This window comes from Carettochelys insculpta, chromosome 10 (assembly GCF_033958435.1).
Source record: "Carettochelys insculpta isolate YL-2023 chromosome 10, ASM3395843v1, whole genome shotgun sequence".
Classification (NCBI taxonomy): domain Eukaryota; kingdom Metazoa; phylum Chordata; order Testudines; family Carettochelyidae; genus Carettochelys; species Carettochelys insculpta.
In genome coordinates, this window is record NC_134146.1 from 26,537,464 (window position 1) to 26,591,153 (window position 53,690).

The 53,690-nt window shown below is 43.1% G+C and overlaps 2 protein-coding genes across 2 annotated transcripts in view; both read right to left on the reverse strand.

Moving 5' to 3' along the window:
- Window positions 1-10,178: 10,178 nt before the first annotated feature.
- On the reverse strand, window positions 10,179-31,017 carry MINDY4B (MINDY family member 4B). The gene is given in 10 exon segments (XM_075004611.1): window positions 10,179-10,220; window positions 10,222-10,293; window positions 14,127-14,336; window positions 17,937-18,069; window positions 18,071-18,108; window positions 21,922-21,994; window positions 22,817-22,887; window positions 24,761-24,826; window positions 25,265-25,498; window positions 30,818-31,017. Coding segments are annotated over 10 exon segments (1,089 nt in total). The 5' UTR covers window positions 30,968-31,017.
- Window positions 31,018-47,109: 16,092 nt separating this feature from the next.
- CLRN1 (clarin 1) overlaps window positions 47,110-53,690 on the reverse strand; it is a 15,029-nt gene continuing 8,448 nt past the window's right edge. The window contains exons 2-3 of the mRNA XM_075004541.1: window positions 48,679-48,858; window positions 47,110-47,378 (exon numbers count right to left, since the gene is read on the reverse strand). Coding sequence (XP_074860642.1) covers window positions 47,110-47,378; window positions 48,679-48,858 — 449 coding nt within the window. The remainder of the gene's footprint in view (window positions 47,379-48,678; window positions 48,859-53,690) is intronic.

Here is a 53,690-nt window from a genome sequence, read left to right on the forward strand (position 1 = left end):
CAGTTTTTGAAATATGCGGCCAGGGCTTCTGGATATTCACGTCTCCATCAAATAAGCGGACCCTTCCTTCACTGCAAACCCTTGCTGTCTGTATGTGTCTTTATTGTAAAAGTATAAACACTGTAGTTTAGATCTTTCAATTTCATATCTGTGTTAGTTGATGGTCAGGTGAGATGCCACTATGTCCTTGTATTAATATGAGATTTCAAGTGCCAGGGCAGAGCTCACTAGTGACCAGGCTGAGAGCCGCTGAAAAGCAGCTAGGTTCTTTGTTTTGTGTTCAGTTTTGCACAGTAACAGGAGGAGTCAGGTTACCACGTAATCAATTACTTTGTTTATTTATCTAATAAGTTAATCTCTTACTGTTACAATGTTGCTTTGTTTGTTTACCTAGCGAGTTAAGCTCTTGTGGTTACAATTGTTACAAGGTTTATACTTTGATTACAAATAGCTAGCATACACGCTAATTCATAGATCTATACTTGTTAAATGTACGCAAAAAGAAATGAAAAGTAAAATACCTAGCAGGTCTTATTCTTACCCCTGCATTACCAACATGGCTTGGCCAGTTTCCTCTCAATCCCTTGGGAAGAAGTGCTTTGTCCTTTTTTTTCCAGGAGTTGAGCGTCCCCGGGGACCTGGGGAGACCCCCACCCTCCTGTCCGGCAGGAAAGATGATCGGAGCTCAAACAGGGGGTCTGCTGGACCCCTCTTTTATACCGATTGGGTCACGTAGGCTTCTTCCTTTGTTTAAAAAAATGCCAATTGAATTAGACTGTCTGATACTGGTTCTCACAGGGAGTTTAAGGGCGTAGTTCACACCCGTGAGGTAGACAATTGAGGGCATTTGTGTCTTAATGGGCCAGAGATTTTGTCTGGGACAAGTGTCCTGGCGAATCAACTGATGGTAATTAGCCAAGGGCAGTCTGAGGCCCGGCTGTTAATTAGCCCATTGTTCTTATTTTTGCTCTGGAGCTTCAAAGACTGTGGCTAAGATAAGCCCATCTGCACTCTGGGGCATTCCAGGGCTGGGCTATTCCTTTTAACCCTTTCATGCTCTGAAGCACCTATAGGTAAATAGGTAAATAGAGAAGGCAAGATGGAGTAGAGCAAAAAGGGGGGCCGGTTCTCTCTGGCTACAATCTGACGCTACACCTTCCTCTGAGTTTTTCAGTTCATCTAAAACCCCATGGCTAGAGTTACACTAGTGAGTTTTGCCAACAAACACCCATGCTTCCACAAAATGCTTTTTGTCGACAGCTTGTCAACAAAACTCAGCATTTTTGCTGGTAGCATTCTGCGTCTCAGCCATGAGGCATAACATGGCTGTTAATAGATTCTGTTGACAAAAAAAGCTGTTTAGACGCTCTGAGGGGGCCTTCTCTCCACAAACAGGGCATCCCAGAGCAATGGGCAGCCCTGTCTGCTTTGCTTCCGGGTGCCTGTTTTGTTGAGAGAGCAGCTGGGCAGTCTGGCCACTCTGTCGACAGAGCAGAGTGCACTTGCAGTTTGCTTCTGTGTGTGGCTGAACTCTGTGAACAGAAGTTTTGTTGAGAAATCTCTTCCAGCAGTGATTTCTGTTGAGAGATCGCTGTAGTGTAACCGTAGCCCATGACTTTATAAATATGGGGGCCAGGCTTTCGTTCATTGCACAGGGAAAGCTCCTAGTGAGGATGGGGAGCAGAGACTGAAGTGTTAGGTCAATGTACGCGCTCATATCAGTACAATCCTCTCCCGTGAATTCTGTGACTAGTTAAAACTTTCGCTAACTTCAAAGCAAACTAAGTGACCCCCAGCAATGCTGCAGGAGATCTTGCTCTCACTGCAGACGGCATTGCTGCTTCTGGCTGGTGATCAAGAGCAGCAAACAGGAGTTCTGCAAGAGTGCAGGTTGAACCTCTCTAATCCGGAACTCTCTTATCCAGCAACATCCGTAAGCCGACAGTTTGACTTAGAAAAGAAACATCTGAATGGAGATATGATAGAAGTCTATAAAATCATGAGTGATGTGGAGAAAGTGAATATGGAAGTGTTTTTTTTTTTTGTCCCTGCCTATTACACAAGTCCCAGGTGTCACCAATGAAATTAATGGGCAATAAATACTTCCTCACATCACATACAATAAATGTGTGGCACTACTTTCCAAGGGACGTGTGAAGCTCAAAAGTACAACTAGATTAAAAAAGAATTGGATAAGTTCATGGTGGAGAGGTCCATCAATGGCTGTTAGGCAAGATGGTTAGGGATGCAAGCCCATGCTCTGGATGTCCCTAAACCTCTGCATGCCAGAAGAAGGGACTGGACAACATGGGATGGATCACATGATCAATTGCTCTGTTCTGTTCATTCCATATGAAGCATCTGGCATTGATTACTCTAAGAAGACAGAATCCTGGGGTAGATGGACCATTGGTCTAACCCATATGGCCATTCAAGTAACAGCATTCGTATGAGAGGATCACGTTCCTTTTCAGAATATCTTTTTCTCGGGAATTTGTTTTGATATGAAACATGACACTTCAGCGTGATAGAAGAGCATGGGAATGTTGCTATATAGAGACTTGTCAGTTTCCGTTACAAATCCCATCATTCGGATGGCTTTAATTTTATATTCAAATTAAATTTGAGCTGTATGTTAAATGTCCACACTGGAAATTTTCACATTTTAAAACATTTTAAAGTTTGCTTGGTTTGTAGCATTCACCTGCAAAGTATTTTTCATAATTTCACAATAGTGCCTTTGTGCTTGTGATCAGATCTCTCATCTCATGAAACTGTTGCTCCTCATTTGGGTAGGTACACTGAATTGTTGTAGAATTGGGCCTTTGTGCATTGCTGTGCATTTATGGTATTTGCAGCTTCTTTTTTAGTTTTTTTGATTTTGATCAGAAGAATTTTTTGGAGACACCCTCATTTATCAAAAAAAGACCCAGATTTGTGTGTGTATTCATAATGTGTATATACAATATATAATTTAGGGCTTATTAACTATAGCCGTGAGTCCCAAATTCTGTGGTGTTTAAAGGGTTTTCTGTGAAGTGCAGCCTGGTTAGTTATAAATTGCAAAGGTCTGTGCTGTTACACTGCTGCAGCTGCTGCTGGTCAACAGGACCTGTGGTATGGAACCATAGTTTAACCATGTAACAGAGCAGCTTCTGTGCATGTGCAGCCAGTAACTCTTGAATGTTTTTAGCAGGTCTTGTTATTCAGATGTGACATCTCTGGGCTACTAGAGACTAATGTGTCAGGGGATCACACTAGGTAGAATTTCACGGTGTAATCAATAATAGCTAAGAAGGAAAGGTTAGTGTTGTCAGTTATTGGCTGTGTATGGGTTCTCTCTGTGTACTGTCCAAACTCTGGCTGGGTTGCCGGCCTAGCAGACTTGATCAAACTGCCCAGAGATTACACACTTGTTTCAGTGTAGACATTGTTTGCCTGGGTTTCTTTCTGAAAAAGTGTGGTACCAGTACCCCATGGACTCTACAGGGAGGCTAATAATTGTATGTTCATGACACAGGACCAATTCAGTCAGTGGCAAGATCCTCCACAGACCCTCAGGCAGAGGAAGATACTTTTCCTGTGGCACCTTCTTTTACACATTGACACAAATACAATCCGTAGTATCCTTCTGTTCTGGTTAATGATCTCTCTACACACCTTGTACTTGTCAGTTCAAACAAAATTCAAATTCAGTTCAAAACCATTACCTTTTCATCCTGTTCTGATCTTCAGGAGGGGCGAGTATGTCCTTTTACTGTCTTTGGGCACTGTGTTTACACTGTAACTTTGTATTGGATTGATCTTGTACTGTACTATCCTTCCAGAATGTGTTTATGTGACTTATCTCTTTAGTGGCTAGCACACTGGGGAGTGTTTGTGCTGTATCAATGCAAGTCATGTTCTTGCCAAGTTCACATACCAAATAGTGAACATAAAAGCAGATGTGTGCTTTATAGCAGGGTTTGCCTTTTGCTGACTTTGGTTCAGGCGTTGGCCTGGTCCCAGGCTATCTTTCTACTCCAGTTAAGTCAATATGTTTAAAAAAAATAAGTCTTAAGTTTGTTGTTTATATATCTCTGAAATATACCCAACCACAACAGAGCCAGTTAAAGATGGGATCTGCAGGTTAACTTAAATTCTACGTATACTACAAAACAATTAGACAAGTCAGGGGAATCAGTTACAACCCAGTTCAAACTTGTATAGCTGTTTCACTGTAACAATGCTAAAGCTTTATTTTTGCAGCCAGTTCCCCTGATCTGGGTTTAATGTATAGGGGGGGGGCATTTAGTGGCCATTGCTTTTGTGGGCCAGATTCTGCTCTCATTTACATATGGAGTCTATTCAAATTAGGGAGTAACTTCAGCTTTGCAGGGGTGTAACTGAAGTTGGAACTTGGCCTTGCAGATTTAATTCAGCCCCTTACAGCCATGCCACTTCAGGGAAGTCGGTGAAATTTCATGAAGTGAAATTGAGGGCTGAATGAGCCCTGGTTATTTTTTGTGGTTTTTAAAATATGTGCTGTAGTATGAGAGAGAAGCAGAGAGAAATAACAACTTGCCTACAAACAGAGTGGAACAATGTGGGGGTTTGTAGCCCAAAAGTGTGGTTTTGTGTAAACTCATCAATAGGCATTTATTTAAAACGCATTCCTAGACGTTAACAGGATCCAGTTTCTGATTTCATTATTCCACTATTCAATAGTTTCCACTATTTCGGTTTTTTTTCTACCAAAGGCTCATGCGAAATAACTAACCTGTCTAGCCCTTCTCAATGTCTTTTTTTGGGCTTGATTTTCAGTGCTAACACCCACAAGTCTAACTGAAGTAAATGGCAACTCAACAAAATCAGGTCCTAAACCGGTCGGGTAGGTATTGAAAGAGCATGCGAATTTCTTTTGCTTCACGCTGTCTTCTCTGAAGTCATGACTGTCAGCTCCAGAAGACAAAGATACTTGGAAAGGGTAACTTATCCTTGACGCAAAGTACTATAATATACTCAAGTGCCTAAAAGGCACGACAAACCTGTTGACCCTTGTTTCCAGAAAAGGGTGTTTCATAAAGCCAGTAGTGTTTTTTTTAAAAAAAAAAAAAAAGAAAAAGAAAAAGATGCAAACAGCTATCCATACAGCAGACAATTCTGTGTAAACAAAACAGAGTAAGCAGATACCTAAATAAATCAAGGGAGTTGGATCCAGAGCAAAACAACTTGCTGTGCTGCATGCATATAATGTAAGTGCGTTTAAGTATAATTTCACGTTTAATACATATAAGTAAGTTTAAGAGAATATCATTTATGGCAAGAGGTAGCTGATAGCTAATCTGTTTGCAAATGTACCTTTCTCTGTAGGCCTATGAACGTATATTTTGTTTTAACCAACATTATTGCTTTTATAAAAATAAAAGCTTCCATGTTTCACATAACAGTGTTATTCTAAGGATGGAAATATTTAAATATAATTTAAAAACGAAGAAAAATACAGGCAGTGTTCGAGACACAGATGTATGCCAAATTTTCTGTCCATTGGTAATTTCAGAGGTACTTTTTAGGAGTATGACGCTATAGTGCTGGAGAGAAAATTGAATTTCAAAGCTCTACTAGAAAAAACATATTTAAGGCATGTGCGTAAAGGAGTGAGCACTTCTTACGTTTTGTCACCAGCATTTGGATGGTCTTTGTTGTTGCAGATGGGAAATGAAGCCCATGTAAAAACAAAATCTTGTTTTGCTTTGGAAAATGCTGCTGGCTTGTTTCAAAGAGATGAGCGCATCTGTAATCTACATTTATTAGACATTGTAGGAGGTCATCAGACTGACATGGCCCTTAGGAGGATCATATGAGTGAGTTTAAAAGAAACACGATCAATTTCTAGGATCGTAATTAATGATACAAAAATTTCAGAAGGGTTATTAGTTCAATGCATCAAGGCTTAGGTCTCATCCTGCTCTCTGATGGCTTATGTGGTTGGCAGATTGTCACTTCTGCCTACTGTAGGCCTCTTCTGAAGCACTTGGTGCTGTTCACTGCTGAAGGCAGGACACTGGACTAGGTGGACCTTAGGTCTGATCCAATCTGGCAATATTTACATTTGTAATTTTCAAATTGCACTACTCTTGGAATGTTTTTACCTGCTGTTGTTACCTAAGCTTAGCGTAAGTGGCTGTGCCTAGAGGGGGGCAAACTTTCCCCATTTGATTATAGTGTACATTTAACAGCAGTTTAGTCTGTTATTTTATTTCCTACATAGAGAGTTAGCCAAATTTCCCATTTGTTTGTGTGGGTCTTTCATAAAACAATAGAGGAGAGAGAGAGAGTTAAAAAGCAAGCAAACAAGTGCCCCTTCTCCTCCCAGCCCCCAAAAACTCAAAAACAAACACCCTGGTTATAAACCCACAGAAATTGGCAGGAGGACTCTTGCGCTGTGTCTACATGGCAGGTGCAATTTTGGGATATGAAGCTATCCCAAAACAGCTGCCCTTGTCTAAGCAACGTGCCCATTATCTCAGAACAGTTTTTGTGATAACGGGCGTGCTATTCCAACATCCATCTACACCTTATCACAGGAGGAGCACAAGGATGCCTCAAAACAGGGCTTTATTTTGACATGTGGCACCATTTAGGCACTGCCACATGACAATGTAGCCTATTTCGAAATGTACTTGAAATAAGTTGCGCAATTTGTATAGCGCAAATTGCACAGCTTATTTTGAGCTTATGGCATCATATGGACATAGCCAGGTAGGCCTAGTACCTGAAATGGCTTTTGAACTCCTATTTTGTGGCTTTAAGTGCTTTTTTTCCCCACTAATTTTTTTTTTTAACAAAGACAAGTCCAAAAGTCCAAAAAAGGTGGTGGTTTGTTTTGTTTTTTAAAAGATTGCAGGGAGCTAGACAGGCTTGTATGTGTAGACATAGACCCAGGAGACAGTATCCACTATTCTTTGAAGACCTTTATCACTTTTGCCTGGGTTGTTAGTATTGGATCATAATATTGTATCCTTGGGTGTGCATAGCCTAATTATTAGTGTACAGAAGATGTAGGAGTCAGAAGGCCTGAATTCTGGTCCCAGACATGTTACTTTCTTATTCAGATTCTGTGGGCAAATCACTTGGTTTCTCCATGACATAGTTTCCTCATCTGAAAAACAGAAAAATGATATTCCTGCTGCAGAACCTGTGCGTGGGAACATGGTTGAACATTTGTTTTAATAATTGTTAATTATGTGTGTACCACCTTTCTTGGGTGGATGGTGTCAGAACCTGCCTGGGGCATATCAAGAGCATCTTTCAAGCAAGAGACCCTGTTGCAGCTTTCCTCAGAAGAGACAGGTTGGGTTGGAGGAAGGGAGGGGAATGGGGTTGGCTGGCTGGCCCAGGGCTTCTCCATTGCATAGGGGATGCTTGGGGTTTCTCTAGGTGGAGGGTAGGGAACTTGTAGCCCTGGCTGAGGGAGGGGGCAGTAGGCCCCAAATTGCTGTTGGTGGGCCTGCTTTAGCATAGCTATTCATACATCCCCAGAACATCAGATGGTCTCCACCTGTGGGACCCTTACCCCACCAGCAGGATGTGACACTGTTTTGAGAAGCCTAGTACTCTGCCCCTGCCAGCATGACCTCACACACTGCGTGCAGTCATGGTCATGCCAGTAGGGATGCCCCTGTGTGCTTTTTGGAGTGGTTCCCTCATCAGACACCAGACAAATCCACATCTGGGTTTGTCTCAGTACTGGCTAAAGCCTTAGAAAAGTAGGAGTGTCCACCTTAAAACTGGAAGAACAGCTTGCCTAGAGTATTCAGGGGGTGAAGTTAAGCAGGTGCATGGGTCTCTGCAGGACTGGAGCCTGAGCCTGTCTTTGTCAGAAAAAAATTCTGTGCTAAAGGCAGAAAGCCCAGTTGTGCTGTTTGATCTCTACATCTGTTCTTTATTTTTTTTCCCAAGCAGGTTTAACTAATAGCTTCTTGTGTCAAAGTATCTTGTGGTTAGTTAATTCGTTATTTTAGAGCACCTAAAAATTGCTGCCACCTCAGAGAAATAAATGAAGATACTGTCGCTACTCAGAGGACAGCACAGCCCAGGTTGGACATGATTCAACAAGGGGGATAGAAAGAGTCACAAGGATGTGGGGAGGGGAGGGGACGAAGAGAGGAAAGCAAAGGGAAACAGTGAGATCATGTGGTTTCTCAGCTCAGTGAGTCGTGTGCACATCTTGTTGTTTCTGTTCCCTTTCCTCCCTTTCTTCTTTTAGGCCAGGCAGCAGAGATGAGGCCGTGGGGGTAAGGGGCTGGGGGATTTGAATGAGGCCAAGAAGGTGGTTTGAGGAGCAATGTTTGGGAAAGTGCTTCAGGTCCAAAATGGAAATGATCACAAGTCACGTGCCTTGAGTTGACAAGGGAATATTGCAGTCCCATGGTCACTGTAATCACTAAATTCACCTGACGTGTATTTGAACATCGCTTTTGGCAAATAACTCAGATTTCTGCATGTGAGTTTTTGTGTCTTTCTTTCCTAAAGTGAAGGGTAAATTAATAGCTATAGCAGCACCACCTTGTGGAGAGCTTTAAATAACATTTAATGCAAGAGATTTTATTTAGAGCAGGTGTTCTGGGACATGGTTTATTGCTAAAAATGTTCAATTCACATGGGGTTTTTGTGTGCAACAGTTGCACATTATTCTCAGAAATGCAAAGTTCTTTGCACTTTTATACTGTACTGTATGTTTGTGCATACCATCAGAGGACACCATGCCCATAAGATCTGTGTTTTATTTCATGGGGCAGTTAATGTCATATGGGTTTTTACATGTAGATGTTCCGCTATGTCCTGTTACATAACATTTATGTGCTTATACAATAAACAGAATATTTGTATGTGTTATGCACAGAAGAAGACATGAAGAATTAAAAGAAAACTGAGAGGGAGTGTAAAATAAAATAAAGTTAGCACAGTACATTGTTTCTGGTTTGTCATTGCATCTAGGTATCTCAGGCAGGAGTCAGCAGCCAGTGCTATAGCACAATCCTATCACTGACTTGTTGACATGAGATTGCCTTTTTTGTCATCCAAATAAAACTGCACTTTTCAGCATGTTTGGATTCCTCATTCCTGCGAGCTGTGCCTTCCTGAGCAGAGTGCTAAAGGTCTGCTGCTGACAGTCAAGGTTTCAGACCATTGCCTTTAAGGGGAAAGTTTTTTTTTTCTCATCTCTGTATTTCACCAAAATTATAAAGAAATTGTTATATGTTTTGTCAGGCAAATCCAAGTCCTGTAATGAAGGGAAATTTCAAGAATTCATAACTACCATTGATTTACAGCAGAAATTAATTCCCAGTTATAGTTTCATTTGCATAGCTTATCAGTTTCTATTTCCTGCATACTTATAATGGCATTCAGTTGGTTAGATGCCAGGTCTCTGTTGTCTCAGAAATAGATATTCCATAGAAATAGTTGAACTTTTTAAAAAGACAAGTGGTGTGGAGACTCTTCTGACAGGTTAAGTTGGATTACAGATTACAGTGTATGGCTGGGGGACATCTGCCCATCCTGAATGGGGTGGGACAGTCCCAAAAGGCAGAGTTTATGTACCAGGCCTGGGCTGAATGACTGGAGAAAGTGATGGTGTTGTTGTGGCCTCTCACCAATATACTCTCTAATCTTTTTCACCCATGTGCTGATTCTTTCCATCCATGTGTGGAATAATTTTCATGTGCCCCAAGGGGTGTGCAAATATGCACCACCAGAAGATTCAAGTGACCTAGCTGTGGGTGCTCTGCTAATCAGCTGGGCAGGATTTGAATTTCTCCTGAGTGGCCATACAAGCACACATCTTACAGGGAACGCTGCCCCTTAGCTCCCTGAAATTTGTTGTGCTCCCCTTTCTCCTTACCCTTTTCTCAGCCTGCAGCAGTGGCAAGCATATGTGTGTATCACACCCAACACACTTTCCCAGAATTCTGGTATAGATTGAAATATTTTAATAATGAATATGTCAGTGTCAGAAATGATCCTTTATAACCAAACGCAAACTGGGTTCATAGTGGGCATAATGTCAGTCTAAGGTAGGTGTCTTGTGAGGGATCGGTCTGATGGTAGCAAAGCATTCTCTCGCCCCATGGCGTTCGGTATTTTACAGAGCCAGTTGCAGTGCGCCTGCTGCTACATGCATGGAGTCTCTTTCTTCAGAAGAATGGGACAGCCCCATTCCAGTTGATTGCTGCCCCCCTCCCACCTAGCTCGGATTGCCATCTCCACAGAAGGACGTCTCTTTTCCGTAGCGCTGTCTTCCCAGTGATTCTCTTCCCATGGATGAGAGCGAGTGTCTGAAAGAGCAAGGCCTCAAATTCAGTGACCCCCCCGCAGCAACATGAGTCTGATTGCTATGGCTCCTCCAACTGTTCAAGTGCTGATCAGATGTTAAAATTCCATGTTCGAAGCTTAATGGGACTGTATGGTAATGTCATGTTCTGCTACGTTCAATGCTGGCCTAGGACTGTTAGGCATGTGCAGCTATTGTAGCTGGAGCTCTAGACCAGGGGTCTGCAAGCCCCCAGAGTGGCACGCAAGATGATTTTCATCAGCTCATAAGGTGGGAGCTCAGCTCTGCCCCTTCTCCCCATGGTGGCTGGGAGCTTGCTCAAAGTGATGCTGCCTGGGGATTAACAAAAGACCAGCAAATGCTACCAACTGCCACCTAAACAGTAAAGCTCTGCATCTTAATTTATTTATTAATGAAGCTGTGGTAAATAGGACTATTAGTGACTTTACAAAGTATTACCAGCTCTTGGACTGTACATAAAAGTCAAATTTTGGCACTCTACCTCAGAAAGGTGGCTGACGCCTGCTCTAGACTCAAGGTGACGCGTAGTTTAAATTTAACATGGTTGGCCCTGTTTGCTTTCCAACCACTGGTACTTTCAAAGGCAACTCTTTTAAATGTTCAGTTTTGGGGATTAGAATTTAAGTAAGTGCGGTGTTTGGGCGTGCAGTTGGAATAAACTCGTGGTGTAAAAATGCACAAGGACCTCTTAGCCTAAAAATTGGAGCTTAGCTTGCAAGATGATCCCGGACTGGCACATTTCCTAGCACTTTCCGACCTGCTATGTTAAAGGCCCCTGTGCTTCAGGCCTTAGTCCTTCCCCTTGAAGTAGGCTGGAAAAGCTCTTCCCATCAGTTGTTATTACTTGATTGTGAAGTCAGTGAAATGGTTCAGAATGCATTCCTGCTTTCCCATCGGTTATTGCACCAGTCATTAGTCATTTTAATTTAGTTAGGGTTGGTTCTGCTTTGAGCAGGGGGCTGGACTCAAAGACCTCCTGAGGTCTCTTTCAGCCCTAGGATTCTATGATTCTGTGATGTTCCTACTGCAAATATACCAAAGCCTGCACTTTTAGCAGCATGCAATGCTGTGGTTACACGGTCTACTAAATCAGAGCAGTCAGGCCTGCCGATGTGAAGGAGTGTGGGGGGAAGGAGGTGGGTAAAAGGGGCAGTTGTTTTTGGGATAAGCATTTCAAAAGGGCCTGGAGTTCCAAGCCCCTTTGAATTACCACAGCAGTGCTGCTGAGCTGGTGCATGTGGCTGTGAGGAAAGGCTGTTAGGAAAGATCTGGGCCCTGCCCCTTCAGCCCTTGCGCATGCCCAGTCTGGGGCATAGAGCCAGGCTCCCCTCCCACCTTGCTCCGGGCCCATAGCAGCTGTCACCACTGCTGAGAGCTTTCATAATGTCCCCTGGTGGATTTATATAGCAGTGGTGCGGCATGGGGGGGGGCTGTATTACAACATTGTGCACAGAATGAAAGTGTCACAGTCACAGTTTTAGGGGCCAGCCAACCAGAATGTCAGTCACTGTACCGCCTCCTGCAGATCCGGGTCCCAGCCCTATTGAACTGACTGGCCTCAGTGGAGTACAGTGCAGCAGAGTATCAGAAGACAGGTAACTGTAGCACTCTCCTCTCTCTTTCTGTACAGTAAACCCTCCATTTTACAGACCACGATTAAGCAGACTTTGGGAACAATGGACGCCCCCCGCCCCCAACTCCCCCGTTCCTGAAGTCTGCTGGGGTCTGTAAAATCATTCCCAGCCCCTCTGCTAGAGCTGCCACATGCTCCTCCCACAGGGGTGGGACACATACATGGGCAGACTGGCATTCGCGTACACGCCCCACCCTTGGTGGGAGGAGCATCTGGTGGCCCTTCCAGCCATGTGTGATGAGATGCCTCCAGCCACACATGGAGAGGCAGCTCCAGCTACATGGCAGGGTCCCAGCCATGTGGTGGGGTCCAGTGTCTCCGGTGAGTGGCAGAGATTTTTTTTGGGGTGGGGGGAGGGGGCAGCTATGGCTGCTGGACCCTGCTGGGGAGTGGCTGTGTGGGCAGTAGTGGACACCCCTCTCTATCATTAGTCTGTCAAATTGAGGGGTTGCTGTACCTGTTAGACACAAATGGATGCTGTAGCCCAAGGGCTGCAACATCGTGATTGTATCTGGGCCACTGTAACTTTACGGGATGACAGTTTTGTGATGAAGTCACTGAACTGAATTTCAGGAGATCTGGATTCAGTTCCTAGTTCTGCCCTTAGCCTCAGACAAGTCAGTTCATCGCTCTGTGCCTCAGTTTCCCATCATAATAGTACTTCCTCTCTTCCCCTCTTGTCTGCTGAGATTTGAGTTATGTATGGTAGGGGTTGTCTCACACTATGGCTACATCTACACGTGCACCCAACTTCGAAATAGATTATTTCGATGTTGCGACATCGAAATAGGCTATTTCGATGAATAACGTCTACACGTCCTCCAGGGCTGGCAACGTCGATGTTCAACTTCGACGTTGCTCAGCCCAACATCGAAATAGGCACAGCGAGGGAACGTCTACACGCCAAAGTAGCACACATCGAAATAAGGGAGCCAGGCACAGCTGCAGACAGGGTCACGGGGCGGACTCAACAGCAAGTCGCTCCCTTAAAGGGCCCCTCCCAGACACACTTTCATTAAACAGTGCAAGATACACAGAGCCAACAACTAGTTGCAGACCCTGTATATGCAGCACGGACCCCCAGCTGCAGCAGCAGCAGCCAGAAGCCCTGGGCTAAGGGCTGCTGCCCACGGTGACCACAGAGCCCCGCAAGGGCTGGAGAGAGAGTATCTCTCAACCCCCCAGCTGATGGCCGCCATGGAGGACCCCGCTATTTCGATGTTGCGGGACGCGGATCGTCTACACGTCGCTACTTCGATGTTGAACGTCGAAGTAGGGCGCTATTCCCATCCCTCATGGGGTTAGCGACTTCGACGTCTCGCCGCCTAACGTCGATTTCAACTTCGAAATAGCGCCCGACACGTGTAGACGTGACGGGCGCTATTTCGAAGTTACTGCCGCTACTTCGAAGTAGCGTGCACGTGTAGACGCAGCTTCTGTGTCTCTTAAGCATTTGGTAGCATTAGACTCTGACCTTGGTTGAAGCCTCAAGGCACTGCAGGTTGAATCTCCCTTGTTTGGCACCCTCAAGATCTGACTCGTGCTGGACAAAAGAATTTGAGGGACCCTGGGAGGTCGATATTGTCGAGCACATTACCAACACTTGCACTGCTTACTAGGCTCTTAGAAGACATGTAGGGGTAAATTATAGATAAATAACAGCACAGAACACTGAGGGCGAGGACTCGTGGCTGTAAACAAACTTTATGGAACTGTGGGAAATTTGGCCACACCCGTGATAAGTGGGCATCCAGCTAACTAAAATCATGCTGGATTACAGATGTTCTGGAGTGGAATGCTGGAGTAGAGAGGTTCAATCTGTACTGAAATACATGTGATGATGATAACACAATCCCAGTCCTGCATGGTGCTGTGCTCTCAATTCCTAGTAATAATGGTTGGTATCAAGGAAGCTCCGTATCTCCAAGGATTCTTTATTAATGCGCTGATTCAAAAAGCAGTCAATTATATTGACAATATTTTAGACATCACCTCAATAATAGACCTTCTGCTCAAGAATATCATCCCCAACCAACCATTGTCTCTTAAAATTAGCTTTTGATCTGAGTCTTCTCTTAGGCACTTGCAATTACTATATCTTCCCTACAAGATACCAACAGCTTAAATGTATATGACTGTCAGTGTTTAATATTAAACACCTTCCTTTGCTAAGCTTAACTGCTTACCTATTGTTAGATGTATTGTTTTTTTCTGTGATGGCTCCCCATTATATAAATAAAGATCAAAGATGTGTTCCATTTTCCAGTCAGATAAGAGCAGCCGGTTTGTACTGAAAAGAACACTGTGTGTTCCATTGATCTTGCACAGCCAGATGGGTAATTTAAGAGTCTTGAGCTTGCTTCCAACCTGGGGGGAAAAGGATATTTCAAACTTACTCTCATTATTAATAGGCACTTAAAGTCTGTGTTGCTTTAAAGGAACATTAGTTTTACTGCTCTGAATGCAGAGTTACTAGGAGTATTCCTGTTCATTTCCTCTAGTAATATCTCTGTAGATACCTTTTAATCAGGAAATGAGTAAATAAGTCAAGGAAGTATGAATGATCTATGTTGCGAGTTGAACTCCAGCACTGATGAAATCCTCACCAGTGCTTTCATGTCAATGATTTACAGCAGCTAAGGGTCTGAGCTTGAGAAGTGCACTTTGCTTAATGGATAGTGTAATAAAAAGCCTCCAGTAGATCCTAAGCCTGGCAATATATTTTTGGGAATCAGCTTTTAAGAATAGCACTGATATAGTGGGGTTCCATATAGGCTACAGATGAGAGAATGATTAGGTTGAAGCCAGTTTAACAAAGACTAGACCCAATTCTATAGCCCTACGCTCATTCTAAAATGCATTTATGCGATTGCTGTAAACATTGGTGCCATTCTGCCAGTAGTTCTGTGTCGGTAAGGTAAGCAGCTGACCTCACCATCTGATACATAGAAAACAAACCATGATACGAGGTGGTGACTGCAGAGTGGAAGGTGTGTTCAGGGGGTTTGAAGGACTGAACATTGTAAGAAGGAAAACATTACATGCTTTTAAAATATTTCTCTCCATGAGTAGGGGTGAACTGGTGTAAATAAACAGGAACTCTCATGGACACAGTTCTAATTTCACTTACAGTAAAAGATCAGTTATCCAGCACCTGGATAACTAGCACCCTTGGGTAACTGGCATGCCTTGGGGCCAGCTGCCACAGGGCTGGTTACTAGTCTGGGGCCAACTACCGTGGGGCTGGCTAAGCAGCTGGGGCTGTCCAAGCACAGCTGGATGCCCACTGTCCAAGTGGTTGGTGTGTGTGTGAAGGGGTAGGAGGCAGAGCAGGCCAGCTGCTGGCCCCAGCTTGACTATCTAGTACATTTTATTTTGCCTGGTTACCCGGGGATGCTGGATAATAAAGCTTTTACTGTACATATGTAGGTTTTATAGTGATGAAAACCTGTTAAGTTGCTCTTGATTTATACAGAAGTGACATAAGAATGTTCCCCCATTAACTTAAAACAGAAAATAACAGGGATCTCTTTAAATGGTATAAACGATATGAACTGCTATTAAAGAGAACAGGCCAAATTCAGCCCTGGTGTAGGAGGACATAAATCCACAGACTTAGGTGGAACCGTGTCTGCTTACACCGGGGCTGAATTTGGCCTTTCAAGGAAGGCCTTCTGTTTCTTTCGGCAGTCGGTCGTGATGGTCATTTGAGGAAATGCAAATTTCCTATCTCCGGTTGTGGTTTTTGAATCTTGTTTTTATTGTTTTTCCATTATGTTTGAACTCTTATGTCATGTGATATATATTTGGCAGTCTCAGACCAGTGGTTGATTGACCAACAGCCTTCATCCAATGGCCATTAACATTAAGCCTGGCATATAAAGATGATTTACTAAAGTGAAATGATGTATGACCAGTCTAGAGACAAAGTAATTCCTTACTTCAAAGCAAAATCTTTGGGCAGAATTAAGTACTGAAGAATATGGAAACTCCTACACAGTTAGCAGACTCTAGTCTATATATCCATGCGGTAGTGGTTTATTAGGAAATACAGCTAAGATTAATTCTTGCTTTCGGTGGTACAAATAATCCCTCATACATGAAAGAAGAAAAGAAGCTCTACTTTTGTGATATATTCCTTGTCTGGGATGGGGGAAAACGCATCCTCTTCTCTGTCTAGAAAGTAATGCAAGTCAGGTAAAACAGTGTCTTGTAAGTCAAGTTTGACACGATCACTACACTGCTGATATATGTAAGCCTCGAGCATGACCATGACTATAACACATGTAAGGAAAGAAAGAAAAGACAACATGTATCAAGCCTTCTCTGGGTAAGGGAGATTAACCCCAGAGGGTTGTGTTTGCATTCCTTCTGCATTAACTGGATCTATGGAAATATTTTAATCTTAAAAGGGGAACTAGTATCAGAAAACTTTGGCCCAGGTCCACAAAGATATTTAGGATTCCAGATTTAGAACTGGGCCCTAGTAACACAAGCCCTTGAAATAATATCCCAAGACACTAAAAGACCCTTCATGCAGCTCAGGTCTCATCTTCATAATAGGCAGACTGTGTTTTAAATCTCCCATGTGAGTAAGCAAAGAGCAGATGAAAACAGCAGTTTCCCAGTATCGAAACCCTAGAGACTCTAGTGTACTTGAGTTTTTAAAGCAAATAGTGAATGACTAAACATTGCAACACCTCTGTGAGCTTGGCAAATAGTATCCTTGTTTTACAGAAAGGGAAGATGAGGCACTGAGACGGTAAGTGAACTGCCCCAAAGCCCACAACAAGTCAGTAGCAAATACAGAGGTTAGACCGCAGAGTGTCAGGATGCTCAGCCCTGTACACCATCCATGAGACTACACTGCCCTTCTGTACATGTACATCAAATGGGGTCTTGTTGTCTTCTCTCTTATCAGCAAAGCTTTGACTGTACTGGATGTGCTGCTCTTCAGGTCTGTAGCTGTGAAGCCCTGGAGTCTGCAAGGCAACATAATGAGCACTGAGGTTGTTCTCCTGTGGCATGCACAAGGGTGTGGTGGAAAAACCCCTAGGAAAAGAATTGGGAACTCTGGAACCTACGGAGCAGCTCCTGGGACAGGCTGGTGATGTCGTGGTGTTGTTTTGGCCTTCTCAGTAGAAGCTTGTGTAATGCAGCAGGGAATGGACGTGAGGAGGCAGGAGTGTGCCTTAAAGATTTGTTGTATGGGCACCTCCCAGTGGGACTGAATGGGAAGGAGAGTAGAAGAGTGTGAGAGCTGTAGACTCTGTCCTGATGTCTGTGTCCAGCAGTGACCATGAATGTGTAGCCATCCCTGACCCTTTTGCGTTTGCTGTGAATGGAGTGTGGTGTGGGCCTGGTTAACTGTACCTGGGTCTGTTTTGTCTAAATGTGGCTATGTTCAGCAGTAGTTCAGGAGGCTGCCTAAGAATGTGTTTCCATGTTTCCTTTGCATGATCCTCCTTGTCGCCAGTTCCTCCTCCCCTCGCTCCACCTACTTTGTACCCAGCTACACCAGATGATCTGGCTATGATCTATTCTATGGTAGTTTTGTGTGCGTCTCTGTTCGCACGTTTTATTTGCAGGAGATGGTGGGTTTGAGAAAGCAGCTCAGTACTTACCAAGGCTTCAGACTCTTCCCATCATCATGTATTGCCTAGTCCCTCATTCCACTGCCTTTTTTCCAATGCATGATGTGTCCCCCACCCTCAGTATTTGTGCTTTCGATGTATTGCCCATCAGACACTTTCCAAGGCAGTTTTCACATGACTTGTCTTCATTCACATTTTTCCTTGATGGATCTCACTCAGATTAAGAACGTACCTTTATCCCCAGTCTACAGAGGCTAAATGCGATTCCAGGGGAGAGCTGGTGAAGTGCAGTGTACTCACTGTAACAGTCTAAAGCCAGGGAATTGGAACATGGGAGTGTCAGTGCAGCTCAGTGATTTGCATATGCTCTCACCTGGAGAGGTCTGTAATGCTCCACTTCCTCCTTGTTCCACTGTAAATACCCTACATCACTGCGGACCAGGACTCCATGCAAGAGATTTTGCACTCCACCTTCACTGTCAAATTTCTGGAGCCCATTAAACACGTGGACTTGCTCTGCCTGTTAGAACAATGTTGAGAATTGCCTGGAGGAGGAATGACCTACAATTACGCTTTCAGGTAGTGGAGCAGAAACTGCTGTCTCGCATTGTTTGCTGTTCTCCTTTTATGTAGCTTCTTTTTCCCTTTCGTTCAGAGTGGGGGTGGGCAAACTTTTTGGCCTGAGGGCTGCATCGTGGTATAGAAATGACATGGAAGGCCATGAATGCTCACAGAATTGGGGGTTGGGCGCAGAAGGGGTGTGGGCGTTGGCTTGGGGTCAGAAATGAGGAGTTCAGGGTGCAGGAGGATGCTCTGGGCTGGAACCAAGGACTTGAATGGTGGAAGGAGGCTGTCAGCTGGGGCAGGGGATTTGGGGGGTGAGAGGGGTTAGGGCTGTAGCTGAGGGTGCAGGCTTTGGGGTTGCTCTGGGCTGAGGAGTTTGGGGTTCAGGGGTGTTCCAGGCTGGGATGGACGAGTGTGGGGGATGAGAGGGGTATTGGCAATTGTGCAGGGGGGTGGGTGCACTGGGGGATATGTGTGTCAGGCTCTAGCTGGGAACACAGACTGGGGTGGAGCTGGGGATGAGGGGTTGGGGTACGGGGGGTGTGCTGGACAGGGATTGAAGGGTTTAGTGGGTAGGAGGGGGATCAGGGCTAAGGCAGGGCTTGGGTGGCTCAGGGTGCAGGCTGTGGGCAGCACTTACCCTGGACAGGCTCCTGAAAGCTGCAGCCCATCCTTCCTCTGGCTTCCATCAGGAGGTGGGGCCACGTGGCTCCGCACACTGCCCCATCCATAGGCACTGCCTCAGCAGTTCCCATTGTCTACATTCCTAGCCAATAGGAGCTGCAGGGACGGGGGGCAGTGTGTGGAGCCCTCTGACTGCCCCTGCTTTTGGGAGCCGCATAGAGCAGGGCAAGACAAGTCCCCAGCCCCACATGCTGGCTGGAGCACTGGAGTGGGGCAAGCTTCTGGTCCAACTCCCTAGTGGGAGCTCAAGGACTAAAGTAAAAGGCGGGGTGGGGCTCATGAGCCATAGGTTGCCCACCTCTGCATAGAATAAATGACACAAAACTATGAGCTTAAAGAGATCTATCTTAGGCACTTCCAAGACTCCTGTCACCATGGTATCTAAATGCCAGTAATAGTACGTGTCATTACATAGGGGTTTCCTGTGACAAAGATAAGTACGCTTGAGCCTCTTTAATCTGGCAAGCCCTGAGAAATGGGGTATGACAGATTAAGGAATCTTTCAGACCACAGAGGGCACTGGGGCAGGGCCTAGGATGAAGGGAGCTGGGGTGGGGTGCTTACCTGGTGCCCCCCTCCCTGAGGCATATGTGGCTTGCACTCCCCACCACTCCAAGGCACCACCCTCAACTGCTATGGGAACAGCAAGGCAAAAGGTTGCAGACAGAGTTTTACTGTGCTGCCTTTTCCCAAGCTGGGGGAAGGGGAAGAGGCAGTTGCACAGAGCTGCTTCCTCCTCCCCCTGCCAAGGTCCAAACCACAGGATCAGGGATACCCAGGGGACAGACATTTAAGTTTATTATTCACTCCATTTTACAGGTGGGAGGACGGAGGCAGAAAGGTTAAGAGGGTTTCCCGTGGTCACGTAGTGAGTCAGTGGCATAGCCAAGACTAGAACTCAGAAGCTTTGCCTCTAACCCACTAGCCCCTGCTTGTCTGGATGGAATTTTCAAAATTCTGTATTCAGAAGTTCAAATCCCATCATTATCCACAGGCATGTGAGGATGGAATCATTATATGAATTAAGGAAAATGTGGGCAGACAGCAAAAGTAAACTCCGACATCTGCATATAGCAGGTTGCTATTTGTTACTTCAGCTGTATGTGCTTGTAATTGGACAACTTCTGTTCTCTTCTCATATCCATTTGTTTTGGAACTGTCTGCCGAGAAGAAAAACAATTGCTATGATTCTGAATGCTAAGCACTAAAATGTTGTTTGCCACTGAGGTCTCCCACTAATAACCGAGGTTTGTTTATGCTGCACATGCATATATAGCTATTCACTTTCCCCTAACTCCTGCTCATACTTCTCTAGTCTTTAGCATATCTTGAAGATCGACTTGGGTAGGTGTTCTGTACATCTGATGCCTTTTGGATTCAAACAACTAGTGGTTGGAAAAATATTTGCAGTTGCATTTGAAACACTTGTCATTGGAGCAGTTTTACATTTTGTCAAAAATTTAAAACTTGCCCTATTTTTGAAAAAAAAAAACAAACCAAAAACCTAGAACAGGCCTACTGTCATATGGACCTTCCTAATTTCCCATGCTTTTGGGCTTAATTTCCTGATTTTTATGACCTTTTGCCCCCAAAGCTACATAATTCTAGACGGTGAAAACATGCTGAATGAAACCTCTGTAACAGATGTCAGGAGAATGCCTCTAGCTTCACACAGCCCAGCAGTGCCCTCGGCAGTAAAACATAGCACTGTGAAACAGTAAAAGCCATAACGACAGGTTTTAATCCTCATTGTCATTTCTGGGCATAGATATCCAGCACACAGTAATGTGCTTCTCTTTGCAAATAATAGGCACCAGACCCCCCAGCTGGTAGAAATGCAGGTTAGCTCCATGGAATGAGGCCCAAAGCCCATTGTGACCTAACATTTGGCTTTTAGCTAAACACAGTAACAATTATGACTGCTTTTCTACTTCAGCCACCAGATGAGGTAGGAAATCATCTTCACCGTGGGTGACATTAGTGATTTGAATTCTAGGAGATTAACACTTAGCTATGGTAGTTGTTTGAACCATGAACTGCAAAAATCACTTCTGTGCAATGTTCCCTCTAATCTTTTCCATTTATTTTTTTATCCATGTGCAGAACAAATTTTGTTACATGCTCCAAGGCATGTGCAAATGTGCACCACTGGTAGAACTAAAAAAGTCTCGTGGTGGGCACTCTGCTAATCAGCTAGGCAACTTTGATTGCTCCTTTGTGGCTGGACAAGCACGTGGTTTACAAGGAACACTGCTTGTGTGACAGGGCATCTGTGGAGGCTGAGGCAAGGTTTTCAAGTGAGGTGGGATGGGATTACGCTGCTGTGTCAAACACGGCATCTGCTTTCTGCTGGCAGGTTCTGTTTTTTCTCTGTGTTTTGGTGCGTGGTGATTTTTCTTTTTTTTGTTGTGTGTGTGTGTGTGTGTGTGATTACAAGTTTAATTGTAGCCAGGACATCTAGAGTTTGTGTACAGATGTTCTTTTCTGTATCTTAAATTGAAATTAAGCAATCATGAAATATTTTTGGGATTGGGAAGTCCTTGATGGATACGTCCTGAAATTGAAAAGACTACAGGTTGAACCTCTCTAGTCCAGCACCCTCAGACCTGATTGATGCCAAACCAGAGAATTTGCTGAACCATGGAAAGTCAATATGGTCAAGCAGTATTACCAACACTTCTACCACATTTTGGGCTCTTAGAAGACACTTAGGGGTAAAATAGAGCTTAATAACTGCACAGAACACTGAGAGCCAGGACTGATGGCTGTAAACAAACTTTATGGGACCATGGGAAACTTGGACACGCCCATGGTACATAGTTGTCCAGCTAACTGAAATCATGATGGGTTATGGCTGTTGCCAGATGAGAGTTCCAGATTAGAGATGTCCATAGAAGCAAGAATGGAAATTGACCTAAAATATGTATATACCATGTTAAGACAGTCAATTAGTAGAACATGATTCTAAAGCTTCAGAAATACTTTTTGACCATATCTGGAAGTGGAACCATGTACTTTTAGGTGAGTCGTGTAACAATTATAAATATTATGTAAATTGATTTTAATATATTTTACAAAATCTGTTTAGGGAAAAGATCACATAGTCCTACCTGTCTGCAGATGAGGTTTCCAAGACTGTATTGTAACAGATGAGATGTTGTGAAGTCTAAGTCTTTTTGGAGTCTGTGCACCCAAACACAATGTATTATTTTGTTGTCAGCACAATGACTCTGTACATCAGTCTATCATTGTGAAGAAAAATTAAAATAACAAGATGTTCCCCAAGCTTATTTTATTTTCATTTATAACAGGCATGGCAATGGTGATATTTTTACACCCTGGTTTAACTTATATTAGAGTTGGAGCTGAGATGCAAAATTCAAATTGAGACCCAGATCAAACTTTCCCAAAATGTACATATGTTTGGTCACAAAGTTTAGTTCTGGGTGAGTGCTAGCTTTTCCTAGTAACTATTATTAACAATTCCATTTAGGAATTGAGTAGAAATGTTAGTGGATAAGATTTTGAAAAGTGCCTAAGACCAGGAGTACACACTAGTAACAATTTTGGTTTGGGGTATAATTTTTTAAACCAAAATAACTGATACAACTATGGTGTGGACGCAGTTATGTTATAAAAGTGCCTTATGTCAGTATAGTGTATTCTCTGTCTTACAGGGGAATAACTATACAAGTATAAAGCATGACTTGTATCTGTTAGGGTGGCGTTGGGGTTGTACTGCTTACCAGTACAGTTAAAATGCGATAGCTTTTATGTCTTGACAAACCTTTTGGTAATTTAGGTATCTAAGTCCCACTGACTTTCAGTTGCTGTCTCCATTATGCATGTGTGAAGAGCAGGTACCACAGAGGGCAATGTTTTTCCTCCTACAGATGTCATTTGGCTTCCCTCTCCTAATTGCTTCCAGTGTCTTAAGGAAATAGATCACTTCATACAATAATTGCTAAAGTTGTGCAGAAGATTTTAAAAATGAACACAGTTTACCTTTCTAGTTTCCTAGAGTGAAGCAGGCTGTATAGAAATAAGATCACACCATGGCTTCCTTCACCTTTAAACTGTTGAAAAGCAACAAAGATGGAATTATGGCAGTTACCCATGATTTACTGTGATACCTCCTCTGTTTAAAACTTTTCAGGTATGTTTCCCCTGCACCTTTTGCTATACTCTTAGGCTATGTCTACACTAGAACATAAAGTCAATTTTAAGGCACTTAGCTCAATTTTATAATGTGATGGTCTTCACTGCAAATACCATTAGGTCAATTTTAGGGGGCACTAAGGTCAACTTTCTTGCTCCACCCTTCCGTTAGCTGATCGGAATAAGGGGATTTTGAAAGGTGCGGGGTCCTTTCGAAAAGGAGCCCCATGTAGACGTGCTGAGCTGCACGCTTTTGAAAGCGGTGCTTTCAAAACACCGTGGCTGGAAGCGTCCTAATGCTAAGGAGGCGCTGAATATTCAATTCAGCACCTCATTAGTAATCTTCGAAATGGCCATGCTAATGGCCATTTCGAAGATTTGTGCCTGTGTAGACACACCCTTTCTCTCATTGGGTAAAGAGACTTCCGAAAAATGGCTGTTTGTTTTCAACGTCGGGGGGAATGAGGGCAATGCAGACTGGGAAGATGACATCACACACTCACAACCACATATGGGGCATTTTTTTTCCCCATAATGCATGGGCAAAAAACCCCAGAATACAACAGGGCTGCAGGAACTGTGGGATAGATGCCCACAATGCACTGCTGCAACAGCCCAAGTTTGGCAATTTAGTGGGAATGCACTAAATCAACTTTGTGAGGGGGTTCAGATGCTCAACTTCAACTTTATAAAATCGAGTGTTACAAAGTCAACTTTAATAAATTTGACTTTTTCCACAGTGTAGACATAGCCTGAGATTAAATGACTGGACTAAATGCAGAGCTGCTATTGCAGTCCGTGAGAGCTGCACCACTGACTTAATGAGCACAGCAGGGTCAGGTCGAAAGGAGTGACAGAAATCTTTCATGTCTGTTATTTTCACAGAACAAACTACATTCCCACTTCAAACTCTCTCAGACAAAGAATTAATGGGCACAAAACAGACATCAGAACACTCCTGATTCACAAACTGGTTAGTCAACATTTTAATGGAGTGGGCCATTCTGTTAATGACTTAAAAGTTTGCGTTTTAATGAAGAGGAATTTTCACAACAGTCTTCAAAGAGACGCTGCAGAACTTTCTTTTATATTCAAATTCGACACATTAACATGTGGTTTGAACCGATATGTGAATTTTCTGGGTCATTATAGGGGCTCGTTTGCATACTTGGCTTAATCTAATTCTTGACTTCCCCCCCTCGTCTTCCCCTATGCTCTCTGATTTGCTCACCTTGATAATTTTTTTCTGATTTGTCAACCTTGATTACTTTTTTGGTTCTCTGTGCCTTAAATATTGAGTCTGTTCTGGTATGGCTATGGTCTGAGGAAGTGGGTCTGTCCCGCGAAAGCTCACCACCTCATAAATTTTTATGTTAGTCTTTAAAGTGCTACTTGACAGCTTTTTTTTGTTTTGATACATTCCCACCCGTTTTCTTGGTATGCAGATTTTAGCAAATTATTTTAGTTACTTTACAATTTGCTTTTATTTTTAGAAACCACTTTTTTGTTGACATAAAGTTTAGCTCCTGATTATATTGAGAGGAGTATCCTGATCCCATTGAAATCACTGGCCAAACTCCCATTACTTTCACTGAGAGCTGGATGAAACTAAGTAACATATTGTTCCAATTTCCTGTAGTGAAAATCAAAAATGATTCATGACCCATTCATTGAGATTCTTAGGATCACATTAAATATGTTATAAACCTACTGCAAGATAAGTTTTTATGAAAGAAATAAGGATAGGTGGAAAGCAACAAAACCATAAGAAATTGCTTATTCCTCACTTACACATTGTATATGATCACAGATAAATTTCTGAGCTGCTTCTTTCTCACAAAATTCAGACAGCTGGAGCTGTAAGTTAGGAACATAAAAAAAAATAGAACGGGAGACATTTACTATATCCAAAAGTGGAGTTTTCAAACCACTGTCAGACAAACAAAAGAATAATATAGGAATTAAATCTGACTCTGTAATTAAGGTGTTCAGTTATATACCAGATAATAAAAGGTAATAAAGTTAACTTATTTTTCCTTTTTTGGGAGGGCAGGGGAAATCATAGTTGTTGATCAAAGAGAATTATAGCCTCTAGATTCATGTAAAGCCTTTATGAGGAGATGAAAATGCCTTTCAGAATTCCAGCTATGACATGGGTTTTAAAGTGTTTATAATTGGTAATGTATCATAAGATAAGGCTCAGATTAATGAGATTTTAAATTTGTCTTTCTAAAAAACAACCCAAACACTTTTTTTCTGCAAATTTTGTTTATAAAAAGGTAATTTCTTTCTTACTCTTTCAGTCAAGTTAGCTACTTTGTAGTCTTTACTGGGTGTAAAAGAAGTATCAGTGGTGACAAGACATATAGTAGCTTTCTGACCTTCTCCTGCTGTCCACAGAATAGCTCTCAGAGATTCAGCAAGAGTGTTTTCTTGTTCTGTTTGGCTTATTTCACACAAACTACAATGCAGGACACAAAAGAATATGAAAAGCATGGCAATGGCAGAGGAACTGACCGCAGGAAAGCTCTTAGGTACAGTGTGCCCTCAGGGATGTTCCTGATTGGGCACTCAGTGGTCAGCAATCTGGACACAGACAGAGCCATAGTGGGCTTTGCATCAAATGAGCTAAAGGATTAGCATAAACATAGTGAGCTCAGCTGCTGGGTGCTGTGTTTGGAGGATACAATTGGAGTCTGCCACTGCCAAAGAAAGGGAGACCTGCCTTTATTGCAGGTGCAGCTTTACAGAACCATTCCCATTGCCCTCTGTGCCCTATCACCTGAACTAGGGCTAAGCAGGCTCCTGTTAATTCCTGCCTGATCTCTCTGAACCCTGGGCAGCCATTTAGAGATTTCAGTGCTGCATGGCATAAACCTACAGGCTATGTCTACACTAGAGAGTTTCGTCTACAAAACTCACCACACGTCCATACACAAAATGCGTTTTGTCGGCAATCTGTTGACAAAACTCAGCATTTCTGACAACAGAGTTCTGCCTTTCTGCAATGAGGCAGAATGCCTTTGTTGACAGCTTCTGTGGAGATAAAAGCTGTGTGGATGCTCTGGGGGGGCCCTCTGTCAACAGACCGGACTTCTGGTTCTCTGAGCGTGCCTGTTTGCTGAGCTTCCGATTGGCCATTCTCTTGAGAGAGCAGCCAGGCTGTCTGGCTGCTCTCTGTCAACAGAGAAGATTTCTCTTTTGATCAGCTTTTGTGTGTGGACGTGATCTGTTGACAGTTTTGCCAGAAGATCTCCTCTTCTGACAGTAACTTTTGTCGACAGATCACTGTAGTGTAGACATAGCCAGAAAGAATTAGGCTCTGATCTCATTGACTGCAATGGAGCTTTGGCTCATCGAGAAAAGGAGTGGACCCTTGGTTTGACCTAATGGGTGTGTGACTGTCTTAGTGAAATACTTGCCAATGCACACAGCCTGATTCTCAGCTCCTTCACACCAATATAAGTATTGATTTCAGTGGCGGTCCTTCCACTTTACACCAGTGTGAGGAAAAAAATTGGGCCTCTGATTCCCATAAATCACAACCTCAGCCAATGCGGAGTTATGCCAGTTTACACCAAATGAAGATCCGGACCTATGTAGTTACTGGGATTTTGAGTCCATTGAGGAAGATACCACATTGGAAACCAAAAGGATTTGCTAAGAAGTGAGCTGCAGTGGCAATAGTTACATTTTTCCCCTTAGAAGTACCTGTGCACTCCTATTACAAAATATTCAACCCATTAGCCAGCCTGAGCTCCAAATCTGTCTCTTTACCAAATGGGGCCTATATCAGCACAGCAAGCTTCTGTAACTATAGGACAGGTTCAGGCTGGCCCCCGCCAATGTAAGGCTGCAGCCTAGTTTCAGGCTCCTCGTGATGTGGGGAGAAGCCAGAAGCCATATCTGCAGGGCTATACTCCTGTTCCCGGCTCTCCATGGCTTGGGACAGCCAAATCCTGGCTCTCTGTGGCTTGGGGAAGCTGGGAGCCTCACCTGCACAGCTGCAGCCCTGTTCCCAGCACCCCATTGCATGGGAAGAAGTCAGGAGTCTCTCCTGTGGAGCTATAGGCCCATTTCCAGCTCCCTGGCATTTGTGGCAGCCAAGATCCTCACCTGTAGGGCTACAGTCCCATTCCCCATGACTTGGGAAAGCCAAATCCCAGCTCCCTGCAGCTTAGGGAAGCCGGAAGCCTCACCCGTGAGGCTGCAGCCCTGTTCCTGGTGCCAGGCAGCTGGGGAGTACCCTGCTTGTGGGACAGTAACTTTGGCAGGGCAAATGCCTCTGGAGCATGGGAGTTCCTCTGCTGAAGGGAGGCAGCCTGTTCGCAGCACCCTTCAGTGATGGGCAGCTGGGGACGAGCCCTCCCCACTCTCTCCTTGGGGCAGCAGCCCCATTGTACCCCATTGCTTGGGGCAGTTCCACTGCAGCCAGTCCCCTTTTCCGCTGGGCTGCATTCCTGGTGCTCCATGGCTGGGCAGATGCCCTTATAGCCAGAGAGGACTCCCCACAGGCCTGCAGCCCTCATTGCTGGGGTCCTCTGCTGCAGTTCCTATGCCCAGGGCCACCACTGCAGGGCAGGAGACCCCCTGTCCAGTGCCCGACGGGGGGACAACAGCTGGGAGTGGCAGGGCTTAATCCTGCATTTCCTCTGTGCACCCTGTGGAGGAGAAGCCTCTGGAGCCCCTGGGGTAGGGTCAGGGCCAGATTAACCTCCTGTGGGCTTGCAGCCCAAACATTTATCGTGCATGGCACAGGACCGACCCACCTCTCCTCCTGCTCAGCCCCATTCTGGGATCTGTGATTTCACAGCCAGCTGCATCCCCTTCCCCACATCCCCAGCCCCTCTCACACTGTCATGGAGTGTGGGGCATCACAGGCCCTGTATGACCATCTGCAGTCACATTCGATTCTCAGCCAGCAGGGAGAACAGAAAGTTTTAGTTGTGGACAAGGGTGCAGCATAAAACAGACTTGTCAGCCCTGGAACCAAGGACAGTCCACCTGGGAGAGAGGAGGCCCAGGGGTAGGACCCTCCGTGTACCCCAGGTCAGTCCATACTGACCCACATGCCCAGTAGCCTCCCTTGCCCCCTCCAGCCAGCCCCTCCTCTCTTTGTTCTCTTTCCTGGGCAATAGGTGTCACACCTCCCTGCTCAAGTTAGAAAAGATATGGGTCCTTATCAGCTATTGTCTATGGGGGAGGCTGCTGAGATAGCCTCAGTGAGAGAGAGTCACACACCGCGTTCCCACCACTATCTAGGTATGTGGTGCAGTGCCTGGGGAAACAGAGGTGCACACACCCAGGGACTACAGTAGGGCAGTAAAATACAGTGTACAGGAAGAATCACATGCTGGAGGATGGCAAGATGCAGGCAAGGCTGGCCCTTCTAAAGAGCAATGACCGTTTACTTGTAAATATATATTTTTAATTTTTTTGCCTATTATTAGTTACAAAAATGTAATATGTCTTTTGAACGTGTGCTCAGTTATTTTGAACGTTTGTACTGCATGGGTCTGATTGATTTCCACTGAGCTCCATGAAGTCCGAGCATTTGCCAGATGTCCCCTGTTTGGCACAGGGAAATATGGTCACCCTACCCCTGGCCGCTATGCAGGACAAGGGCACCCCCCTTAAGATACACTTTTATACACAGATACAAAGAAGTTACACATCACTCTTGTCAAATTAGGTAGCCACCCTTTGACGTTACCCACACACCACCCTTACCTGGTGCATGGTGGTTTGATCAAAACACTGATATTCGTCATGCTGTCAGGACTCTGTCCTGAACCTGGGTTCACGTGTACCCATTACCCCGGGACGTGTGTTGGTACCAAGATGTTTCTGAATGAGGTGTTCTGTTATCACCCTTCTGGAATGTGTTTATGTCCTGTACCTGTACCTCGTAGGTAGAAGTGTTTCTGCAATATCAGCCCTGTTCTTGTCAAGTTCTGTGAGCAGGGCCTGCCTCTTGCTGACAGCTTAACATTCGTAAAGTCTTGACCATTGTTGTCTCACACCAGGTCTGTGATATATGGGCTTCTGTTTCAGGCCCTCCCTTACTACATGTGTGTGTAAGTTTAAGCACATTTGTAATTACACTGCAGTTACAGTGGGACAACATCTGGGAGCACATGTTTTCAAAGTTAGGTACATGTCCTGCTGGATTAAAGTGAAGTGTTATCACATTTGTTCTTATGTGGAGCTAGAAACATTTTGGGATGTACCTTATGGCTAGGGGTCTCAATCTTTTTCTTTCTGAGGTCTCCCCAGTTTGCTATAGCCCTCCCCAACCCACCTGTGCTATATGATAATAAGTTTTCTGCATATATAAAGCTGAAGCCAGCATTAAGGGATAGTGAGCAGGGAAATTGCCTTGGGTCCCCATGCCACAGGGACCACTGCAAAGCTACATTGCTCAGGCTTTGGCTTCAGACCCTTGTGGCAGGGCTTTGGCTTTCTGCCGTCGGACCCAGCTAGTTTAAAGTTAGCCCTGCGTGGCAGACCTTTGAAACCTGCTCCTGGTCCCATGGGGCTGCCGACCACTAGTGGAGAACCCCTGTCTTTGCTAAAGGGACTGAATTGAAGAAACTATTTTTATCAATACAAGTAAATGAACAGAGGGATCTGAACAGCAGGAAAACAGAAATGGTAAATCTGTGCAAAATAACAATACAAAGAAAATAATAGTATTAGTAAGGTTACCTTGACAATTAATATAGAAAAAAACCCAAACCAACCAAAACAAAAAAACCTTGAAAGAGCAGGACAAAAGAAATAGAAAGAAAAACCCCACTACTAGATAAGGAAATGAACTGAAGAGTTCCCTGAATGGTTAGATTTCTGTGTGTATGGAACAGTGCACTTCATTACAAATTACACTGGAAAAATCTCTAAATGAAAGAAGCCGCCAAAGGCAAGAGAGGGGAAAAGTGCAGAAATGTCTCAAACTCTATTTCATCCCATTACTTCTAGTACTATTATAAATAAATCCTCTCTCTTTTTGAATTTATAGCCTTCAGATATTTGTAGACAGTCATTGCTTAGGCATGCAGTATATTTCACTCTTGCACTTTCTCTGCATAAATCATTCCAGATCCATAATTATCTCCTCTGAACCCTTTTTAACTTGTCCATATTTTTGGTGTTTGGATTCCGGAAAAGGAGCAGTGTCGAGGTGTGATCATGTAGAATTAGAGCTGAGTAGAATTAAAGTACACTTGCAAATCCAGCAGTTCACTCTATGATACAGGTTGAAACTCCCTGGTCCAGCACACTTGCACCCTTGGGACCTGAGTGGTTCCAAAAGAGGGACTTTGCAGGATCAGGGAGATCAATGTTTGCCTCCTGGCCCCTAGCTCCCACTTCCAGGCTTTCCTCCAGGCCATTAGCTTACTCCTGGATGACAGGCCCAGCCACTGGTCTCGGCTCCAGCTTGGGCAGGGTTCCCACCTGCTGGCCCCCCTGCTGCCAGCCATGCTACAGCATCCTAGCATTGGCCAGTGCTTCTGGCTGCAGCTTCCTGGCCAGCCTTTCTGCCATCAGCTGAGCACTGGCTGTGGTGGCTCCCTGGCAGATGCCAGCTTCCCATACCCTATTGGCCTGGCCACAGCTGTGGCTTCCAAGCTACCGCTGGCTTCCTGGTCACTGTCAGCCCCTTCTGCCACTGACCTGGCTGCACCTGTGGCTACTTGGCCCTCACCAGAGCTCCTGGCCACTGGACTCTCATCTGGCCCTGCTCCTGTTCCCGGATGTTGTCAGACCAGAGATTCCTGGATTTCAGAGGTTCATTCTGTACTGAGGATACATGGCTAGTGATCGCCTGTAAAAATTTACCTATTCTACCTCCAAAGCATAGGATAGATCAGAATATGGAGCATGGCACGTGAAATGTGATGTTTTCCACTCATTGCTGAAGATGTAGAATGTGTTTCCAAATAACATCTTTTGGAGCCCCTGACAATGAGAAGAACAAAGAATGGGTTTGATTCTCATTGACACTAAGGCCAGTCTGCACCACTTGGGTAGTGTAAAGGGGAGTATGATGTTTACATTCACTTTAAGGGACCTTCCTTCACATTGCCAGAAAAGTATAAAGTCTTTATAGGGTGCATTTACTTTTGAGCTGGGAGATGTAATCCCCACTTTGCTGACCTGTGCCTGTGCCTAAAAATAGCAGTACGTCCATGGCGGCATAGGAACAGGTGTGGCTACCTACTTGAGTATGTTCTTGAAGGGCAAAGTGGGATTGTACCTTGGGCGGGGAAGGGAGTTGGTGCCACCATTGGCCCTCTGCTGTTTTTACATACAATGTTGAACAGAACTAGCATGGGTATTCCTGTCCTGGGGAAATTCTATATAAGGAATGGGAAGCGGTGACACATTCCATTGGTGGTATGGGGGAGGGACATCACTAAAAAGTTCAAGCACCATTAAGCAACTAAAATACCAAATAGCAAAGAAACGTATAAAGAGTACCTAATAAACACTCTATTGTATCAAGTATTGGAGGGGTAGCTGTGTTAGTCTGGCTCTGTAACAGCAACAAAGGGTCCTGTGGCACCTTATAGACTAACAGAAAAGTTTTGAGCATGAGCTTTCGTGAGCACAGACTCACTTCATCAGATGCTAGTCTTGGAAATCTGCAGGGCCAGGTATAAATAAGCCAGAGCAAGGCTGGGGATAACAAGGTTAGCTCAGTCAGCAAGGGTGAGGTTTACTACCAGCAGTTGATCTGGAGGTGTGAACATCAAGGGAGGGGAAGCTGCTTCTGTATTTAGCCAGCCATTCGCAGTCTGTGTTTAAGCCTGAGCTGAGGGCGTCGAATTCGCAGATGAATTGTAGCTCAGAAATTTCTCTTTGGAGTCTGGTCCTGAAATTTCTTTGCTGTAGGATAGGTACTTTTAAGTCAGCTACTGTGTGGCCTGGGAGATTGAAGTGCTCTCCTACGGGTCTTTGTATATTGCCATTTCTGACATCTGATTTGTGTGCGTTTATTCTTTTACGTAGAGACTGTCCAGTTTGTCTGATGTATATAGCAAAGGGGCATTGCTCAAAACTTTTCTGTTAGTCTATAAGGTGCCACAGGACCCTTCATTTCTATTGTATCAGTTATGTGGCGTGCACAGCCACTGTGTTCTTTATTATATCCTCCTTTTATCCATTCCAAAACACTGCAGCCTGGAATATAATAATAATCTAACCCTAATATAACACTAGATGAGGATCCCAGGTGTGTTTGTTTTGGTGAGGTTTAATTACAGCTCATGCTTAGTTAAAGCAATATGCTTACCATTGCTGTTTCTTGGGAGATAGGCAGGCTACCCAGGTTTGAAGAGACCATTAGCGGTTTGAGGATTGGGTATGGGATATTGGATAGAAACTCTCCCTGCGTTTTGGAACATCTAAACTGAGGTGCCCAAGTTCCATCTTTTCTGTCACAATCAGATCTGCAATCGTCTTGGTATTTCTAAAGAGAGAAACGAACAAGACTTGTATGTTCTTTTAGCGACAGCAGTTAGAATCTAGTTTGTTTCTATGCTTGGTTGTGCTAATTTATCTCCCCCTTGCCACATTCTTTTTTCATCACAGCATGGACAAGATGAAATTAAAGTTATTTAAAAAGTGGGAAAAGGTTAAGAATAAATTTTCTTTGTCCTTTAATTCCAGATAGCTAAAAGGAAACCATAAAATGAACAGTTCGTTTCTGTTCTAGGTTGTACATAATATAGCAATATATTTCAAGACACAGACTCACATGTAATTGTACAACACAGTTTAATGGTGCTGGTTTTGTAATAATTGTATAGCTATCTTTCTAACAGCTGTTTCAGCCACATAAATAATTCCTAGAATTTAACACAAACACACACACACTTTCAAGACTCAAATTCCCAACAAGGTAGGGCATTTCTATCTTTGGGTTGCGAAAAGAATAAAACAAATACTTCTCTACTTACTCTTTGGTTTTTCTTTACCTATTTCTCCAATACTTCAGTATAACTTAATTTTGAATTTACTTGTCTTTTGAAGTGCTGCACTTTTGGATGGATGTCCATATTTTGCTAGTGTAATGAAAGCAGTTACAGGAGAAGTTACCCAGTGGCTGTTCACCCTTGAAGAAGAGATCTGTTTTCCTAGCTGTCTGGATTACCAGAGACAGGAGAAGATCTCATTCTATCTCGTGAATTAATTATCTGAATCATAGGCACTTACTGGAAGAGTAGCTTTATTGCAAACAAAAAGACAAAGCTGTCGCATAGGCATTTTGAAAGTTTTTTCAATCCTCCCACCTACAAAATGTTATTTATATAATATGTATTTTTATTTGATCTTCTGTTTTATACATTTATCTTTGAATGGGATTTCTAATGAGTTTAAATTATTTCACTGCCACCTATTAGGGCATGAACGATAACAAAGACAACAATTAAAAAGTTCTAGATCTATTTCTGCTGTAAAACAAATTTGTTCAGGAAGCCATTTAGAACAGACATCAGTAAGGGTGATGCCTTTCATTCCAAGTTAGATGATGGTAAACATGCATGATATTTAAGGTCATATATTGGTTTCATAGCTATGAATCATTATATTATCCAAAATGCTAATGAGGTTGAAAGAGATATATGTACATATTAGTTTGTTTTAAATTGCTTAATATGCAGTTTATATGTATGTTTGACTTGCATTTTTTATCAATGGGTGCCAATAACTTCAGCATATTCTAATGACTATAGTGCAAAAATATAGAATCGCTGACTAATCTGTGACATTGTGTAATTTACGATTTGGAGAGGCTGGGTAATGGTTCCAAATACATATATTTTGTATTTCTGAACACCATATCTTCCTTCCTGTGTTTTAAATTTAGCCAAGAAAAGTCTTGGCTTTTGGACAAAAAAGTTTATTATCATAGATTCTTCTGTTGTTGACCCCGATTATGAACATTTCTCTTTCAAGTATATGAAAAGCTTGATTCTAAAAGGAAAAAAAAAATATAGAAAGAAATCAAGACAACTGTCTTTTTTACAGTGTGATCACTTTATTTAGAGCATACTGTACAAGCATCTGATGTGCTACATGTTCCATGAGTAATCTCTTAAATTCAATTGTCTAGTGAAGCAATCACAAAAAAAAGAGCAGACATATAAAAATGTTACCTTTGAGAAAACCAGTTACCTGGTGAATTGTATTATTGATTTCTAACCTTCAAGTGAAAATAAAACATAATTGAATACTTTTAAACACTGTATTAGCTTAATATAATTTTCCTTGATTAGTGGGGAAATAAAGCTTATAACCAATTAAACTTGCATTTTAAAAACATATTTGAGAGTGCAGATGTAGGAGTGAAACATTAAAAATTGTCATACCCCTAATAAAAGACTATCTGGTTGCAAGAATATGTGAGAACCAAGCAGAATAAAAATCTTACCCATGGCAACTATACATTTCTCTCCATTTATCTAGATTTGATATTTGGCTGGTATCTCAGCTAGTTCAATTTGTTTTAAGCTGTGTTCACCATTGGATGTCTCCTTGTCCATCTGTACTCTGCCCAAAAGTAAGTGACACAAACATTAAAAATCAGGATATAAACTCCCTTGAGTCTAAAAGGGAACTGACCTGCTTGGGACAGAGGCCTCTGTGAAGTGTCCTAGCCTCGTCACTGAGTAGCAGCAAACTGACTTGCTGGGTAGCACCACTCTTTGTTTACTGTAAGCTGATACTGTCAGAATCTGATCAAATTTTTATTAGAGTTAGACATAGTCTGCTTTTTTCAATTCATTGTATATACAGCATGAATATTTAATCCAAGACAGAGATTTATACAAAAACAAACTACAATTACATATCTGTTTCAGAGAAATCTGAATAATTAAATTGATGACACGAGGTTTGAGAGAGTGTTGTCAAAGGCGCGGATTATTTTGATATAGCACTGTAGGGAAGACTAGCTAAGAACCAAATCCTGAATCTTTTCAAGTTGATGGCTAAATGCCCATTAACTACAAAGGGACCATGATTTGGCCCTTAATGAATGCTTGGTGCTGGAATATATTTCCTGAGGAGCACATCTACCGAACAGATATCTATACACTCAGACGCACTCAACACAATAATGGTGAGAAATTTAAGCTGAAGACTGACATCCTGGCTTTGACTGCTCCCCAATTGTCAGAGTTTAAAGCTGACTGTTGAAAGAACAATGATCAGATATGTTGCCAGCAAAGCTGAGCTGTGGGAAATACACTGGTTTCATATTGCAGGAGGTCATGGTAATGTTTTCCCCTTCTTTCTGTTTTAGCTTGTGAAAACTCAGAAGCAAACCTAAGACAAAATTCATTTCAGTGGGTTTTGCCTGGGTTCAAATCAAAACTAAAAGGGAGTCAATATATCAGCACTGTTGTGAATTTCTCCATGAGATGTATGAATTTGGGGCTTTGTTCCAGGCCTATTCAAAGAGCAAACAACATGAAATTAAGGAGAAACAAAGATGTGTAGGCACAAAAGTAGTTTCACCTGGAACACAAGCAGAGAGTGTCTCCAAATTCAGTAATTGTAGTCATGTCCCATAGGAATGATTTAGTGTGGAACTTTTTCTTTTCTTCTAACTTCTGATATTAGTAGAATAGAATTGTTCTACAAATCCAAAATTGACCTCCCTTTTTGGTGAAGGCTGAGGCTAATTTTAAAGCATGTCATAACGGGGAAGGTTATACTGAGAAGCTGAAGTAGGCTAGAATCTTTGTGTCTGAGAAACTCCGGCTTCTGTGCAGAAGTATCTAGAATCTCAAAAGTCAAGTTCAGAGCCAAAGAAAGAAAAGAGGGCTACATTTCCCCAACTTGAGAGAGTCCCTAATCCTGGAATATTGTGTAGCAGGAAAGAATGAGTATGACAGGGCAAAACTGTCCCATGGATACAACCAGGCAGCAGCTTACACAAGCCATATTTGGGTTCTCTGAGCCAAGTAAATGTTTCATGTGGGGAAATACCATTGGAAAGGTGGCAGTTATAATCATCCCTTCAGACCTGACGCAGGGATGCTTCTCCTGGGACATGTTCTGATTTCTTTGTACCATTCTGATGGCAGGAAGAGGCTAAATTCCACACATATATCTCTGCTGTGGAGTACCCCTAAGGAAGAGCAGCGTGATGCTGTCCTCCTATGTAGTCTCTAACCCAGGTGTGTGTCTAGCGGGCAAGCGGACGTGTGGCCAGAGTGCAGCTTCTTGTGGCTGTTCTGCATTTTACTGGGAGAGTCATCTACGTTTTTTCAGATGTTAGAGGGAGCAAAGGTAGCTTACAGTTACCCTCAGCAGGGCTTTGTACCTAGAATCAATGCCAGGAGGAGGTACAAGAAGACAGTCTTTTATAGTAGAACATGATTTTGAAGGGAGTTAACCAGTATAATAGTGGCCACAACTTGCCCTCATTTATACCAACTGCAAAGCCATATTAGCATGACATGGATTAGTTTGAGCCTTTAAGGTCTTGTTCTGCCATGGCTAGGATTTTTGGTGAAGACAAGCTCTAAATAGACTCTGTGTTTGGAAGAATAGTCACAGAGAGGCAGCCATGTTAGCCTGTATCTTCACAAAACAAAAAAGCAGTCCTGTAGCACTTTAAAGACTAACAAAATAGTTTATTAGGTGATGAACTTTCATGGGACGAATCCACTTCTTCAGATCCCGGAATTCATTGTGCCAGTTTACTTTCGTCAGGATTTCCAGTTCAGAAGTGAGTGTCTCCCATGAAAGCTCATCACCTAGGACATTATTTTGTTAGTCTTTAAAGTGCTACAGGACTGTTTTTTTGTTCTGTTTGGGAGAGTAACTCTAAAAGTGACCCAACTATTAGGGGAGTTTTCCTTTCAGATCCACTGATCGTGCCTCTGCCTCAGGTTTCCTCCCTCTTGTCCCCTGAAGGGATTCCTCACAGTTTCAGGTGCTAAAATAGGCCTCCCCTTCCTAATAGTGTGATTCTACTCCATTTTGGACACTCTCTGCTAGTCAGAGAGACACCTGATTTATCTTTGTGAAAGCCAGGCAGCAGAATCCAGAACCAAAGCCCTTTCTCCTTAACCTCCCATAATAATAAAAATTAATAATTAATTAAAGAAGGCGAATAAATTACTTTAGCTTAAGGCATCAATAATAAGGTCTGTGTAAATCTCAGCTGTCAACAGCATAAATCTCCGTGGTGGTTTGGCATTTCCTGGGACAATAGCTGATTTTTCTCAGACAAAGTAATTGTACCTCCCCTGTTTTTCAGTTTGGACGTATCCATTGGCCCAGTTCCCCAGGGTGCATGTGTTTTCATATCTTCCATTGAACTCAGTGGGAGCTCCAAGCACAATGGCCTTGTAAGACTGAATTCAATATAAGCAATTACTTAGCAAACCAAAAACAATGGGTCGATAATTGCTCTGGCCTTCCTCTTGATTGGTACTCCCTTCTTTTCATGTGCCTGTATATTTATATCTGCCTCTGGAATTTCCACTCCATGCCCATGAAAACTTTTGCTCCAATAAATCTGTTAGTCTGTAAGGTGCCACTGGACTTCTCATTGTTTTGGAGGATACAGATTAACACAGCTACCCCTCTGATACATAACAAAAAATTAATTCTGCACATTGATGGGAGAAATTAGAGGGAGCACTAGTCTTGATCCTGGCTAGGGCCCCTAATTGCTACTGGAATACAAATAATTTAATAATAATCCCTGCCAGGTCCCAGGGAATGATCTGGGGATAACACTGTAAGGAGATCCTTGCAAAGTTCATCTCCCTCCTCAGCCCTTTCCTGTGGGGTTTGAACAGGAAGGGACAATCTAGACTCAAATCAGGTAAGGGAATAGAATGATCACTTATCCTAACCCCTCCTTCCTGAAGGTTGTGAATAGTGTGATATTTGTCTTGTATATAATCTACATGATTGACCCTGGTCTTAGTAAATAAATAAAAAGTGAATCTGCACTACAGTCTGACTTTCTCACTTCTAGAATGTGCTATAGATTAGTTTATTTGTCTAATTGTTTTCTTCAGTATTTAAATGACCAAGGAAATGTATCAAAATAATGTAAAGGAAATGTTGGTATGAAGTGATTGACACTTCATCAGCAGTTTCTGCAAAATTCTCGTAATTTTTTTCTGTATACGCCTTCTCTTACAGTTGTTCATGGTTTGTAGGATAGCCTGCAACAAGCAACCATAACACTCAAGTGGAACAAATAGCAAGCAAATTTATTAGGTAACAAGCTTTTGCGGGTCAGACCCACTTAATCAGATAAACTGTCAAATTTGCAAATGAATTCCAATTCATGTATCTCCTTCTGTAATCTTGTGGTAAAATTATTTTGTAGAAGAACAGCTACTTTAAAATCCATTATCGAATGTACTTACATGTAATGGCTTCTTACCTGCATTATAATGACTCTTGTACTTTGATGACCTATAGCAGTGGTTCCCAAACTTTTCACTAGTGTGGACCCCCGCCCCCGTTGCCACCCCCCAAAGTTTTCATGGATCCCAATCAAAGTTAAATGTATGGCTAATATTTGTATGCTTCTAAGCGTTGCAATTGTTTAATCACACAAAGGTGCCACAACATAGATTTTTGGACAGCAATTAATAACATTATTGGAAGATATTTAATTTAAAAATAATTGATTGCAACTTTGCAATTTATTTAAAACCTATTTTCTATGTTCATTTTTATTTTTCTTTTATTTTGTTCATGGACCCCCTTCAATATCCTCAGGTTCGTGGACCCTGGGTTGGGAACCACTGGCCTATTGCATTTCATCATATTGTACACTCTTCTCTTTAGCAGTTTCTACACAGGACACTTCCTTCCACCACTGCTAATACACGGAGCGAAAGATGCTAATGAGGCATGGATGCAAATTCCGCGCACCTCATTAGCATAACGTCACATGATTTGGAGTCCGGAAGACCGTTCTTCTGGACTCCAAAATGCCGTGTAGAAGCATGGCCTCCGGGGGGGGCTTCCGGAAGGACGTGCTTCTTCCGGAGGCCCCTTCTTCCCAAAAATTTTCGGGAAGAAGGAAGTGGCCTGTGTAGAAATGGCCTTTGTGACTTCGAAACTTGTCTGAGAGGACATGCTCCCGGGAGGTAGGCATTTTTAGACATCATAATGCATATACTATCCAACATCAGATATTCTGAAAAGACTATTTTTAACAAAATGTTTAAGCAGACCCATCCAAGAAGAAGCTTTACTAGCATTTGAAAACTTACTCCTCTTGAAAAAGGTTAGGTTCTGAGAAGTTAGCAGTTATTACAGTACTGAACTCTTCCCCTTACAGCATTCCAAGTGCTATTGAGTACATCATGCCCACACAAGAGCATTACATGAAACATTAACGGTTTTGTTATGAATTTGAGCCTCATCTATTAGCCTGGTGTTTTTTAATAAAGAACAACTTAGCTGCTTCACTCAATATCCTTAATAAGTATAACCTCTTCCTTATAAAAGGCCAGTGTAGATGTTCCTGGAAAAATTCAGAACATGTTTTGTTCCACTGAAATGGGTGGTTAGTAACATTTACCTGATATTGGTGCTTAGGATATATTCAAAAACATGGAGTGGAATAGGAGAGCTCATCTGTTGGTCATATTACCACCCATTAGGCCAGATTCTGATCCTCTGTGTAAAGCCCAAGTATGGAAGAAGCTATGCCGGGATATGAAGTTCTTGATCTCAGCCCAGAATCCTGCCACTCCTTGATCACTACCAGAGCCATTGTGTACTTCCACACAAATAAGTTTAGGCTACTGGATCCATGTAGTCTGTGGACTTGCCACCCATACACTGGAGAAAGTTCAGGTCTGAAATAGTGGCTTGTGACAAACATGAAATGTCCCTACTCTGCTCACCCAGAACTCCCTCCCCATCCTGACTGTTGGAACCTGCAGACCTGCAGTTTGGAATTATAGGGATTCTGGGCCACTGACACCTTCACACTAACTCAGGAGTTTTAGGGAAAGATCCCGGGGGCTTGGATTGGCAAGAATTACATCTCAGCAGGACGTGAATGGTGGCCATTCACAGCCTCCTTTTTGGTTGATATCAGTACTTAAAGCAAAAAGTCATAGAGGGAATCTGATCTAAGCAACAACACAGACTACCTGCCTGTCTGTGCTCCAGCCATGCTTGTGATAGACTCTGGCTTCTGCTCCTGGTTCGTCCTCAAGTTTGCTATTCAATTGCTGTCTGTGAGTGATCCCAACATCCTGGTAACCTGATCCTACATGCCTACCACCTGTTACCTGACTCCTTCTTTACACTCTAGCCTGTGTTGGCATATCTCTTCAAAGCAGAGAAAAGCCTGTGGCTGGCCTATGCCAGCTGGATCAGGCTCATGGGCTTCAGGCTGCAGTTCTGTTTCTTTACTCGGTAGACATCTGGGGCCAGGCTGAAACCCAAGCTCTGGGACCTTCCCAACACACAGGGTCCAAGAGCTCAGGCTTCAGCCTGAGTCCAGACATCTATGCAGCAATGAAACAGCCCCACAGCCTGACCTCTATAAGCCTCAGTTGGATGGGTTGGGCCAGGGACAGGCGTCCACCTGCTGTATAATCATACTCTTGGACTTTTACCTCCACCTAGAACCTGACTGTGGTTGCCTTCTTGTGTCTGACTCTTACCCTCTGGCTCATCTCAGACGCTGAGTAACTAGTAAAAACTAGTTCAGCTCAGTTCACAAAATCATTGAAAGTGAGATGGCAGATATCTATGAGGTCATCTTGTTAATATATATAGCCATGTGTATGTGTTAATTTTGAGTACATATGTTTTACAGTGAGGCATCCACTGTAGAAATTTTGCAGCTCCAAAGCTTCAGAGTAAACTCCTATGCAGGTGGATTATGAGGGGTAATAAATAAGCCCCAGCCAATGAAGTCAGAACTCATTTGACATTAACAGATGCCTGGAGCAATGAATTAGTGTTTTAAGGGGTTTGCATAATGTCTGCGGCAGTAAAATGTAAGAAGAATCTATTTTCCCCACCTAGCACCATCTGTTATTTATAACCATCGGTAATAGCTAAGTTGTTCCTGTTAGCTACAGGAGCAAATTAGTTTTATTTTTAATTGTTTCTCCCCTCATGTGGTAGGAATTTTATAAGTGGATAAGAACTGTGATTGCTTAGAAGATAAGTGTAAAGTTAGGACTTTTCCCTGTATCCTGATACTTGGAATAAATCACCGCTCTTTATATAGGGAAACAAGTTTTAAATAACTCAGTGGGTAGCTCCAGTTACTAGAAAACATGTCATTCAGCAAGACTGTCTGCTATTATGATTAATCCATATGGTTTTATAATTCCAGATTAACACTTTGTGTGCTGTATTTGCCAGACTGTGGTCTCCTAGTTTTCCTTCTGTAGAAGACCTCATTAATTTGAGGGGGAGCAGTGGCACTGACAGCTGCTGTGGGCCCTGGGGCAAGGTAGGAGGGGAGCCCATCTCTATCCCCCAAAAAGGGGAGCCTGCCCCCACCTCCTTTACAGTTGTGCATAGCGGCATTGCCATGGCAATTCAAAGGGGCCCAGGGGGAATCTCCCCTTTCCCCCTGACATCAGTGGTCCTGGTGGGGAACTTGGATTAAAAATTGGCAGCACAAATCAGTCCAGTGTGTGTAATTCCTATGTGCTTTATGCAACTGTGGATGGTATGTTTCAGCTCTGATCTTTTCCAGAAGTGGCTCTTCATTGCTGTCCTTCAGCTGCTGGGCTTTCTCCTTGTCTGCAGTGGCAAGAGACTTAGAACTTAGATGCAGATTTAGTGGCCCAAGGAGAGGGGCCAAGTCAGAGTACAGATCTTCCATTGGTGGGGTAATCTTTCAATCCATTTGAGGGGGCTGGTTGGCTGAGACCCTCATTAGGAAGCTCAATCCTGGTCAGCTCTAAAGTAGAAGGTAGGGACAGAAAAGAGGCTTTGCATTGTTTCTGTAACAGTTAAGGTATGTCTATCCCGCCAAAGCTAGCCTATCCAAGCAAGCTTGAAATCAGCTAGTGCAGGTAATAGAAGCCGAGTCAGCAGAGGGAGAGATTCAGAGCAAGCTAAGAATCCGATTACACACTTACAGTCCATGCCAGGCTTGTATTATGAGCACTAAAGCCCAAACTAGGTCTGGTGGGCTAGCCTGAGTGCAGATTTTGCTTTGTCGATGTACCTTTAGGGTATGTCTACACTAAGGGGAAGAGTGGTATTGCTGTGGTGGATCTTCTAGGATTTGGTTTAGTGTGCCTAGTAGGAATGTGCTAAATCGAACCCTGACGGTGCCGCTGTTGACCATGGTACTCCTCACTGTCAGGAGTAGTAAGGAACATCAACCAGAGCATTTCTCCTGTTGACCTCCCACAGTGGGGCTGCTCTGGAAATTTGACCTAAAGTAGTCAACTTCAGCTATACAGTTTTCACAGCTGGAGTTGTATATCTAAGGTTGAATTTCTTTTCTAGGGTAGACCAGCACTTAGTCATACATTGTGTGACTGTTGTGCTTTACCCTTTGAGAGCTGCAGAAGAGGGAAGAGGCCTTCCTTTTTTTGTATCCCCAGGCAAAAAGTAGATCCAACTGCGCTCTGCTGAGTTCTGGGACTGCTTCCTGCTGGCATCCTGAGACTTTCTAGTCACTCCAAAGAAAGGGGCAGCGGAGGAGGGTTATGGCTCTGCTGGCCTGTGGAGCTGGCTCGCTAATGAAGGAAGAAAATGTTTTCATTGCATCCCTGAAAGATGGTCCAGCAGATGTACAACTTCTGCTCCAGGGGTTTCTGTGGGTCCTCAGAAAACCAGGTATTTCAGTTTGGGCAGCCACAATTAGTTGAATCCTTCTGAAAAATGTCATCGTTGCTCCTTTTCTTCCAGCAGGTCTCAATACCCATGCGCTGCAGTCACTGTTCAGGGAAGCTTCCGCTCTGTCATTCCCTTCCTTTTGCTCTTTTAGCCTTTTAATTTCCTTCTCTCTTAACTGCACGTCAGGTCAAATTACAAAGACAGGCAGCACCTCCACATGGAAGGAGGAATTCTTGTCTCGTGATGCAACACATCTCCCCTGACTCTGGTCTTGGCAACAGCTGGCCCATGTGCAGTGAGCGTTCTCTCCACAGTTCCTGTGGGAATGCCAACACCGCTGCCCCACCTGGGAAATGGCTTTTCACCTCCAGATTGTCACAGAGGGCCATTCTTGGGATAAGAAGATGAATCATTTTGTAAAGCTACTAGGCATTTCCGTAGCAACTTCCTTCCCAAGATCTCAAAGCACTGAACCCAGATAAGTGAATGAGGCGGGAAGGTATTGTCTGCTCCTGGAACAGCACACTCCTGATTCTGTTTTTACTGCAGTACTGCCACTAACTTCACTGTAGTGACTCATGACCATTGGGAGAGGAAAAGCAGGACCACAGCGTACAAAAAATACCACCTTCAACAAAGAACGCTGAGCAGGACGTAGGATCTTGACTTTGTCTCAAAGTTTATGCATCAGACTGTGATATTACAATCTCCTCCTCCACACACATTTACTTGGTATGTTTTATGCTACAATAGGTAAATAGGGATGTTGAAACCTTTTAAAATATTTTCTTTATCCCCCCACCCCCCCAAACAATTTTACTTCATGCATTCATATCACAAAATTTGTGAATATCAAAATAATATAGGGCAGCTGTTCCCAGTCTGAATTCTGTATACAGCAGGGGTTTGCAGAGTGCTTGCTGGTGGTCCATAGCGAGAAAGAGGTCATCACATGATGCTGGCTCTCAGCTTCAAGCTGCTAAAACACATGAATAGTTGTAAGTAAACAATTGTGGTGGTTATAAAGAGGACGAAGGTTATGTATGATCAGCGCTTTTTTGTGCTGATACTTGCCAGTACTGAGTGCTGGCACCTCGGCAGCCCTGGACCCAGGGTTGGCTGTGGGTGTGGTCAGGGAGTTAGCTGAGTACATTTAGCCAAAAAAGCACAGTGTATGATCATGAACTGGAATGGCATTGTTCCTCACAGCTGTGAACAGAAGAGGCAGCAGTCACTGGAACTCTCTCTTTAAGTGTTTCACCCTATGAGAATGTTTGTTTGGGAATGTGACAGGGTATATTAGGTTCAGAGGCCCCCTGCTAGAGCCCAGACAGTCCTACACATGCCATCCCTGAAAGAAGCAGTAGCAAACTCCTCCAGGCAGCCTATCATGGCAGTGTGGGAAGCAGCCAATCAGAAGGAGGCAGCAGGGAGCAGCCAATCCAAGCCCAGCAGGGCCCAGCAGCCTATATAAAAGCAGCTGCAGGGGTTGCTGGAACCAGCCAGTTGCTGCCTTGAGCTGGAGGAGAAAGGAAGGTGTTCCTGGCTGGCGAAAGGATGTACAGGACCATGGACAGAGTAGTCTCAGGCAGGGACCAGAGAAGCAAGAAGGTGCTCCTGTCTGGCTGCTGGCACTATTTCAGCCCTAGAGCAGAGATAAAGTAGTTGTGAGGGTGCTGGGGCTCCAGGGAAGGGGTGGGGGGAATTTTAGCAGCAATACAGTTTAGATAAAGGGATGCAGTGGATGGCTACTATTTGAGCGAGTAGCTGGAGTAGTGGACAGAACCCAGACCTCCACTAGCCACTGTGGAAATGGCCTGAATGCTGAACTGTGCTGGAAGAGGAATTAAGCTGGTAGGTGGTTCAACTGGAGAGTTAGGCCCAGAGTGGGCAGAGTCTTTGGAGAGGAAGCCCTGGAAAAACGGCCCCATACCAGAATCGAGAGACATTTGATGGCTGCAGGAACTTGGGGAGGGCTGCAGGAGGAGATGTACCAACCAGAGGCACCATGATGGGCCCTGTTGGGCTCTTCTCCCCAAAGAGTTTGCTTGTGTTTCACTCAGACTTTGACTCGACTAGAAGTTGGAGTCACTGAACACCCACTTGAACTGAGAAAAAAGCAGGCTCACACACCAGCTGACCAGCTGGCACTCTGATGAGGTGAGTGCACACCATTCCAGGGAACCTCAGTGATAGAGTATCTCCTGGTGTGTGTAGCTAAAATATATTGAAAATACTGACCTTTTTTCTGATTGCTTTTTGTTTTGTTCTTTATTTTACAAATCTGGCCCTGCTTCTGCAACAGGATCTACTTGGGAGCTCACTTCATGCCAAGATCTCTTAAAAATATACAAAACAACTTAGTTGTATTTTTGAGCCATTACATTAAAACTTAAAAATGTTGCAAAAATTCTAAAGTACATAGAATTACTTTATTACACATGGAAACAACCAGAACAGAATGTCTTTTTTTCATTTATTGTATTTCTTCATCACCAGTCCTATTAAAATGACTTACAGTTTGTCTGTAAACTTACTTATTGTCCCTATCAAAATATTTCCTGTCTGTGGCACACTACAGTATTCATTACATTTAATTAAAATTCCAGTTTATATGATATGCTTAAAAAGGCAACGCAGCTTAGTGGATGGAGCACTGAGATAGGCGGCAGGAAACCTGGGTTGTATGCCAGGTTCTGCCACTGACAGTCTATGTGATCTTCAGTAAGTCACTGTCCACCTGCCCCTCTGTGCCTCCCTCTCCTTCTGTTTAGAAAGGAAAGTTTTCTGGACAGAGAATTTCTTACTATGGGTAAAGCCTTTGTGCTGTTGAAGTCATTTTTGTTCAAATTATAATTAATTTGACCCCTTCTCCAACCACGAAACTGATTTTGCTGCCTATTCCTGCTCTCGAAGATCTCCTGGGATTATCAGTACTATGGCAGATGTGCCTGTGAAATATGTGGGTTTAAATTGTCCACTGTTTTCCTCTAATGTTTCTCAGCACAGTGAGAACAAATGAGTTTTAAAAAATGAAGCTTCTGCACTATTTATTTAAATCACCTGCTGTTCAAACTCTTGTATTGCAAGAATCCTTTGCCCATAATACACCCTGCCCTTTTGAAGAGGGGGAAGCATCAACACATGCGGCAATAGAAGGCAGAAAGGAGACTTTTCTGAGCAATTGAGGAGGCATAGAGACAGAAGGATATGGGTCAATCTCTCTTTTATGAACTCAGTTGTGTAAGGTACTCAGCAAGTGTGGGAGATAGTGAATATTTGATTTCCACGGGACCCTAAAATACAGAGTCTTCATAACTCTTAAGGCACAGCAATGCATTGGGTATGCAGCCCTCCAGTTCAGTTGATAGGGTGGGGGTGGGGCGAGGCGAGGGAGGCACATGGGGCATTTGACCCCAGACCCAATGTTTCAAAGGGACCTGGAGCTCCAGATGCTGTTGCTCCACCTGGAGCTCCTGGCCCCTTTGAATTGCTGCAGCAGCACTGCTGTGCCACTGTGCATGGCTGTGACAGTGTGTGTGTATATGTGTGTGTCGGGGTGGGGGCCTGGAGGAGGCAGCGCCATGGTCCAGGCAGTGCTGAAGGCAGCCCCTTCTGACCTTGGCCCCACGCTTTCCACCTTGCCCTGGGGCCTATGGCGGCTGTCAGGACCACTGCAGTCTTCTACTTTGGTCACCTATTCTGTACATTTTCCCCTTTCTATTTGGAATAACCACAGTCATTGTACTTGAGAGAGAGAATTTTGCAGGCATGAGCCCTACATTTGTTACTTAAGCTACAACAATAATTTCTGGTTTATTCATTTGGTATCTGCGGCTTTGTAGTACAATCACCACTCTTTATTTGTTGGCTGGAGTGAAATTCTTAGTCCATTCTTGATACATAAAGTCATTCCAGTACACCACCATCTTGACAGATAGAGGCAAATACAGTACTGCTGGTGGAAATATTTGCCTATATTTTTATTTCTTTCTCCTTTATTCAAATAAATTGGGCCCAGATTGCCCATCTCTGTGCTAAAATAGACCTTCTCACTTATGTAATCCCATTGAAACAAATGGTACTGCTGTCATAAAAAAGTAGTACACAGTGTGAGCAAGGATATCTCGATCTAGTCCTTAATAAGGACTACACATACTATACTTTTATCGTATTTACTGTGTTGATTTTTTAAACCTATTCTTCATTTTAATGTCGTTCAAATCAGTCATGTAAAACCAGATCTACCTGATCCTTGTCGAAAGTGGCTGAGATCATACTTTTTGCTTAAAATGGAATTAAAAATCTACATCAGACTAGTACATGAGATCAGCTGCTCCAGTACTTGTTGTCTCTGACTCTTTAGATTTTGAAAAAGGAAATTCAAATCCAGCAAGCCGTATTAGCAAAACATTCAGGAAATGCACCAAGCAGCAAACCAGGATGATCCAGAATGAATCCTCAAATTGTTCACTATGAGTTTTAAAGATGAAACTCCCTTCTTTGTAATTTGCAATTTTCTCAGAGAGGTGGTGAATTTTCACTTCTGAGGAAAATAGTATCATGATGAGACAACTGCAAGAAACTGAAACAGAACAGAAAACATCACTGCTTTGGAAAGTTCCTGACAGCAAATCTTGTTGTCACACACAATCAAAAAAAGTAAAATGCCATTTTCTTCACATTTTAGGGTCACTTAACTGACTTCCTCCCAGCAGCTGATCCAACAGCCATCAAAGTCAAAGGAATTCTTTCCATTGACTCCAGTGAATTTTGGATTAGGACCTAACCAGCCAACCACACCAAGTGTTATGTCTGACCTAAGGCTGCAGTTCAGCAAAACACATACAGAAGTGCTTAATTTGACTATTAAGCATATTATTACCCCAAGGGGTGTTAATGGGATTGCCCACCTACTTAAAGTTAAGTAGCTATTTACATACTTTCCTGATCAGGACCCTAATGAGCAACATCCCTTAGCAGAATTGCTAAACTAATAGTAACATACAATACTCAAGTTTAGAGTATAATTTACCTCATTTTCTTTATTGCAAGTGGCAGTTGGTTTCAGGCCTGTAATGGGCTTCTTCAGATAAGAAGTCTTCCAAAGGCAACCCTTACATAGTGTGAAATGTTGGCAATGAATCTGTTCCCTGCACAGAAAGGCCCTGGGCCTGATTCTGATCTCATGCTGATGTCAGTCAGGAGTAATTCCAGTGACATCAGTAGTGTTACACTTGTGTCAAAGTGTTGCAAATGAGATAAGAACCAGGCCTACAGTTTTTATTAATAAGATGTTAACACAGAATTCTATTTTCCCCACCCTAACACCAGTGAAATTCCACTTTCAGTAGAGTTATGTGACTTCCATCAATGGAATGAATGAGTCAAGCCCAAAGATTGCCAGGTGGGACCCCAAATTTTTTTTTAAAATATGGTTTTTTGGTGTCAGAATTTGCCAGTTCACCAAAGCTAGAAAGTTCTGTGGTGATGATTCTAGTCTGACAAATGGAACCTTGACTGCCAGTTATCCTGTTACCAGCCGAAAGTTACCCAGTATCCAGCCACCTGACTCTTTGGGACCAGTCTGGTAGGGTGCTGGGAAACTCAGGCTTCCAAGGTCTGTGGCTGCTGACTTACTTCCCTTCTATGGAGCATTTTGAAGTTTTGGAGTTTGTTCAGAATCAGAACTGAGCCAAATTTTAAAAGAGCGTAAGCTGCCAAAATGGCATACCTTTCTCCACCCAGCTACAGTTGCAGGCTCAGATTCAATGCAGTTACAGTTCTCATACGGTATCATGTTTTATTAAACAGAACACTCATCTTAAGTCATTAAATATGAATACGTGACTAATTTAAATGCAGAACTATACCAAAGTACTTACATGAAATGAAGCTCCAAAGATATAACCCTACTGGACCATGCAGAGTTTCATAGGGATTGCCAAATGCATTGTACATGAAGAAACCTGTTCCCACCAGAGCAAAGGCTATCAGTACTGTACAGAAGAGAATGACACTTACATGGATACTTGCAGGGATAATGTTGAGCAAATCTGGAAAAACTAAAAAACAAAATGGAATAAAAAATCACTACAAATATTCAGTGCAACAAATACTTTAGAAATCTGGCCAGCGATGTCATGCTGCTTTGTGCTAATTGTTTTAAATTGTGGTCCTCAGAAATAAGTGAAAAAGGAAAATAAAATAATGAAAATTAATTATAAACACAGTTGCAAGGATGTTTTAAGGAGAAGCACCTTCTAGCATTCAGAAGTGCAAAAAAAAAAAGGAAAAAAAACTAGCTTTGCAGGAATCCTTGTCTCACCTTCTTGGTCACATCTAACTACACATTAATAATTACTGCCTTTTCTGTGCCCAGGGAGTAACTCAAAACCTTACCTGGTGATGGCCAAGCTTTTAAGAGTGTTCTGTCTGAGACAGACTTATTTGTGTTTAGCTTTTTAGAAGGTAAATTCCACATATTTGAATTATAAAATGCTAAAAACAGCATACTAAATATTCACTCCTTATTCCCAGATGGTATTAGAACAAACTAAAGCACCTCAACAGCTGTAGTGCATAAGAAATGCAACCTAGAGTACAACGGTAAAAGATCCTGGCAGTCTCTGGGCCACATTCAATATTTAAGTAAAAAGGAGGGCAAATTATATGTTGAGCATCAAGTGGTCAAGAAACAGATCCTGCTGCATGTAAGTTGCGCCGTAATACAATGGTCACCTATCTGCAATTGTTTTTAACGTTGGTTAAGTTAGCCTGGCATAAAACTGGAAGAATGCAGTTTGTAAATCAGGTCCAGTTTGCATAGGTCGAAATAATGACATAAAGTACAAGAGACAAGAAAACCAGTTCCAGTGGTGGAGATAAAGAGTGTATCTTGAACACTGAGCTGGTGGGGTGGAGGAGGTGGGAAGGATACAGCAGGAAAATGGTGTAATAAAATGCAGCTGTCACCTCACTTAATTCATAGGGAACCTTTCCATTCATTTTCTAGGTCTCTGCACTGGTGTAGTAGATTTCAGCTAACAGGTTTCAGAATGTCACATGATGAGACAAGGACAAATTTTTCCCAACCAAATCTCAAACTGGTGTAAGTTACACTTGGGCTAGAGCCACACGACAACAGAAGATCGACCCGCATAGGGTCAATCATTTGGAGTTTCATTTTGCACATGCGCAAAATGATGCTCCCAGGGGTCAGTGTCAAGCCTTGTATTCCATGCAAGAGGTGAGGAATAAGGAAGGTCGACCATCTGTCATGTGGACAGACATGGAAGTCAATAAACCAACTAAATAAATTGGTGTCGCTAAAACTATGTATCAGCAGTCACTGGTCGACTTCTATATCTAGTATAGATGTAGCTTTGGTTGACACACTTACTGAACACCAAATTGTTGCAATTTACTTTACTTTGTTTAAAGCCTCTTAAATCAATTTGCTAAGCCAGTTACACCTAATGTGGGTTACATTTACATCACCATTAACTTTGGTCTATAGTCTTGTATACATAACAAAAAAGTGTCAGAAACTGAATTATTTTGGTCATTTTGGCTACATCTACACTGGCACAAAACTTTGAAATGGCCATGCAGATTACTAATGAGGTGCTGCAATGCATATTCAGTGCCTCATTAGCATGCCGCTGGCCACAGCTCTTCGAAATTGCCGCGTTTCGCTGTTGTGCGGCTCGTCTACATGGGGATCCTTTTTGAAAGGACCCCAACAACATCAACATCCCCTTATTCCTATCAGATGATAGGAATCAGTGGACTTCAAAGTTGGTGGGGTCCTTTTGAAAAGGACCCCCGTCTGGGCAAGCTGTGCGGGAGCGAAACACAGCAATTTCGAAGAGCCGCATCTGGCCGTATGCTAATGAGGGGCTGAATATGCATTTCAGCGCCTCATTAGTAATCTTTGAAATGGCTATTTGCATGGCCATTTCGAAGTTTTGTGCCAGTGTAGACACGGCCTTTATGTAGCTGTAACAAAAGTATGGAATTACTTCAGAGGTTTGTTTGCTGGGTTTGGAGGAATTTGGATTTATATTATTCTCCCTTTACTTGCTGAGGGGTTTAGGCTGAAATTACAAGTCAATTTACATTGTATCATTATTTGTCGTGTGTCCTTTAATTTATTTGATGAGGTCCTATTAGAGATTTTATAAATCTAAAGGAATTTAATGATTAATTCCACCAGTTTTTTCGGCTGTAATGAAGGCTTTGATTTATACAGTAGCGGAGATTAATGCATTTTATTGCGTAGTGTATTTCCTTATCTGTTGGAGAAAGAAGGAATGTCTCAGTGAAAGTACACAATATGTATGTAAATGTGTTTTGTGGGGACTTATTTGTGGTTAAGGGTGCCTGATAACTTTTCTAGGTGCAGACAGCTATTCCAGTTTGTGTTTGTAAGTTTGTTCCGAGGTGATTCTTATAGATTTGAGTGCAGGAACTACAATTTCCAGACTGCACTGAGAGAGTAAGAGGAGAAGGGGGAGGAGGACAGAGAAAGATAGGAAAAATGAGCTTTGTGAAAGAATGTTGAGAGTACGCCTTATCTTTGCTATTTTCAAGCTTCCCAAGCTTTCCTCAGAGGGGTTCAGTTACAAAACAAGGTAGCGATGAGCATAAAAGAACAGCACAAAACATACATTTAAACTTCTACAAGTGCCTCATGATGTGGACTTACCATCATCAAGAAGAAATGTCAATTCTGTACCAACTCAGTGACATAGCTAGGCCATACAGTATATAAGACTAGCATGCAACCAAACCAGACCAAGTGAAAACCATTCATCAGACCCCAACAACAAGGACAAACTTTGGTCTTTCTTGGTACTATGCAAATATAATTCAAAGTTTGTACAGCTGTGTGCTATGAAAGCAGATCTTCTACATCATCTCCTGAAAAAGGATGTGAAGTTTTGAATAGAGAGAACTGGGAAGCATGCAAGGGCAGCTTTAATACAATAAAACAATTTCCACTAATCTGCTTTTTAGCTCTTTTGTTTCTGAGAAGCAAACAATATCACAACTTATGAGTACAGTCTTGATGTTGTCTTGCCTCAGCTCAAAATGGACAAGAAGTCACTATTGCGTTCACTTCCAAAGCCTTGATTGATCCAGACAAATCCTAAGCCTGTCACTGAGAAAGAAATTTTTGTACACATCTGGGCAATAAGTCACTTCAGAACCTACCTCTGGGATAAGAGATTTATCTTTACTTTCAGCATATGAGGTTACAGATGAGCAACACCAAGAATTGCCAAATGGGCCACCAAACTAGTGGACTTTGATATCCAAACATATATCTTCCAGGTCTCAAGAATAACACTGGATATTGTTTGTCTCACCTGCCTATACGTTGGAGAAATATAATATAATGATTGTCATTGTGCAAATCTCTGTTACTACTCAAGGAGTCTGAGAGGGTGCAGAGTCCTGAGAGAAAGCAGTGTACTTCAGAACTTAAAAGTGTACCTTGTCAATAGGTGGCCTTACAAGACAATGATACCAGAACACTTTCAACCATATAGACACACATCATGTGAGCTGCCTTTCTAAATGAATGAATTTTGAAAAAGCTCTTCTGTTGTGCGCACACTTGTGAGAGTATGATTGATTTACAACACACAGGAAGGACAGCTGGGGATGAGTCTAAAGCAAAAGACAACTGCGACAAGACTTCTGGTCACCAGGGATGGACAAATATTGTATGGCTAATGGTAGGAGAGGTAAGTCACAACAAACCTTCAGTATCCTCCTTATGGCAGTGGACCATTCCAGCTGTCCGTAGGAGAAAATGGCTCTCCATATAATAGGACAGCATGTTATGCAAATGTTTGCCATAATAATGGTAAATTCATTCAAAGTGTCCAGAAGATATATTCACGGGAATGGTTACCATGGAAGTAGTGTTTAAGTTCATGTCATCAGTCTTCTCTGAAGGATTTATCAAGGAATTGGGAACCTACAGTGGAAAGCAATGACCTCTGCTGAAATGCAACACCCCCTCACTAGCAATAGTATCAAGCACTAAACTGTGTGTTTATACCATATTAGAACTAATGACATAGTTGAGAGAATGAACAGACTGGAGAAAGAATGTTCACAAGGTGTAAGTTTGCAAGCTTTACTTGAAAAACTGTTTGCTTACAGGACCCCTGTGTAAACAACAGGAGTATCAACCTTTGAACTGTTAAAAGGACACCAGCAGGTTTACTACCTGTCAGGGGTTCACATACTCTTTTGCAGCAAAACTTTCCAGTGAAACCATCTGTGAATGTTTTAAGGATAAACAGCAGAAATACAGACATGTATGTACAGTAAACTCTTTCGTATCTGGCAGCTCCGGGACCAGGAGGTTAATGGATACGCAAATATTCTGGTTAATAAAGAGCAGTGGGGGCGGGGGAGGCACAAGCGGGGGGTTCAGTGCTCCCCCCCCCACATAACAAAGTTCAGCCCCCATCTCCTTGCATTCCGGCACTGGCTTCTGCTGGTGGGGACAGCGTGGAACTGCCTGAAGATGGTGATGGCAGGTGGGGGTGGCTTGCCGCAGTGGACACTGGGTGAGAGAGTGGAAGAGCCCACCAGCTTCACACACAAGCAGGACAAAGGGAGGCAGGGCAGGTTCTGAGCAGACCGGCCCTGAGGGGTGGGTCGTTGTTCGTGCACACTGTAATTCAGGAACCCCAGCAATGACTCTGCTTCTCCTTTCTCCCTGCTCAGTGTTCACTGTCCAGAGCTTCACTTGTGAGTTATGCCAGTTCTGGTTATTCAAATACTGGATAAAGAGAGTTTATTGTATATTGTAAGAAAGGTGCTAAACCTGGTAAGTTTCAAACTGAGATGGTGTGAAGCTGCCATACACAGT